At 41.1% G+C, this 71,578-nt stretch overlaps 2 protein-coding genes across 2 annotated transcripts in view; both read left to right on the forward strand.

The window, feature by feature from the left end:
- Positions 1-8,209: 8,209 nt before the first annotated feature.
- On the forward strand, positions 8,210-40,166 carry SLC22A15 (solute carrier family 22 member 15). Its single transcript, XM_009102577.4, has 12 exons — positions 8,210-8,365; positions 21,335-21,547; positions 24,634-24,766; positions 25,790-25,954; positions 27,423-27,552; positions 29,303-29,518; positions 30,855-30,995; positions 31,726-31,811; positions 33,309-33,429; positions 34,253-34,325; positions 36,873-37,061; positions 40,080-40,166. The coding sequence occupies exons 1-12, from the start codon at positions 8,279-8,281 to the stop codon at positions 40,164-40,166; spliced, it is 1,641 nt and encodes a 546-aa protein (XP_009100825.3). The 5' UTR covers positions 8,210-8,278.
- Positions 40,167-56,774: 16,608 nt separating this feature from the next.
- MAB21L3 (mab-21 like 3) overlaps positions 56,775-71,578 on the forward strand; it is an 18,599-nt gene continuing 3,795 nt past the window's right edge. The window contains exons 1-6 of the mRNA XM_018908142.3: positions 56,775-56,879; positions 61,162-61,302; positions 63,374-63,445; positions 65,875-66,166; positions 68,468-68,649; positions 69,430-69,624. Coding sequence (XP_018763687.1) covers positions 56,832-56,879; positions 61,162-61,302; positions 63,374-63,445; positions 65,875-66,166; positions 68,468-68,649; positions 69,430-69,624 — 930 coding nt within the window. The 5' untranslated portion in view covers positions 56,775-56,831. The remainder of the gene's footprint in view (positions 56,880-61,161; positions 61,303-63,373; positions 63,446-65,874; positions 66,167-68,467; positions 68,650-69,429; positions 69,625-71,578) is intronic.

Genomic DNA, 71,578 nt, shown 5'->3' on the forward strand with positions numbered 1-71,578 from the left:
CAGGAAAACAACAGGAGGTCCTCTTTCCAAGAACATGCAATTACACAGTGGAAATCTTTGCTACAAGACACAGTGAACAAAAGAGTAGGCACGACTTTCAAAAGGGACTGGACAATGGAAGAGAACCTATCCAGACCTACTAGGCATGAAAGCATCAACTATGGCTGAACCAGCCACACATTGCAAGAAAACTTGGAAAGGGGCCTGGGAAATCTTGGGGTAAACTTTCTACCTTCCCTAAAGTCTTCCCTTTAGGGAAGACCACTCTACCACTCATCAGTGGTAGAGACTGGACTGATCTTTGTTGAGACATACTACAGCTGCTTCTATATGAGGTGCATACTAATGACACTGGCAAGGGTCTACGGGATTAATCAGGTCTTAGAAGGAATTAATTTCCAAGTCAGACAGCCCACCCAGGCCAGCATGGGCTTTCCCTGTGGCCATAAGACACTTACAGGAACTGAAGTGCAGGCATTCATGGCCTTTGACTCTGGGTTGAGGAAGACATCCAAACCACCCCCACAGAACTGTGTAACAACTTTTACTGAAATCCACCCAGAACAGCAACACGATGTTTTGGAGAGGCATCCACATTTCCAGCAGACTTCCAGAGTACAGAAACTGTCCTGGAATGAATGCAGCAGAGTCACTAGGTTTGTCCAGGGAATCACCCACAATTTTACACAATAGAAATATTAGTGGAAATAAGATCTCCCTTTCCTTTATCAGACAAATCCAGAAAGACCTGAAATGTGGTTGCCTCTTGCTGAATGTATTTTGAATTCCTCTAGAACATGTTGATTCAGAAGATCATGTATTTTTAATATGGAGAAATCCTTCTCTCTTTGGAGGACAAGGATGACTCTCAAATTTTAGCATCATCCAGATTTCCTAAAAAGTCTTTCAGTTTGCTGCATAAGACTTGGATTCTACTATTTCAGTTTTCTAAAAGGATTTCTCCCATTCAGCCTACACTAACTCAAGACAAAATTGCTTTTGTGCAGTAGCCCAGAGACTTAAAAATGTATAAAACTGCCACGTGCATTTACCTTCAGGAATTCAGCTATATGATTTAGAGTTGGAAAGGGTCTCATTCTGCCCTTCTCCTAGGTTTTGCCAACATAAACAAATTTTGCAGCTACCCTGTACCTGTTATGGCAATTTAAAACACCCCAGCAGTCTGGAAAACATGACCATCATGACCAAGAGAAAATATACTGGTAAGACTGGTACTTATCATTGCCATGTTGTGGAAGTCAACCCTTTGTAGAGCAGCTGCTGCTCTCACCTCTGGTAGAAAAATGTTCTTTGGCTTTTGTTGTATATCACAGCTCCATGGTGGAATAGTGCGATGTAGTGATGGGCACAGTGACTAATAGTCATAGCAATTAAGAACTAGATTTTTACAAGTCTGAATGGCAAATTTGCCTATCTTTTGCCAGAAACATCCGACGAGACCGCTTTCATATTCTGTCAAAGATTAATCCAGGCTACAGCATCCAACCCCAGATTTCAGCCGTGCCTTATTTAAATAGCACATTTAAGCAGCAAGATGTGCAAGTTGCTGTCATGCCCTATGCTTCAGGAGACACGCCAAGAGGGCTGATGCTCGAGTGCCGCCCTGCATAAGCTGCTTGCAGGGAACTAATTAGCAGCGCGGCAAAGCCCCGCGCAGCGCAGCGCGGCCCCTCCGCCGCTCCGCCCGGCGCGACAGCGCTCGGCCGCCCCCTGCGGGCCCCAGCCGGCGCCGCAGCCGCTCTTTGTTCCCGGCGCGCAGGGAACCTCTGCCAGCTGGTCATTTATTGATGGGTTTTGTCCCGTCCTGAAAAGAGATTTAGGCATCTTCCTCGGCTCCTGCCTTCTGTTAGGTGGAAGGGTTCCGCCCTCCCGTTTGTTCCACCCGCGTCGGGCCAGAGTTGGGGGTCGGGAGGGAGCCTCTGACCACAGACGGCCTCGCTTTTGCCTTCTTCCCACCCTGATCTTTTATCCTAAGTACCAATTGCTGAGGGTGCCGAGCAGAAACATGAGAAATGTGGCACCATTTCTCATGTTAGGTAAGTTTAGAGTGGATATTAGGAAACATTTTTTTGCTGGAAGGGCGGTCAGGCATTGCAACTGCCTGCACAGGGACCTGGAAGTGTTCAAAACCAACTAGAAGTGGCACTTATGGACACGGCCTTGTGCTAAAGATGGTGGTGCTGGGCTTGTGGTTGGAATCAATGATCTTAGAAGTCTTTTCCAACCTTAAAAATTCTATGATGCTATGAAACTGTGTCCTGTGTGTCTTTTTTTTAACCCATAAATGAACTGCGATGTCAGAACACAAGGTTGACTTGAAACCTCCTTTTTCCTTGGGTAGCAAGGGAAGCACCTGGGATTATCTTCTTCCACTGCCTAGCTGCATAAGTTTCAAAAGAGTTCTTTGCTGCAAAACCCAGATTGTGTTACTGTCCCTTCCTGGTATATTTGAGTGAGGGTCTTCTCTTCCCGACATCTTTTGTAGATTCTCTACAAGATCACTTTGAGAACTACTGTTCTTTGGAGAAACAAAGTCCACAAGACCTCTGTGACTCTGGAATCCTCCCAAATCTTTTCGCTGGAAAAATGCCCTACTACTACCGATAAAAAACCTCTTTGTGGAATTCTGTTTATTCACATAATGAGTATCCCCCACCTCCCATGTCTAGAGCTAAATATACAGAATCCCATCATCCATGCATGCTTCCCCTGTTTCGTGCAGAAGCCTAAGATACATCTACATGGTTCTTTAGATCATACTTTGGATAGCCCTGAGCTAGTGCCAGCCAGAGCCTGGCAGTCCATGTAACACAGTCTGTGCCTGCCCATCAGGTCCAACAAGCAGGTCCTCATCAGACTTTCCATGGTGCTGCCACAGTGCCACATGGTGCTGCTCCTATGTCACCAAACTTCTGATAATTTTGACTATGAGCTTGTACCTTATACTCAGCAACACTTGCCTGGTGTCTGGCTGTCTTTACACCTTCCTTTTTGAGGGGTGGTCCTAAATTATCACACTTTTTTTTAAAGAGCAGGACAGAAACAAAAGCCTTATTTTTTCAGCTTGGAGTTACTGTTGAAAGATAAGTTACTCCTGTGATAATCTGCAGCAGAGATGATTAAGAAATTTAATGGGGGGGGGGTCAAACATACCGAGCAGAATACCAATACTGCACTACATGGCACATCTGTGACAGAAATAGCTGCTGGAATCTATGAGATTATCCTTACTTTTTGCATTTTGAGGAAATTGTGAAAAAGCTATCACTTTCTGTATGCCCTCTGCCTCCAAATCCGGAGTGCTGTTGCCTCTGCCAGATAAACCACCTGTAAATGCTTACTTCCGTGGGATCTTCATCGGTCTCCAGAGCGAGGCATGGTCCAAACAAGTCTTCTGCATGCTGGTGATGTGGCAGAGAATGAATGGTGTAAATGTCAAGATTATGAGCAGTACTGCAGCCAAACGATGACTGCTTGGAAAGAAAAGAACCTACAGAGAACACATGGGTTCTCTCAAAGGCAATGTGGCTCAACTGTTCAAGAGAGCCATTTAGAGGTACAGGCATTCACCTTTATGCTCAACATTGTTATCTCTGTCCCAGTCAGTGCTGGGAGGCCACAGAGGCCAATCCTACTTTTTAAGAGTACTCTATTTTTGGTTTTTTTTTTAATGTCTAAGATTTTACTATGTTTAAGCACAGAGGTGTGCTTCATAAACTCCTTAGCTCAACCTGAAACCCCTGTCAAACCTGAAACCCCCTTTTGTGATGAAAGCAGAGCTCCCACCCCAGGATGGACACTGTGGGCAATGTCTAAGCGATGGGAAACTGAGCAGGATTTACAGAGGCTTCTGGCCAAAACGGTGTTGGTCACAGATGTACACTTTGGGGCATGACGAGGGGAGACATCCTAAGAGCAACTATCCTATGCCAGAGGTACATGATATGCGAGCAAGCTCAGATTTCTCAGGAACCTGAACTGGATCTGTTTCACAACAGACAACTGTCCATCTAGGAAGGGACAGGGAATCAGCTTTTAACATCATTCGCAGTTCAGACAGAAATTCAGTATCCCCAAGCCTCATCTAAAATTGAAAAGTGCCTCCAAAGGAATTGTTTGTTGCTTTGTTTGCAAAAAGTGCAAACAACACATCAGAGAAGCAAAAATGCCTTGGTGGATTGTTTGGCTGCACACTTAGTCAGGGTATATTGTAATGAGCCATATGCTAGCTTTGCATAGTATTATGGGGTAAGCCAGCTGCAACGAGCAGCTGATTAGTCTGGTTGGAAGAAAAATCTTCATTTTCTGTAACAGGGGGCCAGCAAAGGCAAGCATTCTGGCAGATACTGTCAACCCTCTGACTGCTCTTGTCATCATGCTGTGGACCAGATGAAGTTAAGAGATCAAGAGAACCTCTGCTTTATTTTCATCCTTAAGGAAGGACCCCTTCTTAGCCCTGGGTTTGTTTAATAGTAACAGGTTTTATGAAACACAACCCTTCTATATTCTCATGGAAGAGATTTCCACCACTCTTCCACAGCTGCCATTCTCACTGCCACAGTCAGAGCTCAGTCTTCTGCCATTCAGTGTTCAGCATTCAGCACAGCTGATGTGGTGGAAACCTCCTGTGAGGTGGGGGGTGAAAACCATGAGGAGATGGGAACCTGATGAAGAGCAAGATCACAAAAGTGGCAACAGGACTGCAAATGTCCTTTCTGGCCCAAATGCTGTCTCTTGCTGTGGCCAAAAGCTAATGCCTACACAGGAGTATCACAAGAGAAGGTACATATTTCCTTCAGATATCTGCTTTGAACAATTTTTCTCCTGGGGACTTTTCAGAGTCAGAGATGTTTCCTTTTTTAGATAAACCTCAGAAGAATTTTGTACTGTTTTGTACCTGTTGATCCTTCACTTGAACCCACTTATCTTCTGTCATCTACAGCAGCCTGGCTACAGAGTTTCATATCTAACTCACTCAATCCACTCATGGATGACCTGAAACTTCCTCCATTAGGAAGAGAACTTCTTTAGATCTCATCTGTGCCAACTGCTGAATCAACAATTTATGTGGACACCTTTGAATGGCTAAGCAATCCCCAGCCAGAAGTTGGGAACATCAGAAGTTCTTTTAAGGTCTTTTTTAAAACTACTATTGCTTGTGTTTCCAAAGAAAAATTACTGGCCATTATCAGAATCTACTACAAATGAATATAGCAAATCTGGAAATACAACATCGGTGAACAAGAATGTGTTTTTAGCTCTAAAACTCTGATTTTACTTTTTTTCTTAATTTTAAATTTTTGTTTGTTTGTTTGTTTCCCAGAGAGGAAAATAGCTTAGGGTTATCTCTTTGCATTTACATATATCTAGTACTTTGAATGCTCTGGGTCATCATTACATACAGACAGAAAAGAGCAGAACATATCTGGAACGATTATTTCAGAAAGGCTGAAAAAGAAGCTATGCAGCTGTCTCAGTTTTGGGTTGCCCAGATGCATTTGATGTGTAAGGATCTAATGGCAACAAACCCATGAAGCAGTAGTAACAGAGAGAGAGTGTTGGGAGCGATGTGGAAAAACCTAGAGGGCACCACATTTATGGCTGAGTAAGAAGCCTGATTTGCTCTCATTAAAAGAAAAATTTCCCACAGACAGGATTATTAAGAGTATTCTTATTTGACATGATTATTAATGAGGAGGAGGAGGGAGCAAATTGTACATTAATGAACTTCACAGACAGTAATTCTCTGGGAAGATCTGAGGGCTCCAGCAAGGGCAGATCATTGGCTATTGGATTGCAGTGCTATTGTTGACTGAAACCTCTAAACATTGCATCCAATCCTCTCCAAAACCACTGGCCTCATGGAACAGTGGCCTACCATTACCAGTGAGTTTTCTTTAACTTGTCCCCATTGCCTCTTGTCCTGTTGGAAGGCAGCACAGAGAAGAGCCTGGGCTCCTCCTCTTCATTCCTTTCCATCAGGTTATTTACACACATTGTGAAGTTCTTCCCTGAGCCTTCTTGGATTTAGGCTAGACTGTCCCAGCTCTTAGCCTTTCCTCTCATGACAGATGCTCCAGTCCCTTAATCACCTTCATGGCTCTTTGCTGGAGTCAGTTTGGAAAGCCGCAGCACAAGAGGAGACAGCTCCCCAACAGCTGTTTTCCCCAGGCACAGGGCATTGTTGCACAGTGTTGATATGTGTAAGGCCAACACTATAACTTCCCTGTGGTCGAGACTGGAAGCTGAATCAGAGGTGCTGTCTCAGCAGAGACACGGCAGGAGCAGAGCAGAGGCATCATCTGGAAGGCAGCACCCCATGGAGGGGAATACAGAAAGCTGACAGTTCTTAATTGCTGCTCAGATAGCAGGCAGAGCCTGGAGCTTGGGTGACTGTAAGCAAGCAGGGAGCATAGGGAGGAAAACCCCCAGGCAGGAGTGTTGGAGGTCCCAAGTGAGACAGAGAGAAGTGCCTGGGGAATGCAGGGTGCACACAGCAATTCAGGGGCAGTACAGTCCTGACAGGGAGACATGTAACACCTCCTTCCCTAGGGTCTGTTCACCTTGGCCCAAGAGTCAGGGAAGAGCTGAGCGTTGATGGTAAAGCTCCCTGTTACTGGACAAGCTGGAATAAAGCTGTGGTTGCCACAAAGTGTGGCTGACTGGGAAGGATGGGAAGGATGCAGGGGAGTGCAGAACTCCCAAACACAAGGACATGTCCTCTACATCTTTGCCGAGGATTAAAATGAGACAAGTGCAGTTGGGTGAACAGCAGAAAGGTCCTGACATTTCAGAAATCCTTTGCTGTTTTGCCTTTAATCAATCTCTACTAAGCCTCAAATATGAAAAGAAGTGCTTAGGGCAAAGGTGAATTTCATTTTAAGAGTAAATTGCTTTGATGATTGTCGATTTGCCAAGATTTTTTCAGCACAGAAATGGTATTATTTCCCAGACTCTTGGCATGGTCCTAAAGGTCACAGCTCATGACAACTCTCTTCCTTTCCATTGTTCATACAATTAAAGCTACAAGCATAAAGATGTTGCTACTGCTTCTCAGTACTGCTAAAAAAAAAAGTCTCAAAAATGTAAGCTGTTTCGTGTTCCTGGAGTTTTATTGTAAAGGTGTAATGAAAATGGACCATGAAAAGATCATTGCCATTTTGCAAGACGCCTATTTCACTTGTATTTATCTCCCTTCTCTTCTCTATGCAGTAGAGTTCCTCCTCCTTCCCAACCCAGTCCCAACATTACTTCTAAGTGAGAAATTCTACCCCGTGTAGGCTCTCGAAATTTTTTTCATAAAATACACTACAGCTGCAGTTTTGTGGAAACTGGTGTAACAGAGACAGGCATGTCCTCACCAGGCATTAAATCAAGAACAGCAAGATTTGTGTGGGTGCCGAACTGACCTCTGGTGGCACCTACACAATAGCCTTATGTCAGGATGTCAGATTCGGTTGTTTGTTTTTTTTTTTCCTAATTATCGGCAGGTAGGCCATGAAGTATCATTACAGAGCATTCAGCAGCTGAGGTGTGTCAGCATTTTGGGGTTCGCTGTGACCTGACAGAACTTCAGCAGCGTGCACTCTGTGGGTACAGATTCCCACGGTGCAAACCCGCTAAGCGCACACTGTGACTCCGCTGTGCTTTGCTGGATGAAACTGGCCTGCAGCGTGGACACTGCCATAAAACCGGGAACACCTCGCCACCATGGATCCAGTGCAGCCTTCTCGCCAAGTCCGTAGGGCCAGCGTGCGGCCCTGGTCTAATCAAGGGTGCAGAGGCAACACCTCTGCGCCCTTTCCCCTTCCCAAGAGCTGTGCCCAGATGTGACTGCAGGAGGCACATCCCCGCACTTCCGAGCTCACTGTGGAGGCCCGGCCCGAGGCCCCTGGGCGCTGTCCCTCGACGGCTCCAGCACAGCCGCTGCCCCCACCCGCCACCCCTCACGCCCCCAGCCCCAACCGCCGAACCCCCCCGCGCGACTGCGCTGAGGCCGCGCGCGTTTCCGCTTCCCCGCCGGGCGCCCAGGAAGGAGGGAGGCGGCCGCATCCCGGCTGCTCTCCCCGGAGCCTGCGCATGAGCACCGCATCGCGCCTCCCGCCCTTCCCTCCTTTCCCTGCTTTCCCTCTTCCTCCTCCCTCTTCTTCTGCTCCAGCTCCGCGAGGGCCCGGCCGCCCCTCCGCGCTCCGCCCCGCCCCGGGAATGCGCTGCCCGGCGGCCGCTCGTAGGAGCTGCGCGGCGGGCGGGGAGCGGGATGGAGGTGGAGGAGGCATTCCCGCTGGTGGGGCAGATGGGCCCTTACCAGGTGTACCTGTGCGTCCTGCTGGCCGTGCTCCTCCAGGTGAGAGGCCGCCCTTCCCGCCCGTTCCTGTCCCGAGGGGGAAGCAGTGCCGGGAGGGGGATGCTCTGGGTGCAGTGAACAGCTGTTCCCAAAGTATTGGGTGGATGTCACTGCGGGGAGTGCTCCCCGGTGCGAAGGCTGGTGTGGGAGAGCTTCTGCTGAGGGCTGCTGGTGGCACTAACACGTCTTCCCCTCTGGGTCTGTCCTGCAGCGTACTGCGCTCCTGGGACACAGGTGACCTCTGCCCAGAGGCAGCGCTCAGTTCTGCAGAGTGAATTTGGGGCAGGCAGCTGATGCTCTCTACGCCGCATTTCCTGGGCGGTTACACCTTGTGTCACTCGTGGAGCACATTAGGAGCTGGTCAGGTGAAGGGCCGGCTGAGGTTAAACTGAGGTTTCCGTGACCTGCACTGGAAGACGTGGATTTCTGTAAGAGGCTCTGCTGGGAATTCTGCGTGCACCCTGGAGTGAATGGGCTAGACTGGGAATTTCTAGGTTACATGTGGCTTGATTGTCACTGATAAAGTGACAGGTGGCCACTGATACCTCTGTGTGCAGAAGCTCTAGTGTAACCAGCTGACAGGTGATGATTGGTTATGGTGCTTTGATTTGCCCCGACTTAACTCTTAGAGTACAGGGGCAGTGCCTCTCCGTTAGGTATTGGATGAGGCACTGCATTTTGGGTAGTCAGGTTTGTGAGATACAAAGCTGGAACTAAAGTTTTGTGATAAAAGTAGAGTCCAGAATAACAGCAGAGTGCTAGAAGAGAACACTCTTCTAGTGCTCTAGAAGAGACAGGTTCTCTGGATAGAGAGTTTCAGAGCCTGCATCTACAAGTGATATGCTCTGCAGCCATGTTTGTCACCTTTCAGTTTTGCTTCATCTTTGTGCATTTTCCGGTGAGGACAGGGCTTCATCTTTGTGCATTTTCCTGTGAGGACAGGGAAGGAAGACAAGAATAATACGTGAACTGTCACAGTCAGGCATAGGACTGAAGAATGGTTTGAATCTGACAGAAGTCTAGTTTGCCCCATGTTAGCATCAAAAACTTCATTGTCATGAATTCAGCTAGGCTGACAAGTGCTGGGTTACTTCCACTGTGGAAATTTAATAGTGGCAGGAAGAAGAAGGAATCGTAAATGTCCTCCCTCCTCTGCTGACTTGTATTTTGTACTAATCAAGAACTTCAGTCATGAGCTGTGAGACTGAAGATGTCTTTTTGTGGCAACCCCTACTTCCCTTAGACTGACCAAAATATTAAGAAGTTTTATGAGATGACCAAAGAAGGTTAAGATGCCCAGTCCTGTTGGATGGAAGCTCTATACTTGGTTGCAAAGTTTTGATGATAAACAGCAAAAGCTTTGTAGGTTTCTATTTCCTTGTACTGTTTGTTTTTTTTTTTCTTTCTTTCATTTATACTGATTTAGCTGATTAATTCCTTAAAATTAGACATTGCTTATTCTGCTGGCCAGCTGGCTAGAAAATGTATATGTTCACTGAAGATTAAGGAAGCAATAGTTACTTCTTCTTCCAGTGCTGATCATGTTCTGGAATGAACTGCAAACCGTAACAAGTGCTCTATGTTTCCAGAATTTTTAGTATGGGTCATCTGTTCCATAATGTTTGTGTTCATTTGTTTTGTTTTTAATGGATTAACTTGCCTTTCTCATGGGAGAAGTAAACAGAAGAGTCTTTGCAAATCCTGGAACTAATTCAGAATAAATAAAGAAGGATAGCAGGTTTGCAGGTCTGCTTTTTTCTTCTCATGTTATCTTTAATTCTTGAACTGTACCAATGAGTATCATCCTCTGACTCGTAGGCTTTCTTTACTTCAGATCATGCAGGCACAGGAGTCTGTAAGGAGTTTAGATGTGAAGCTTGTTGTCTTTCAGTTCATGAGTAGATTTGGACTTATTCATCTGGTTCCTGCTTGGGTGGTTGATTGCTCTTTGTGTTCCCTTATTGGTGCCAAGTTACATAATGTGTCACTGGGAAGTGCGGGAGCAAGACTGAAGGCAGGTTCCACGACTGGGTGTTAATCTTTTGTTTGTTTTATCATCAGCCTTTGGAGGATGGACCCAAAGGTAAGTAAGGTATCTTGTGTGTGTAGAATGTAGATCTAGGAGATCTTGGGCTCCTGTAGTGGATTAGATGCAGCATATGGCAGCAGAATGAGAATTCCTGTAGTCTGTATCAATGGCTGTGCCATGATTATTTAATTTTCATGCTAGTTTCCCTATCCCTTTCCACGTGCTCTCTCAGCTGGCCTATATTTTTATGTTGGCCTGTTGATTTAAAAAATATTTCTACATTCTTAAAGGTAAGAATACCCAATGAGTGAAAATATTTGTCTGCTGTGTCAAGTCCCTTCATCTTTGTAGCCAATGTCAAGAGCTTAGACTCTGTGCTTTCCCTTCCCAGTAATATTCCCAGCAGGTGCTCTTGCTTTCCTTGTAGGCTTTTATGCTTTTTCATCTCTGCATGTTATTAATCTCTTTGAGTTTCATACTTTGTAAGTATTTTCCTTCATTTTAGTGGGGTTTTTTTAATATAAATTTCTACAGTAAGCTACTCCCACCAGGTAGCCTTAGTGATATACCAATGTATCTGGTCTCTGAATTTTAATTACAGACATGGCTTAGTTGACAGAACTTTGAGTCAAGCTCTACCAAATACTTCTGTGAGACCTTTCACATAAGTCAGTTTTCAGGTGAGCTTGAGTGAACTGGTACTTGATATGTGGAATGAGCTTACTGACATTCTGGCAAAAACCTCCAGGTTGCTTCTAATCAGAAAAATGTTTTTCTATGTTATCAGTGGAAAACTAGATTAAGCATGAGTCTTGTGGGCTCCTTCTTTCATCTTCCCTGATTTCTATTATCCTCTGCTACCTGCTGCTGTTACTCATTAACCTGCTGAGTTGTTATTATATCAAGGTGTGTCTGGCTTATTCACTACCAAATTAATAGGAATTTGGAAGATTTTTAGGTGTATTCTGTAGCAATAGTTGCTAACTTTATAATGGACTGACAACAGCTGACTGACAATAGACAAATGTTTTTCCAAATAACATGGAGAAAGACCAGACTTACCTGAAGAATGTGAAGATTGACAAATGATGTGAAATTAAGGCTGGATTAGTCTAGCATTTCTAGTATATCTTTAAGAAAGTGAAGAAGAAACAAAGGGAGCTGATAACTCTTAAAATACTTAGGAATTTATTTTGAGCTTAAAGTAAGTACTTCATACCTGTTGATTACTGGAAAGGTTGTTGCAATGTTTTGAAGAAATTAAAGGATAGTCTTTTGGTGTTGGTTTAGTGTGTGTAGCAATGTGAGACAAAATCCCACACCATGATCAGATGCTTGAGAGCACACAAATCATACTTAAAAAATGAAAAGTTTCTTTGTCTCTTGTTGTTCAGCATATCTGGTTGAACGAGTCCAGCCTGCGCCGGTGAATCGGATCTACAGGATTGCCCAAGCCCAAACAGAATGGAAATGTGCTCTTACTGTATCTCTACTAAAAGGCTTTAAAAAAAATGTTAACATTCAGAAGGGAGTTCTTGTTTGCACAGCTGAAAAAGGCTTTGCCTGAAGTTGAGTGATGTGCTTTGCACAGTAATATGGATAATTACCAAGGGTCGTTCTTCCCATCCATCTTGGGAACTCCTTACTAACTGAAAGGAGGATGTAAAAACAGTTACGATAGTTACATCAAGTTGCTTGAATGATACCTTTGCCTTAAACTGTTTATGATGCAGTGCATCTGTAAAGAGTGATGTTGCTAATATCACTTTACTGTTGACAACAATATCATGTATGACGCATGCCATTACAATATCCCAGTGCAGAAAGATGGTCTTTAATCATCCCATCTGCACAAGTGTTTTGAGGGAAAGCACATTCTGGGGCATGTGGCTTAAGTACCTTACAAATCTCTAGAAATAATTCAGAAGAAATGGTGTCTGTCTTCAGACAGGATGCAGATGTGATTCCCTATGCAGCCATGCTTAACTGTTTCCTGACATTTCTTATCTATGCCCTGTACATACTCTACCTTTTTTAATGGCATGAGACATCACTCTAGTTGCAATGACAGTAATGAAATACTTGGTCAGGGAATCTTCTTTTAATACTTACATTTGCTTGAATTGTTTATACTTTTCTTTGAACCAGCCAGAATTGATTGTGCATTGAACAACTTATTACCAGTCCTTGATGATACATACTATTTGGACTTTTTCTAAATAGGAAGAGCAAAACAAATTTGAAATGTAATGAACAATTTAAGAAAGGAGAGGGATATTTCACAAATTGCATTACAACTCTGGTATAGCATGCTGCAGTTGTTTTAGGGGCATCATGACAGGTACGGTGTTTACCCAAAGTTACTTGCACTGTAACTTAGACACAGTTCAAGTACAAGTGTCTGTTAGGTAAGTGAGCAAGGTGGCAGATGTAAAAAGGATTTTCAGAATTTCTGTGTAATCCTTTTAGAGTTTGATTTCTTCAATGTTTGTTTTGTTTTCTCTGTGTAGGAGAAGTATGAGTTTTAAGTCTGTCTGATTCTCAGTAAAGCAGTTGCAGAATGTGTGTCAGACATGTGCAGCCACTTCCGTGGAGGAGAGATTTCAAATGTGGCATGAATACAAACATAAGATGTAGGGACCCAAATGTTTTTCTTGAGGAAAGCTTTGTATTCTCACATCTTTTTGTGCATTGTATCCTCCTCAGAACATGCTTATTATGAAGGTTGGTGTTGCTTTCCATGTAAATATGATGAAGGCTTTTAGAGTACTTGCATGACTGAATATAAATCCTTGTTCTGGTGTAGCATACTCCTCTTTGGGAGGACAAGTAAAAGAGGTGGTTGTGAGTACGTAAGCTGTTGATGCATAAAGACGTGCTGTTACTTATATAGCTAAGAATATTTCCATCTGAAAGTTGATGGAACTGCTAAGTGAAATCCTGCCATTTACTTCAATTGGGTGGGGGGAATCTTTCAAAAAAAAAAAAAAGGTAGTTCTTGGTTCACAGGTGACATTTGATTTCAGTGGTGCTAACCAACAATCCTTGGTCTCTTTGTGCTTCTTTCAGATCCGTAACTAACTTCCTTAAGACAGGCAATCACCTGCCTTTAATGTTATTATATTTATAACCTTAAAAATATGAACGCAGCTGATGCAGACATTGTATTATTTTCTGCAGAAAACCTGAAATAACAGTGCTGGGCTGTGAAATGCCTTATTAGCAGTGGAGTCCTTAACTCTCAGAGTGCGGAAGTCTGGATGCTAATAGTTGCCTCCTTACTGATTAATTTTTAAAAGCTAACTTGCTTCTGTTTGTTTTTTTAAAAATGAATCCCTAGTGGAAGGAAGTTAGGAATATGTAATCAGCTGCCTACGCCTTCATCTTCCCTTAAAGTTATGTTGTGTCTTAAACCAGTGCATCATTCGCGTATATTTATCTGCTTTACATTTATCTGCAAGAGTATGGTCAGAGCAAGCTTGAGGTAGAGAAGAAATGTGAGCTGTAACTTCAAGACCTTCCCTTCTTTAGCTGTATCTGAGCTGCAAAGCACATGCCATTGAGCCCATATTTAGGTGTTTTTAAGTGCCAGTTGCTGGATGTTCTCGCTCTTCTAATGATCACAACATTCACTCTGACACTAAACCACACATTCTGTGTGTCTGTCTCTATACCTCTGCTCAGCTTCTGCAGTTTAACTTACAAGGCTGACTTCAGCTTCTGTGCAGTTCAGTCCAAGAAGATGCCTGTTCAATGTGATGTTGTGAAGACCTTAACAAAACTACTGCTGATGGGCATATCAAGAAGCATGAGTTTTGGGAGAGGTACAGAGCAGACATTCTGAAGGCTTACCTACAGAAGAGTAGAAGAGTATTCTGCCTGTTCGAAAAAAAAAAAAAAAAGCAACCCCTAAAAGCAAAACAAAATCCAGCTCTCTTTTTTTAAAAAAGAAGAAAGGTGGCTACATGGTGTGTAGAGTGAAGTTGTCAGAAGGAACTTCCTCTGGGGCTCTTTGCTGGAGCTGTGGCTGAACGCTTTGGTTTTTGTGAAGTCTTTTTAACAATGGGGAATGGAAGGTGCCTGCAGGCACAGTGTCAGTAGTGATTGTCATCTTTGTATGGGCTGTGGGTACATATGGGGGAGATGTTTTCAGATTATTAATAATAAAGTTATTACATAGAATATTTGGTACAATGGGATCACATTTGGACTCAGTGGGAGCTGAAGTAATCCTATCTTCTGCTATTTGCCTTTTAGTCTGGCAAACTACAATCCATCTAGCCAGTCCGTCCTCTAAGCACCCTTGGAAGAGCAGCCTGGGAGTTAACAGGCATAATTCTACTAGGTAGCAAACACTATGGGTTAAAAATATTTGCATTATGACACATTATCTCCCCTTCCTTCCTTTTCTGCCCGTGTGTACACAGAGTCTCTAACTTACTATGTTTTGTTGGCTATAAATTACCTGTGTTTTTCCACTAGCAATATCAAGGCACTCCTCGCTGACACGTCTCCATTTTAGAGGCTGTAAATTCCTTTCCTCTTGGGTGAGAGAATTAGTAGGTGTGTAATTGAACTCAGAATAGTTGTTTCCCACTTGCATGAGATAGTTGCTCTTCATTTCTGACAAAGTTTTGTGTTCTCAAATGTCTTTGTTATTTTAACTGGAGTAGTTAATATAGCTACTTCTTTAAGACAGTGCTTCTTATGTATTGTTTACATTAAGCAAAACCTGTTTGCTTTTTCCAAGTGTTAGCCCAGTGGGACTGGAGTCCCTCTGGAGCAATAACATCTATTTTCTAGGTCTTATCTGTTTACAATATGATCTCTGACTAAGTTTGCAGTTTAACCTGGTTAAACGTTGTGTTTACCTGGTCATTTTTCCAGTTGTGGTGGGCTCAGGATGAAAGGCTGTCAAGAATTTGCCTTGGAAGACTTGATGAAGGTCTTGAGGAAAGATGGAGCGAGTTGTGTGTATAGCTTACAAAACTTTGTGGTGTGATGTTTAGTTCCATGTGTCTTAAAAATATATAAGTACCAGAGTCCTTTAATATCTTTCAATTTGTAGACCCTTGACAGACTTCTTCCTGAGGAGGTTATGCTTTTTTACAGTAAATTTAAGAGTGCTGAAACAGTTTTGTAATTCTTAATTATTTTTCTGAGCACTTTTAAGAAGTAATTCAGGGAATTCTGAGGCCTGTAGGCTGTAACCTGAAAATTAATGGTTTAGCAAGTTCCACAATGAAACTGGGAAAACATATTTTTCCAATTCTGGACCATCATGTTGCTCTGAAATAGTAGTAAACAGAAGACATTTTCAGTTTAAAAAACCCATAAACAAAACACAAGTAGATCTAATTGCTTGCCCTCAGACAGGTCCTTAAAATGAATAAATAAATGAAAGTAGCTAATACAAATGTCAGCATTGTCTTTTAGTCTGAATACTTAAAAACTTTGGAAGTAATCACTAAATTACCATGTTAAATGCCTTAGCCAAGAAAATGCTTTTCTTATAGTCTTAGCAGAACTGCCTCTCTGAGACCAGGATGCTCACCCAATATTCCTTGGCAGCATCCCAAAATGTCATTCAAAGGTGAGGACTTTGATCTCTTAAAATACTGCCTGTGACTCAGATAAGTTTATAGCCAACACAGGCTGGAAAGTAGAGAGAGAAAGAGGGGTGAACATGAAATGCAGACAAAAGAATAATCATGCTTGTGGAAGCAGCATTAAACCCTGCCTGATACGTGTCAACCCACAGTTTCTGGTTTTTTTTGCCAGCAGTTGCTGACTTTTTTTCATGTTACCCTGTAATACCATTGGGATGGTCCACTTCTGGGCTGCTTTGCATTGTATTTATAAACTGGAATAGGAATTTAACATCACTTCTTTGCTTTATTCTTTTCTAAGTCCTTTTCCTCATAACAAGAGTGGAGCGGCACTTCTGATGTGACGTTGGTGAAACTACGGAGCTGGTACTTGACTGAGGAGTTGTGGCACTTGTTTGCACGTTAATGTAGTTTGCCTTCCTTGAACATTCCTATTGAAGCAGAGGTAGTATTGATAGTGCTTTTTGTAATTTTGGTTCATGTGTATTGCCTTGGTTCTTTAACTTACCAGTCCATGAGCTTTTTTTTTTTTTTTGCCTTGTGTTTCTAAAGGCAGCAAAATAACATTTCGAACTTCATTATTCATGTTCAGAGATTTGTCAGCCTGTGACGTGAGTGAGGGTGCTGTGTTCCCATGGCCCTGTCAGACAAAGGTGTATACATGGGAGATGTTGCAGAAAGCTTGTACAATGAAGGTATTTGCTCTTCAGGCTCCACTGTTTGCCCATGGAAAGTAAAGCAGCCATTGTCTGTGTATGGCAGCAGTCACCTGGCTCATGGGCACCCAGGCTGAGGAGAAGGAAAAAAGCCCCTGCTGCTGCCACTGCCCACCAAAATATCACTGAGAGTGAAACAGAGCTGAGAGAGCTGTGTTTGGATATTTGGAACAGGAGGGGGAAGCTAGAGGGGCATTTTCCACAAACTTGTAGGAGGTGAGGCTCTAAGAGTTGTGGTCTGCTGTGCAATGTTTGTCTCCATTGTGGATGTTAAAGAATTTCTAGGATGAAGTTATGTAAGGTTTTGGACTTCCTGCTGTGGATTCTGGAGGCCAGCAGTTTCAGGCGTAAAAACTCTAGTAGAAATCCTAAGTTCTTTCAAAATATGTCTCTGTTCTGTCATTGGTAAGTCACAGGTTATAACAACCAACAATGGTTGCATTCTGCATGGGAAGTATTTCCTGTCAGAGTGGGTGTGGCCTTGGCAAGGACCTGAGGTGTCATGTTCTGCACATGGTGATTCTTGACTTTCACTGCAGCTTTTCCTTCTGTCTTATGGTGTTCTCCCTCTTACTGTGCCACCAGGAAGGGAAGGATAGTTTCATGGAGGAATGTGTTGTCAGCAGCAAAGAATAATTTTGCAGCAAGAAGACGTTGTAGGGCTTTTCTACATAGGAGTTATTGAGGAGAAAAAATGTGGATTTAAAGGCAAATCACCCTTTGGAGATGACTTGGAGCAGATGAGATCATCTGATTTTCAAAAATTAGGTTCCCCTCCAGCTTTTCAGCTGCTTGTCACATGGGTTCAGAAGAAATTACTCTAGTCTTGAACTGTAACCATCTCTTTATCAAAAGCTTCTGCCAGAGCAAGGTCATTCATTGTTCTTCTTTAATTTCTGTCTTTCCTCAGGGTGCAGTTTTAATGTTTCTGTATTCAAAAGGTCAGAAGTTACTGTCTTGCTCATTATTTTGTTCACCAATGAATGTATCTACTGATACTTGTCTAGAATGACCAGGATAGTTGAGAGTTGCTGGTGAGCTGACTAAAAAATGTTGAAAGCTCCTCTTCCTAGAATCAAAGTCTTGCTTTTGTTTTTTCATTTGTGCTTCATAATGGGTAAATTATGAGCTGTAAACAAGTTTCTTAAATTATTTTTGTTCTCATTTCACTATACACAAATGAAACTTTAAATTAATTCTTCCCCTTCCTTGCTAGTCTTATTGGAGGTTCTGTATCTTTCTTAGATGTAATGTATTATGAAAATGAACATCTGGAAAGCCGGTCACTTCTATTAATATTAATTTTAAGTTAATTTCAAAATCTGTTAGTGAAATAGCTTTAACTGGCTAGCTAAAATCTTTTCTACTTAGCAGGGAACATGAAAGTTTACAGGTTTATATAAGGGCACTGCTTTTTAATAAATTCTGTTTCACCACAGTCTTCTAATTTAGGCAGACTATAAAATATTAACCTAAATAGAATATTGACAAATAGGAGAAACTTCAACTAACAGAACTCTAAGCATCTCATCATCAGTGACTGGGAGCTGGTGCCTTTCCCCCTGTACTTGGTATTCATCCTGATTAATACAGATCAGTGCAGGGAATTTGGTAGGGAGCCAAATATAGAGCCAATTAAAACATTTTATGAACAGGAACTATACACTAAATGACATATATTTGACTTGATTTGGGTTATAGAACAAATGAAAAATCAAGAGCTTTGTTTGCCACAATGCATATAATATAGTCATTTTATATTTTACACAGTTATATAACATTTCTATTTGATTTGTTACTGTTTTGTGTTGTTCACCAGTCTGCACAAGTATGGTATTAATACTAAATGCAAGCATTTAGAATTCTTAAGGGAGAAATCTTCAGATCCATTTACACAACTCTAATTTAAATGAAAACTTTATTTTGTAATTAGGTCTAGAGTTTCCTTCATCATGTTTTTAAAATCACTTCTAGAAAATGCTTCTGACCTTGAGAATTGTCAATGAGTTTTGGGAGGTGTTTTGTGGGCTTTGTTTTGTTTCCACAATGAAATTTATAGGGTTTACTGTACCTCTTATCCAGAATACAAGGCAGGTGCCCACTAGAAAGGAGAGTTTTGTGTCAGCAGTGATTCAGTGAACTTGAGTATAGAACAATAGTATTTGATAATATCAAAACAGATCTCCATCTTCATGTGGTTTGCTGATTGCACAAATCAATTGAAAGTGTTTCTATCTCTGTGATATCCTTAGTTGCTGTACCCACTAGGATGTCAAAGGCTGATTGTTGGAGGTTTTTTATTGAAAAAACCCTGTAGTGTGTCTGCATGTGCCTGCAATCACTTACTTTTCTATTCAGTTTTCTGTAGCTGGTTTCACCTCATGCAAAAATGAAAAATGTTATGTTTTCCTTCTTGAAACCAAATGCTTGAGGATTTCGTTTCTTGATCTACTTCAAAAATATGCTTATTATTTCACAAGACAAAAGCAAGGATGTTATCACTTAGCCCTGGCACATAATTGTCTGAGTGAGTCAGTGTAGGGGGATGCACTACACATCATGACCTGTAATTCTCATTTCTCAGTAATTTCAAGCTGCTCTTGAGAGTACTGTATGCACACATCCCTAGCAACATGGTCACTCAGCTTTTTTAAAACCTCTTTTCCCATGTGATCTTAGTAATTGCCTTCTTTCCCAGATGAGTTCTTTTACTTTTCATTGTTGTTGATCTTGAAGTTGTTCTTAAACTTAAATAATAACAGTTAACTGGTTTTTTTCCTAATTTCTTCTGATATTTGATAGTTTTAATGGAAAATTGAAAGAGAATTATTTTAAAAAATATATATCTACCTCCTGCCACTAAAGTAGCAGTTTATCAAGTAGAATACAAAAAGGAGCTAATGGGAAAAATTGCTTTCAGATAATAACTCGGGGCTCTGTTTCAGTTTAGTAATAATTCTCATTTAGATCTGGGTATAACTCCACCTGTTGTACAGAACAGAGCAGTGTTATCTGATCTTGCTTGCATCAGAATTCATAGGTCCTCAGGCTGCTTTTTTTGTACCTATGGTTCTCCCAGTTTTGTGAATTATTTGTGAAGCAGCCTTCTGAGAGAAAGCACTTCCTGTGGGTATGTTCTTCTCAAGAACATGGGGAAGAGATGCTGTCAGCAGAGCAAGGACTGTTCAGGAGGTACCTCAGTAGGGTTTGAAGGATGGAGAGGCATGAATGAGGGTTTTTTTGGAGGAAGGGGTTTGTTAGTTTTATCAGGAAGCACTGTGCCGAGTACAGTTCCTCAATGAGGGCTTGAGATGAAACAGTTTTATTTGGAGAGTGTGTGGGGCTGTTACTAGCAGTGCCTTTTGTCTCTCTGAAGACTTAACGATCCATCTTCTCTTGCAGAATTTGTGCCACTTCTATGTTCAAACAGGTCTCAAACCATGGGGTTCTAAGCTCTAGTTGTAATGTGACCTATGAATATTCTTCTCAGCAAGCAGCAGCAACCCAGCTCTGGACCAGACTTGAAATGTCTGGGTTTCCAGGAGTTTTATTTATTCTTTCCTAAACAAAAGTGACTGTTGATCACTATTTAGACCTTGTCCATATCTGTAAATATTTAGGTATATTTAAAAACATGTGTGTTGTTTCTGTCTCTTCTAAAAGTAAAACAGGTTCACAGAAGTTAGAAAGCCAGCAAAAAAATTCATTTTGTCAAAACTGGAAGTATTAGATATGAAAACACGAGGAGGAGATCTAGCCCAAATACCAAATAAGAAGAGGGAATATCACAGGTGGAAGGAGAGGGTAGAAGAGTAATATATTGCATTAAAGAATAGGGGTTTTCTCCTCCTTAGCACATCTAATAGCTGTAGGAATGTGCCCCCTGTTGACGGAGTGACAAAACTATCCTTTGTCTCCTAAAAAGGAAAAAAGCCCGGAGATTTCTGTCCTCAATTAGGTAAAAAGTCACCTCGTAGGACCAGGGGGACTTCACCTCAAACTTAAGGATAGCAGACTGGACAGAGGCCAGAAAGTTCCACCTTAGCAATCTACTAGAAAAAGACGAGGACAAAGGAACTAATCGGTTTTGTGAGGTGTTTTACCAGGAGCAAGAACCTCTTGCCCTAGCTTGGTTTTTCTCTGTAAAGAGCTTTGTTATTTTGCCTTTTAATAAAACTTTTCTGTTTCCAACAGTGCCACAGAAGCCATCCGGCGGATTTTATGCCGTCTGAGGTGGCTGAGCTATCTCAGGTGTGATATAAATCTCCAAGAGCTTATAAGACCTGGTTCGAGGAGACCCTATATCAGATAGCTTTTCCTCAATCCATGATCTGAACCTGCTGTGGGCGGGAGTTTGGGGCTGACTGACTGAGGGAAAGGTGTCAGGAGGGATACTTCTCTCAAATATCCCACACATAAAAAGTGCAAGAACCACTTTGTTAAAGCTGTGGTTCTTCAGTGTGTTTGGTAGACAAGGGCTATACACGACATCTCAGAGTGGTAGAAGGCAAATACAAAAATAGGAATGATTTTAATACTGATTCAATCCAGCTGTGGATTGACATTGCTTGGATTCAAGCTGAGCATCTCTGATGTTTTTTGTCTTTTATGCCAGCTCTATGTGGCTACTGAAGCCATCCTCATCGCATTGGTGGGTGCAACTCCTCCCTACCACTGGGATCTCCAAGGGCTCTCAGCTAATGAGAGCCATGGCAACCATTCAGTGAGTGAGCAGGGAGCTTTTGGGGAATGGCTTCTGACTGCCAACAGCAGCGAGGTGCGTGAGCACGTACACTTTGGCAGCAGCTTCACATCCATAGTCTCTGAGGTAAGTCTGAGATGTGTTTTGCAGCCTCGTGTGTGAGTAGTAAATCTTACTGAGATGGTTTTGGGGGTCTCTTTGTACTGCTTTTTTCTTGCATACTAATGCATGTTTTGATTAGCAAATGAAATGTGCTACGTCCAGTTAGAGCCCAGGTAATGTGCTCATGTCTTTACTGGCAACAAAAGCTAGTTTAATATTGCTATGCAGATCTTGATCAATGTTCTGCTGCAAAGCTTCCCACCTTTTCTGTGTGGAGGTTACATATTGCATCCTGCAGCCTGGTTCCATATTTGAGCTGCCATCATGACATTCATTTTACTAATATGCTCAAAATCCTTTATGGCCTCTGAGCTCTTTCTGGCCATCTCCTTGCTGAGCTCCAGTGCATGTAGTGCATCCATCCTGCAGTTAGCAAGCACTGGAGGAACTGGAGAGGAAGTGGCTCCTGCAGTTTTTGCAGCTCCATATGCAAGAACATGGGCAGTGGGGAGCCAGGTGGACAAAGCAGCTCCCTCACATTCTGTTCGAAAACAAGCTTTGGCACAACCTCTGTGTTTTTTAAGTGATTTCTTTCATGGTCTAGCCACAGTCCCTACAGGAATGATTCCAGACTCTGCATTGATGTGTGCAACACCTGCCCTTCCTGGGTCTGTCAGTATCTGTTAATGTCAAATTTCTCTTTACAAGAGCCCTGAGTGCATTCGTTACAAGGCCTGAATGTAGAGCTGAACTGTGGAGTCAAGTGTAGTACCATTTGATAGTTTGTGGCTATTGTCCTGAGGTATTAATGCTATCCAAATTACTCCTGTAAAGCAGTTTATTGGTTAGGAGCATATTAATAAAAATGGCCAGCTTTGGAAAAGTACCAAGTCTTTGTGTACAAAAGGCATTGCTTCTTATTCTCGCAGTAAAGAGGATATGAGTACTTATGATACCATTTAAATTAAAATTTTAATGGATGGTGGATTTCTTAAGCATTATTTAAAACTTAGTACGTTTTTTTATTTTCTCTGGGGTTTTTCTTTTTTGTTTTTTTTTTTTTAACTTGTCCAAGAATCTTTTGCTCTCTTAAACTTGACAAGTCAGATATGCTTGTAGAGCCTAGCATATGACATAGATTTTATACAGATCTTTGTACATTTTGGTTGAGTACATGAGAAATGCAGATAAAGAACAAAGACTGCTTGAGCAAGAAAAAACCCTAAAAAACTCCCCAGCCAAAAAAATCCAAAAAACCCCAACCCCAGGGCAACTTGTGTAGAGTCTGCTTTCTAATTCTTTATCATATGTTTCAATAGAGGCCCATTTGAATAAAATCTTCATAGCTCTTCTGTTTCCCTCTATTAAAGTACAGTTTTTATGAATTTTTTAGCTGACTATTTGGCATACTTGGGGGTTTTGTGCTGAGCACAAACATTGCGAGAGAGAACGTACATGACTGGAGAATATTTCACCGCTAATTCTTAATTAATCTAATTTCGTGATTGATTGTAAAGAAGTTTTTTTCTACATTTAAAGAGGATGTGTCAATGCTTAACCTTGCAGCATCATAGATAACATGACCATTACAAAGTTACACTGAAAAATATTCTGATGTTAAAAGCTTGATTTCTGAATAAGCATATATGTAGCATGTTTTTATGTCGAAAAGAAAAGCCTTGAGCTCTCCAAAGGGCTTAGACATTGAGATAAATCTGGAGAAGAAATGTTCATTTACACCCCAAATTATCCCTTAATCCCTGAATGATTCAGAAGGCGTCTCATGTTGGCATCTTTTTAAATTTTTATACCAAAAGTTAGGGCATGATTCTTGTAGCTGTTAAAAACAAACTGACCATGTTATTCCAGGATACAATTAATCTCATATGCAATTCTTTTACAAATGCATTTTTCTGGCAATTGTTTTTGAAGTCTGCAGAAGCTTCAAAAGCAGATTTATGGTCATGTGGTTGGTTTCAGTTGAATTTTGTCAGTCTTGGAACTTTATTGATGCATTTTCTACTATTATCAGTAACTACCTTCCTGTTAAAGTAACAATTCAAAATGAAGCAGATATAGAAAGCAAGCAAGTTATTTTCTTGGAGCTTATGAATGATGTTTTGTTAGCATCCTAATCTTTGTGAGGTTTAATTGCATGGCTCTGTTCTCATGATGAGGTAGTTTATAACTGAGCTTTGAAATAATATAAGCTTTGCTAGAGAGGATATTTAATGAGATTTTTGTAGAGGAAGAGGAGATTATGAGGAGAAGATTAGAGAGTTATTGCGGGTATAATGACATAATCACCAGCTTACCAGCACAGGAAGAAGAGTTGGTTCTCACTAAAAGGAAACATTATCTCAAGGTGCAAGAGGAATAGTAAAAGAAAAGAACAGAAGATGTGGAGTGTTTAGAACACAAAAGGAAATAACTTTTGAGCATTGAGAACGTGGCATACTTTCATTCTGTGCTTCCGTGCAGCAAAGAATTTTGTCAGGTTCAGCTTGAGATATTAAGTCTGTAAGAATCAAACATTTCAAGATGTATTTGTATTGGAATTAAAGAGAACTGGAAAAGATGAAGTACACTGTAAAAAAGATAAGTGTGTGCAAGAAACCTGACTAGCCTGTCTAATGCTACCAAAGTATTGCTCAGGGACAAGACAGTTCATAAACAGGAGCATGTGCAGGAGTATCTTCAGACATAAACCACAACTATTTTTTCACAATGTGTGTTCTACACACTGCAGTGACACATGTCAGTAGGTAGAGCTGAATCAATTTAGGTAAAGAAGGCAGAAGAAGAGAAAATGGGAGAAAGCTGCAAAAAATTAGAGTGCTGTGAGGAATCTGTTCTTGATTTCAGAATCAAAGACTGCATTTGATTTGGGAGAACTGTGATTGTTAGTATCCTGCAAGGTGTTTGGGAGACAGCAGTGGGGGCTGGTGATTTACTGAATATGATGCTTAGGAGATTTATGAAGAGTTTGAGCTTCTTTAAAATTTGTAACGTCCCCTCCAGCTATTGGCTGTTGGTGAACTGTTCGGATTCTGATTAATTTGCCTTTTTGCTGGTTTGTTGTTTCTGTTTCTTCTTCCCCCTCCATCCAGTGGTTTTTAATTGGCAATGCATCATACAAAGTCAGTGCTGCCAGTTCTTTCTACTTCAGTGGCGTGTTTGTTGGAGCCATCTCCTTTGGCCAGCTGTCTGATCGCTTTGGGAGGAAGAAAGTCTATCTCACAGGTAACCCCTCGACAAAATTAATGACATGAAGGTGTCATGTCCCTGAAGATCAGTGGCAACAGCCCAATTTCTGCTGAGAGAGCTTGATATGCAGCTGTAAATCATGTGCTGTGATTTTGTTTGTTTTGGCATTCCAATATACTTGTGCCATAGAAGTTGAGACATCAAATCAATATTTCACTGTTCAGTCACCATTTGGATTTCTGCAAGGTGTTCTAGGTTTATGAGTTACGCCGTAAAAGGCTTTCACGTGTACAACGTTGTGCTCATGGGATCTCTGCAAGTTGCAATTAGTATGTTTAGTAGTTTTGTAACAGCATTCTTACCTGTATAACCTGTTAGGAATTTGTTGCACGTTTTATCCCCTGTCTGCATGATTTAATTTTTTATGTATTTGTGATTCTCATACTGTTTTGAAGTTCATAAGCTTTCTAACTGTCCCTGGTTGAAGCAACATTTGAAACTGAATGTTTTGTGTATGTATAAAGTTGTGTGTCAATGCATGAGCATGTAGAGTTTAAATAAATGTTTTATGCTTTTTGTTTTTTGTTTGAAGGAACAGCACTTATTCAAAGCACAAAAAGGTGGGCCTGCTCTGTTTGCAAACCCATCATGTATTGTCCCCTGGCAGTGTTTCTCTTCTCTGGTTTCTATACACTGCTCTCTAAAAATGAGGAGAGATATTTGATCATCTGTATCAGGGATAAATATAAAGCCATCTATAACAGGAATCAGACAATGATTCTGGCTGTATAGAAAAATTGTCTGCTATGAACTAAATTTAAAGGTTCAAACTGCAACCTATGTATCAGAAAACCATTCCTTCTGTGTCCCCCTCCTTTTTGATAGTGACTTTTGATATATTTGATATTAGGTATTTAAATTTCTTTCCAAACCTGTGGTGGCAGTGTTTACTATGATGGCTTAGGACAGATGCCAGTGGGCATCAAATAAAGATACCAGTAAGTGCTTCTGTTTCTTTAGGTACCCTTCTAAAATGAAATTTTTTGCTTTATTTTCCAGGTTTTGCACTTGACATCTTGTTTGCCATTGCAAACGGATTCTCACCCTCGTATGAATTCTTTGCCATTTCCCGATTCTTGGTAGGGATGATGAATGGTGGGATGTCACTGGTAGCCTTTGTTCTACTGAATGAGTGTGTGGGTACGGCCTACTGGGCATTAGCAGGTAAACTGCCTTTATTGTCAGAATTCATAGATTTCAATCTCACTCACCACTTGAGGCACACAAAGCAGTTGCAAATTTAGCTCGCTTGAGCATATCTGTGATCACAGCCTTTGAACTCTGCTTGTTTAATATGAACCTTGGACAAGCAGAGTAGATGACTTGGGGCCATTCAGATCTCTGCATTACTCAAGCTGACAAAGATCCAGCTGAAACCTCTCCCATTAATGTTACCAGCTAAATACTCATCCAAGATTTGTCACAACTGAGCTCTACTAATCAGAATGTTGGACTCTGCTAAACAAGCCAAGTGTTCATATGCTAAATATAAATTCTCTCCTTCCTGGCAATTCTTAAAAAGAAATCAGAAGTGTTTTTATATCATAGGAGGACGAGAGAACTGTTGCTTATAGGTTATTAAAAAAAGTTTTTCCATGTAGTAATAACCCTTAGAATTTAGAAGATACAGGCCCCCTTAACTGTCTTGATTGCTAGTGTTGGACCTGTCCTTCAGAAATGAGCGTAACCTCTACTGCTACTGATGCCATGTGAAGGCTGACCTGGAACAGAGGCTAGATGGAGTTAAAGAATAAAGTAGGTATTTATTAAAAGGCCTCAATGGATGCACCTAGGGCAGTACAGGAACCCAGCCAGGGCTGCAACTAAGATGAACCAAAATGATCATAAAAATGGACAACCGATCACGGGGTCTCTCACTTTTATAAGTTCTGGTCCATCTGCATATTGGGGTTAATTGTCCAGCTATAGCATAGGTTATAAGTCCCATCTTTCTTGTTTTGCTCTCTTCAGTCCACTGTTGTTTATGCTCTTGGGCCTGAAATTTGGATCAGTGGTCCTCGGTCCCAAGCTAGAAAAGGAATTGCTTTGTCTAGCTCTTCTGTGAAGAGAGCTTAATATCCCTTAATATGAAGTTCAGAACCACACACTAAAGCAGTACAGAATCAGAAAAATATGAAAGCTAAAACCAAAGGCATCACTAGAGCTCCAGGGCCTGACTTACAAAGCCCAAGAAGTGCTATGCTGAGCCTGTTTTAAAATAGTGTGTCTTATAAATCATGGAAGCTATAAATGAATACTACATATTCCTAAAACTACCAGTTTTTCAATGTTTTGTAGTATTTATTTTTACACATAGAAAGGTGCATACTTATGCTGCATACATACACATACTTATATTTGGAATTAGAAGACTTCATTTCTTACAGGGCTTTGTTGGGTGTGGAGGATGTAGAAGGGGCTTTTATTGATCTTTGCAATTTGATGTAATACTTCTTCTCTGCATGAATGAAGGATGGGGTGTTCTTTGGTCAAAGAGTTGTGGTTCTGCCTGAATTGCTGAATGAATTTTTGCTAGTAAAGAGTTAGCTCTTGTCTGATCCCGTTTGTTGAGATTTACTAGTGTTTCTTACAGAAGTGATAATGTTTTGTTTTGTTTTTAATTGTGTGTTAGGTTCTATTGGTGGCTTGTTCTTTGCTGTTGGAATTGCCCAGTATGCTTTATTAGGGTATTTCATTCGTTCCTGGAGGACTCTGGCTGTTGTGGTTAATCTGGAAGGAACAGTCGTCTTTCTCTTCTCTCTGTAAGTTGTTCAAACTGAGTTTCATGAAGAAAGATGTCAAAAAAAAAAAAAAAAAATCAAGCAGAGTACCCAAACTATTAAGTTGACTTTTTAGGATGTCATGAAATGATGTAAATAAGGTATTTCTCTCAACTTGTAGTCACCCTCTCCCCCCCACACATGGTCTGTGGTTTCTTCAAATAGTAGTGCTGCAGTATCTGAGCCTGTAAGTCTACACTGTACTGTGTGTGCAGTATTCCTGTAGATGGGAACAGTCTCTAGGGTGGAAGAGAAGCACATCCTGTTCTTTAGCTGGTGTGCTGTAGATGACCTAAACTGGTGTGCTACAAGGCACTATGAACACATGATAAAAGATACAGGAATGATTTTGTATTTATGTGATAACATGATGCTTCTCCTGTGTTTACACAGAGAGAACAGCATCAAAATTGCTTTTCTGTCCAGTCTTAAAAGTGGCATGCAAAAGAAGAAATGGACAGCTCCCTTTAATTTTTCAAATGTGATCTTTTTGGAGATAGTAGGGGCTTTGTGAATTTCAGCACTGAAAGCTCTGTGATGCGGTGTGGTCTTCTTTTCTTACTTGCTTTCTGACATCTAAATCTCAGTAGCTAAAAGAGCAAAATTACTTCAGCTGCTTTTTAAACTAGAGGTCTTTTCCTTTCCAACATCTGTTTAATTTCAGTAACTCTTTGACTAAAGCTTTTGCTCCTCAAAAAATCCACGCAACCCTTTCAAATGAAGCATCAGAACTCAGGGAAGGGTCCTTGAGGCTGTTCATGAGGTGAAAGGCAGAGATGACACTTTGGATATTTCAGAACCTTGTGGCGATAGGCACCCTTGGAAAAAAAATTAATTTTCAGATTGATATGTACAACTTTTTGAAGTGACTTATGCTTGTGACTTCAGAGCTGTGCTCAGAAGCCTGTCTTTCCTGTAAGAAAAGGTTTTTTTTAAATTCCAAATTTCACACTGCCTCCCTGCCGCATTGCTTAAAAATTACTCAATATAGAAAATACTATCAGATTTTTATCCTGGGGAAGAAAATATGTTCCTTTCTTAGCTCTTTTTTTTGGTGAAAACACAGAATCACATTCTTTTAAACTTGGAGGAAAAATAAAATTTTTGGTCTGAGGCAAAAATCCTCAAAAGCTTCTGGCCAAAGGCTAATTTAAAAGTTTAAATTAGATCTGGAAGCCTGAAAAAAATAGAAGATGTATGTAGTAGATAATATTGGAGTTACAGACCTGTCAAGTGAAGAGTGCACACAAGGTGCATGACCTTTGAACAGTTTCTGCCTTCTTGTCTATAGGAGAGAATTTGGTAAAAAGCTGAAAACTGGGAAGTGGAAGTTGGTCTTGTGGAAAATGAGAAATGGAACTAGTGGGTCTTACAAAAGCATTCTGTGTTACTTGTAGTAATGTGTGCCTCCTTAATTCTGAATTCTCCAAAGACAGGATCCTAATCATACTTGTGTGTATATATATGTATAAAATCATACTTGTAATGTTGTTCTTTCTGTGTGTGTATATATGTATACACTCAGTGTAATTTTTTGGTATCTAAATTATGTACAGATTACGTTTCCTTTCAACATGCTTTGTTTCTGTTTCAGTACAGGAATTTTATACCTGAAGGGTTGTTTGAAAACTCTTTATTATACTGAAGTGCATTTCAGCCTTATTCCTTTAGACAAGTCCAGCCTCATAGAGAAGAAAACCCCTGAAGGTGTCTGTGTGTGTCTGTGTTTCAGATTCATTCCCGAGTCCCCCCGCTGGCTCTATTCCCAGGGCCGTCTGAACGAGGCAGAAGATGCCCTCTACCTCATTGCAAAGAGGAACCGCAAGCAGAAATGCACTTTTTCATTAAAACTCCCAGCAGAGAGGAGCTCCAGAGAGGCTGGCAGCTTTCTGGACCTGTTCCGCTACAGGATTCTCCTGGGACGCACCTTGATCATGATGTTCACCTGGTACTGGAAATGCTTTGTAGGCCCAGCTGGGCTACTGCAACCTCTTGAAGTCTTTGGGAGAATGTGGTGCTGGGAATTGCCTCATCCTACAGATTGTTAGGGACACTGTACCTGAAGAGGATCCTTTATAGTATTTAAGTATCTGTTACATTATTTCCTTTGTGCATTTCTAGCACAAAGCTGGTTTTAGTCCAGTTTTAAGGTATTTTATCTCTGCATTTATATCTTGTGTTTTGAGTCTCAGAATAGTTGAGAACTACCTCTTCTGTTCTGACCCACAAGGCTGCTGAGATTAGTCGCAGTCTCCTCCTCTTAGGCCCAGAGCTGTCAGTACCTCTTCACGTGGATTATTCCTTGTTTTGTTTGTAAGGAGCCCATTAGCAGGTGGATGACCTACCTTGTAGGCAGCAGTTCTTAAGAGAAAGTGCTTGCTATATTGCTGCAGTGAGGAGCAGGAGCCGGTGATGCTCCCTCCATTTACTAGCAGAAATTTTACTCCAAAAGTGCCTGTTTTTTTTCAGATATCTTGGTAGCTCTGAGGTCTTTTGCTGCTGCTTTAAAAAAACCTTATGTGTGACATAGTATGCAGGTCCTTGGGCATGACTGCTCATATAGTTACTTTTATAATGCATATATTTGGGAAAGATGTATCAATTAAAAATAAAACAAATGGTTTTGTCAGCATACAGCACTGAGCTGTTTTCATGTTGCTTTTCAAAGTGCTTACTGCAGAATAAATAGTTGATTATTCTGTTCCTTAAATGAGAATTGCTGATTTGAATTAGTGACCGGTTTCTTTCCTCTCTGTAAAGACAACTCCCTTTACCGGGGTTTACATGACAATACGGTTACAAAAGAAAAGTTAAACAGAGTTGGAGAATGAATGAATAAAATGGGACCAGGGTGTAGAAATTAAAAGAAGGTCAGAGTGTTGTTTGAACTGCTTGAGAAATTTGGTTTAGACACAATTGGAAAAAGTGTGGATGAAAGTGTAACCTAATAAAAACAAAAGGTACAAGGACATTTCTGAAGTTAAATAATATAGTCATGATTGTATTTTAACTTTATACTGGTTTATGCACATTGTTTGTAAGTGTAGTCTTAAGTTTTACTCAGTAGTAAGTCAGGAATTGGGTCTTTGCTGGGACAGAATGGTTTATTTCCCTAGTAGGCATCACACACTTACAGCGAAACATTTTAGACCTACAGCAAAACATTTTAGACCTATCTGCTGAAGCACTAGATATCATTTATATTGTGTTGTGCCAGACCAGTGCTTCGATTTGGCAGGCAGTGTCAGCTCTGATTTAACTTTTTTTTCTCCTGTCTTTTGCAGGTTTGTGTGCAGCTTGGTTTACTACGGTCTTACCCTTAATGTGGGTGACTTAGGCGGAAATATTTATGCCAATTTAGCCCTGTCAGGCTTGATAGAAATCCCAGCATACCCAGTCTGTATTTACTTGATTAACCAAAAATGGTAAGTATGGAATTTATTAACCCATTCAAAACTTCCTTAAAACTTCTATCAAAGATAGGTTTTCTATGTATCACACCTACTAGCTTGTATCTGTTGTGTGGGGCTTCACCGCTTCGATGTGAAAGTGCCGTTGATTTATGTTTATTTCAAATAGTTTAACTTGCTTTCAGTCGGTCACCTCACGGTGAGCCATCCTTCTGGCTTGGGTGGGGTTGATGTAGCTCGGAGAAAGCTGCGCTGCCTGCAGGCTAACACTAGATAGCGTCCTTCCCACCGCTGCCCCGTGATCCCATCCTCGCTGCTGGGACAGAGCTATCCCGACCCCACTCTGTTCGGGATGTCCTGTGGTCTCCTGGAATAGCACAGCAGATATTCTGCCTTTGCTTGAACCATGATACATTGAGAGACATTGTCCAATGTCTCTCAGTTTTTGTAGAATTTCCTGGCAGTCTCTGCTCTGTGTCTCCTCAGGAGTTTTACAAATGTCACACACAGCAGGAAGCAGCCCCAAATCCTAGAAATTGTCAGTCGCTGTATAAAGTTGGTGCTCATTTTGTTAAGTGTGCAGCAGAAGCTTGTTTAAAAACGGTGTTAGAGGAGGTGTTGGTGGAAGATGGAATTCAGAATTCCCAACTGCAAAGAAAGAGTCAGTGTGAATTCAGAGGATTCATTACTCTGCAACCCACAAACCTAATGCACAATATAAACCTTTGTTATCTTTGTGTATCAGGTTTGGTCGGAAGCGAACGTTGAGTGCATTTCTGTTCCTGGGAGGATTGGCTTGTCTTATTGTCATGTTTCTGCCTAAGAAGAGAGGTAAGTAGTTTTTTGTTTCTGAAGTCTGTGATAAGAACTGGTAAAAGCAGCATCCTACAGAATAATAATTTGATGGCTGCTGGAAGATTAGGCTCATACCTTATGTGAGTCTCAGTATTTGAAGCCAGAGAAGCCAAGTCATTAGAAAAAAAGAATAAGCATTAATCTCCCTAAGACCTTACAGAAAACTTCTTTGTAAGGTTTGGGTTTGAATTTTTGCCTTTGGATTCTGCCCCTTACTTCTGATCACATTAGTTGCTCCTTTCCAGGGTTTTTGACATAATCCCAATGAATGATATTTCTTGTGGTATCTCCCAATAGCTAGATGATAGGTTAGTGTAAGTAGTACCCATGCAACTTGGATATAGCTCTCCAAGTGGAAGATCAATGTCAGAAAATCTGAAGAACTGAGTGATGGAGCAAGTTTCCATCTTTCCCACGCTGCTCTGTAATATTCAAAAGTAGTGTGCTTGTAATAATAGTGATGTGGCCACATAACTTACTGCTTGGGAGAGCATTCTGATAAACTTCTGAATTGGGGAGTCTTTAAGAAATGTGAAATTAAATATCTTTTGTGTAAAGATGCACTAATGTTAAATTTCAGATTACATAGCAACTTTTCTTTTTAAAACCAGATAGATAAATTCACCTTGTTTGTAAGATCTGTGGATGTATATTACCTTTGATAAAATAAGAGAATGTTTCAAATGCTTGAAGAGTGATTCAAGAAATTAAACATCTATTACAGAGTACAGAATTTGCTCTAGATGGCAGTAGGTCTAATAGGTAAAGCTTTTTTAAAGGGGTGGGACTAATAGGGGGTAAAATAGGTAAAGATTTTTTAAAGGGATGCAACTCAGGTTTTCAGAATTATTCCAGGTGCTTCAGCATGAACACTTGGAAGTATTATGGTTTGACTGGTACCAGTCACCAAGTAATTTTTTCATATCATTCCAAACATAAGATGTGAAAAGAGAGGACAGAACAATGAGACCCCAGGAAATCAGCTGTGTACTGAACTGCCCAAGTCAGGCAAGGGTGAAGTGCCTGTGGAAGTGAAAGGGCTCACTGGCCAGAAGCAAGCACCTGTCTTCACTGGGCATGAGCTCTGATTTGCCTGTTAAAAGCAGATAAGCACTGGCTGTTCTGATAAGCTAAGCTGGATGGGAATTTAGTGTGATTCTTCACAGCACCTTCCTTTCAAAATAATAATGTTAGAAGAATATCGTCATACTATAGAAATGACAATGAATAGGACTCTTGTTAAAAAAAAAATGTACTCACTTTTGGAAAAGATATCTGTTACACTCTTCTTGAACTTTCTGATAGAACTAATTTAGTATTTAATTAGTGGTAGACTGAAAATATTGTGTTGTAGCTTCAGCTTTTAGATTCTTCACTAGATTCCTTTTCACACCATACTATTGTGTGATTGAAATGCTTTGAGGTGTATTGGAGTGCTCAAAAGCCTTACAAGGGTCACATTTTCTCTCTCAGATACTGGAGTGTTTGCAGTGGTCAATAGTCGCTCTCTGTCTTTGCTGGGAAAACTGACAATCAGTGCTGCTTTTAATATTGTCTACATCTACACATCAGAACTTTATCCCACTGTCATAAGGTAACACAAGTTAATTTTTTTAAGTCTTCATTTTTCTGGTTCTCTTACATGATCTTAAATTTTTTCTATTAACTATAGTTTTTTATTTGATTTTTTCAATTATATGTAATTGTTATATGAAATTTCTTCCCTTCTCACTCCCTCTTCCATCAAGTTTGCAGTGTCCTCTTCAGACTAACTGTATTTTTATGTAACAGTAAAATAGACCTTAGCTGCTTGGCCTGCTTACAACTCCCCTTCTACTAATAAGGATAACTACAGCACTGCAGATATTTCTTTTAATGAGTGCTTTATAAAACCAGACAACTGTATTATCATATGTGCTTAACCAGAAACACTGAAGATGACTGGTCAATAAACTTTGTAGAAGTAACTCTGTGCTTCACAGGCAGTGTGTGAGCAGCAGTAGGGGCAGAAGCACCCTCTGCTTGTGCTGACAGGGAAGACAGGAGCTTATGGGTGCATATGCTGGTCAGCCACCAGTGAAACCATACTGTGGTGTTTTTCATGAGTGGGTAAATCTGATGATGAGTAGGATTTGAATAAATGAATTCAGCCAGAGTTTCAGACACAGGCAAGATGCATGAACTAAAATCACATTTGTTTTGCCTATATGTTTATGTAAAAATTCTGAATGTAAAGGGGATTTTTGCATCATTTTAATCACAAAAAACACATTTCATTCCTTTCTTGGGATGCTTTCACTTACATTTGCCTTTTCTTTGCCAGTTAATGTGCTCAGGGTCATGACTTTTTCCTTGAGTCTTTTTTCTTGCTCAATAACACTTTTCAAAAGATTAATTATTTTTGGTTTTTTTCATAGGAATGTTGGAATGGGTGCCTGCTCCATGTTTTCCCGTGTTGGTGGAATCATTGCACCTTTTGTCCCTTCATTGGTTTGTCTGAACTTCTGTTACATCTATTTTTGGTTTGTGGTTCTGGTGTATCAGAGGCTTACAGAGATGGGAATGTTAGGGATAAATTTCATTTATAAATTAACATACATAAATTGCCTGTCTTAACAATATCATGGTAGGCCAAAAGCATTGCAATATCTTCTGCATGATTAGACAAAACCTCAGCATTATTTAGTTTAGAAGATATTTTAGCTGTGTGGGAATTTTGGGACCTATCTAGTGGACCTTAAAATATAATTATTTTCAAATCACCAAGATGGTGATACCAAATTTGAAACCCTGCACAAGCAATAGCAAAACACCCATGTGGTTAAAAGAACTACTGCATCAAACTTAAGCATATGGGCTCAATAACTCATATTTTTGAGAAAAAGTTTGTTTTAATGTCAGTACACTTTATTAAATATCCATGGGTTATAAATATCAGCATAGCAGTTTGCCTTTCAGTAAATGAAGGTGATGTGGAGATCTGATACACTAGCAAAGCAAAGAAGGATTCTAAAGAACAAAACATGGGGATGATGCCATTACTTTCCTGTGCTTATGTGTATGTAGGTAAAAAGGGTGCAGGTTTTTCCCAGCTGTTTGCTGAGGCCCTGTGACAATTCCTTTAATGTGACAGATTTTATCTCAGGTAATTTTCCTCTCTGCCATTTGCCATTTTACATGTGAGGCAGAAGGTTAGCAAAAGGGCAGGTGAGCACAGAGAGCCTTTTAATCTGCAGAACGAAGCACTGGGCAGGTGAGAGCGTGAGCACCTCTGGGGAGCTACAGGCAAAGCCAAGGCTGCTGCCAGTCTGCCAGGTGGATTTAATAGGCAGCTTTTATGTAGCAGCTGGGGTATTCATTATATTGTGTCTGCCAGAGATTTGATACTGCATGAGACACAAATCTTGGATCATAGTGTTTGAAGAAGTTCCATGAAAATGAAAGTAGTTCTGGTTATATAACAAATGAACTCTGATTTGAGAAAATAATCAATAATTTATGTGTTTCACCATTTCTTCCAGTATTTTAAAAAATTTTCAGTATCTTGCCTGGAGATCTCATAATAGTAAAAAGAGCAGAAGTTAACTGCTGAGATAAGAGATGAAATGTTGGTCTTTTATTTGATCACAGCCTGTTATTTTCAGCAATTTAGAATTGCTCTCTGAAATGTGAATTTTTGAAACAAACAGCTAAACTCTTTCCCTGTTTTAAAGTGAGCCTTCTTTACTGTGAAAACAGGGACAGGCATCAGAAGAGGAGTATAAACATTGCTTTGGCTGTCACAGATGATGCCAGGAATGCCAAAGCTCAGTTGAAGCTAAAACTGGCAAGGAGCATAAATAAGGATTCTGTCAGCTAAGGAAAATATGCCTGTTGATGAATGGGAGGGGCATCCCATTGGTGGGTGACATGGAATAAGCTGAAATACTTGTGCTTCAGTCTTGAGAGATACAGCTTCTCTCCAATACTCTGCCTGTCAGCACAGTTGAGGAAGCAGAAGGCCAGCAAACAGTAGGAGGAGCAGTAGGTTCAAGAACACTTAGAGCTGAAAGCTTTCCATTCCATGGGGTAAGATTCCATAAGAATGGTTGTGATGGTGGAGCAAGTGTTCATCATCTGTGGTAAAGCACTGTTGTAGTGAAGGATCACTGGTAGCTGTGGGAGGAAAAAGGCTCATCCTGTATGTATATTCAATACCAGCAAGTGGAACCCAGGTATTACAGGCTGAGCACCTCTAACTCAGTCTGTGGGAGGATTGAGACATGACCTCCCAGAATCTGTTTATTAGCATGAGAAGGCAAGGAAGGTAATCGGGATCAGCGAACATGGATTTATTAAGGACAATTCCTTCTCAAAGCCAGCTTGATTTGCTAGTCAGCCATTTCATCATGGAGGGCAATATGGATGAGGAAAGGGAGGAGAGCAGGGAAGGCTTTTGACACTATCCCACATTGTTAGCATATGTTTATCACAAGTTTTGGCTTGGGGGTTAGATAAGAAATTTGGAAAATAATGTTTTTGAGAGGCATAATGCAGACTGGAACAATCTGCTTGGGGGGGGGGTGAAATCTCTATCCTTGGAGATTTTTTGCTGTTTGATGATGTGAAACAGTGATTGACTTTATCTAATTGAGGCTGTAATTGTGCTTAGAGTAGGTGTTGGCTTAGATGGCCTCAAGAGATCTCCAAGCAGCATGTCTGTGTTTCTGGGGTATCTATTCCCCTCTGCAGAGGAATGTTACATTTGTTAAAAAGTACATACATTAGAGGCAAGAATTGAGTTCAAATTCAGCAGATGTTTCTTTTAAAGTTCATGACAAAATCTGTGGGGTTCTAATAGTATTGACAAGATACTATTGGCAATACTGGTAAAAAACCCAACCAAACAAAAAAACTCACAGCAGAAGGATTGGTGACTTTTGTGCTAAATAGGAACACAAACACTGCCAGAGGGAATGGTTATAAAGGCTAGGTCCTTTAATATGCAACATGAACTACATGGAACCAATCTCAACCTAACTCTGTTATTTTTTCCAGAAATCTGTACAGTGGTCTCTGCCTTACATTGTGTTTGGAGCAACTGGTCTGTTGTCTGGGCTCTTAAGCTTGTTGTTGCCAGAGACCTTAAACAGCCCTTTGCTAGAAACTATTTCAGACCTGCAGGTGTGCTCCTACTGGAGGCTGGGTGATGAAGCCATGTCACTGCAAGCCCTAGATGGCTCACAGGTATACTAATTTTTTTCCTAGTACTTTTCTGTTGTGTTTATCTCAGCTGTCAGCTTGAATCTGCTACTCTAAATAGATTAGGGTAGTGATTCTTGGCCTGTGGAGGATAGGCCCCAAGGAGAAGATAGTGTAGCAGCCCTATCATCATGTCTGAAATGTTTTCTGGAAATGCAGGCTGAAATATAGCTGGATTAATTCATCCCTTCAAGGCCACAAGCTTACAGCATTTCCCTTTGGGATAAAGTGATGTCTGTGTGTCTCTAATCTCCAAGACTGATTGCTGCAGTGTGCTTCAGCCAAAGCTGGGTGCTGAAGCTTGAGAAGCCTTAGATGTTAACAAAACCAGAAGCCTGCTTGTGAAGGGCTGCTCTCAAAGGCACCCACTACTTCTGACCTGCCCCAGCTATTTTGCAGTGCCAGTTACCAGGTCTGTAATGGGTTAAAGCCAGCCTAACCTCTGAGATCTCTCCCACTATTGACTCTGGGAAATGAGATTCGTTGAAAATACTGGAACTACAAAACTCCCAGGTATAACCGTAAATATATGTGGCAGCAGGATGTTTTTCAATGAGGTTTCCTTGAATTGTGATTTTCAGATCACTTTATTTTGTTAAACTCCTGAACACCTCTCTGGGTGACTGTATCTTCCATTCACGTGGAGGTTTTTTGACATGGTTAATTCTCTGTGAATGAAGTGGGATTAGAAAGAAGTAGCTAGAGAGCTGGGAGTGGATGTTTGAATCTGGGTGAAATTTTAAAGTTTAAATCCTGGTCCCAGAACTTGAAGTATGGAGGGACTTAGAGAAATAGAATAAGTGGTCAAAAGACTTGAAGGGAAAACTTGTAACAAACAATGTTAGTTGCCCTATTAGGCTGAGATGAGACAGGATTCTTTTAACACCTTTACTTTCATTTGAATAGTTGTTGGTCAAGCATTCTAACATTCACAGGTAGTCATATTTATTTTCACAGAAATCATGTACTTCTAGAATAGGGACATTTGCTTCCTATCAGAAGCTTCAGTGCATTGCCTTGTTTACCAAGTTTTGCTATAATAGTTCTTGATAGGACAACACAATTTAGTGACAAAAGCACCCTTGAAGAAAGGCTGAAAAAGGCAGCCCTGTAACACTTAATTTTATACTTTAGCTACTTTACATGCTTATTTTATAAACATTTTCAACCATACTGTATGATGTGTTATGGCACCACGTTCTTGCTGACTACACAAATCCATCATATACGTTTACATCAGCTGTTGTTTTGGTAATTACACAATTATTACATCATAGTTGTGCAGATGGTTTACCAACAAAAGCAGTTTTCGTAAGCAGTGCAGGTGCTCCAGCTTACAGATGGGAAGTCACATTTTTCATTTCTTCTTTCACCAACTACAGTCAGTATTACCCTTTGAGGTTACAAGTATTGTCTGTTAGTATTTCCATAAGTTGGTTGCCTTATGTCAGTCAGTCCTCTCAGGTTTAAATCTTCTTTCCTTGTCCTTCTGTCCTTGTCCTTCCTTGTCCTTAAAAATCCCAACCTCAACAGGACCCACTAAAGGGGGCGTTGTTCTGAATGGTTTTCAGGAACATTTTGCTCAGACGGATTAAAATTACTGAATCCGAATGAAAAAAGTCATTGGTTCAGGCCTTAACTAATCCTGTAACTCCAGTGAAGTTATATCTGGAATGCATTAGGGATTTATTTTAAAGCTCACAAAGAAAGTGCTGATAAAATGGAAAGCTGTTAAACATTAACCCTATTTGACAAGGCCATGAGAGGTCTTATGAAGCTGTTGTGAGAAAGATCTAAAATTTATTTGGCATATCCTGAATTCCCCCTGTGGAATCCATTGTCCTTTTGTACCATTTTCAAGACAACATGTGTTCTGATTGCCCAGAACGGAGGTTTTGTTCCTGTTAACATACATGAATATGATATTCAAGTTGGACAGCACCCAGTAATAGCCTGACTTTCCTCAAATAGTTTTAGAAGTCTAGAAAAAAAAAAGCCTAACATGATTCCCTTTACATCTTCTGACAGGTCGTAGTGCTCAAACTGTTTGAAATTCCTTTGCTCACATTGCTGTAGCAAAGCTCCTCTGAAGAGAGATCTAAAGCTACAGATTTTGCTTGCATGTACTGTCAGTCAGGAGCACTATTTCCTATTCTCTATTTTTCACCCTCTCTTCTCACCCTTCTTAGCATATGACTAGGCAGGCAGAGGTCTTAGGATGGATGCAAGCATATTGGGGAAAAGATCCTAAATAATCAAATGAGGTGGAGTTTATACTAGCAGGAGAACCTTTTTAACTGGAATCGTTTGTGTCAGTTCCATGGAAAAATGCTACACTGGCCAAATAAAAATCAATTAGCTGTAATAGCTGACTTTATTTTGGGTATGTGGTATAAATTATGTTGTGATAGGGACTCTGACTGGATAGGTATGCTTATAATAGGGGTTTTACCTTCTGAACATACAATATGGTAATGATTTTCCCTTTTCCATAACACTTTCATTTAGTATTGGCAGGGGGATCTTTTTAATTCAACTTGCACAGTAAAATGTCTATGGTACCCAAGGAAAAGTATGAATTGGGGATGAAGAAGCTTCACCTAAATAAGTAATATGTGTGTTCTGAGCTGTGGTGAGCTACTGTGTTTCCAGTAGCTCTCCACAGAGTAGGCAGCTTAGACTAAATTTAAGAAAGCTTAGTAGATTACCACTTCAGAGCCACTCTAGCCAGTCTCTCCTGCATATATTCTCTAGTGTGCTGGTGGAGCAGAGAAAGTCCATCCACTACAACCCCATGTCTTTCTTTAAAGATACTTTGAAGAACCAAGGATTTGAATCTGAATTCACATAATGTCCTCTATAAAGTTTTAATACAGTGGTTTGACCTGTGTTTTCTTACTTTTTCTATACCAGCATTCCACAAAAATGTAGTGGTTTGTGCTCTTTATGTTGAGACTGATCTAGTGGCTTCAGTCTAACTAACAACTTCCCTTTTGCTTCTAGTCTGGAGACAAAGACAGCTCTACAGGGAGTGGAAGTGAAGATGAGGAGTTCTATGATGCTGATGAAGAGACTCACATGATCAAGTAATGAAAAGAAGAAGCTCTGGCCTATTTTATGCCTCTTCTTGCCTAGTCAGTCCAGCTGTATGACAAGTACTGGGGACCTTGCTTGCCAGGCAATGTAATTGGGAAGTGCCTGTGTTTTTTCTCACTTGGAGAGGGATTTGAGGACTGTTCTGACTGATGACATCACTGATGCTCTCCATACGAGGCAGCCATTCCAATTCTTGTGGTTCAGAATACAGTGCGTGGACTGCTTTTGAAGCCAGGTGAGACAGCAGGAGTGAGATGATGTATTTCAGAAGCCCAGGGAATAACCTAGGCTTAGACAGATTTGGACAGTTCATCAGTGCACGTATTAGTATTTTACTTTTAAGGTGGTGGATTTTATTTCAGTACAAATTGGTAAACTTGGAAACAACCACTGTATTTTCCATAAGAGTGAAAGGGGTCAGAGAATGTCCTGTGTGCTACTCCAGTGGGAAAAAATTGCTGAAATTGTATGTTAAAATGGCTTTTACATATTTAGTAGAGGAGAGGCAGCTGTGAACAAAAGGTTTCTCTGTGTGCACACCTGTGCAGAGTGTGCAAGTGGTTAGTCATAAGCTGGGCTTGAACTTCGTGATAATGGAGGGTTGGGAGGAAGGACTACACAAAAGAGCAGCCACAAAGCCTGCCAACATAAGGAATGTTACTTACTTTTTTCCTTCTTTTCATACACAAAGCTTTTTCTTGATCTTGTGCATATGTTTGCCACATGTTCCCCACATCTCAGCATGGCTGTTTGTAGCTTTGCCTACTTTTACCTTGTCCTCACTTCGCCATAACTATTGAAGCTCAGCAACTTCTCTGTGGAGTGAAATAATTCTGTGATGGATATTGTTTCCTGGGTGTGACAAAGGTGAAGACCAAGACCAGTCCCTATTTATCACATACCGCGTGTGTGGTGTGATAGAATGTATAGCTCACTTTTGTGGACCTATCTGGGTCTATATTTCTGGAAAAGGCTTAGCTCTGAAGTGCTAAGAGGAACTGTGGGGTGCTGTTATACTTTGGGTGCTATTATCAGGAAGCTGCTAGTGTTTATTTTAAAATCTTGTGTGTAACTAAGGTTTTCATTTAAAAAGACAGCAAATATCTTTGGACCTTTTTGGTTACTTGATGTTTTTTAACCAATGCTTCCTCAAGCATTTGGTTACTTGACCTTGTTAAGGAAAACAGCTTCACTTTGCTCTTTCACTGAACTTTCTGTAAGTGCTTCATTAGAGGGATATGGATCCTGTACTATGAAACATGAACATGTGGAATGTTCCAACTACAAAAATGAGGCCTTACAAAGATTCAGTTTTCTTTATGACATTGTCATCTTCATCCTCTAACCTGTGACTTTCTCTTTGTTAAGATTGATTTCCATGAAACATTAATCTTCCTACTTTAAGTTCCTGGCAAAGTGGCACACAATGGCAGTAAATATATTTTCAGGCTCACAAGTCAATTTTGCAGATCTTAAAAGGTGGGTCTAAAAATATCAAAAAGGTGTCTGCTGAATATTTCCTGATTAAAGTGGGAAGTTCCTTTACTCTGCAACGAAGTGAAAGTAACCAGCATCTGAAGTTTGCAGCTAGCTGCTGGAACTTTGTTCACTGGGAACTGTAATGCTGAGCAAAGTGCAACTGCCCTGGTTGGTGCAGAGAGCAGCCCAGAGTCTGCAGTTTGACACATGCAGCATTCCAGTTGGGTCTGAACTTGATCCAGGCGTTGACTGTGAGCAAAGTTGGGAACTTCAGTCCCTATGAACAGTCTGTCAGTATTGTTGTGATTTTTGCCTGTATTATTCTTCACTGGAAGAATTCTCACTCATGGTCTTCACTTCCCCCTCCCCAAACTGTTGAGTAGTTGTTATAGATGTGGCACTATTTAACCCAGGTGGGTCATCTTTCTGCCTTATTTGGCCCTTTTGTGTCTAAGAAAATTTCACCAAATAAGGTACTCAGAAATAGTTGGAAAAGTTGGAGCTATTCAAGTAGTTTTAAATCTTTTGCTCACACTTTAGTTTATGGAAAGCTGGGAAAATTACTTTTTATTGCTGATGGCAGACAGCAGTAAGTCTGGCAGTAATAACACGTCAAGAACTAACAGTTGTTTTTAGGTGTTTGTTGCCTCTGTCCCTCTTTGGTTGTTGGGTGGAATAAGTCAGGAACTGTCATTATCTGCTCCTGGCAACCCTGTATAATGCCACAAGACTCTCAATAGAATTTTCATTAACAGTAGGATGCTGTAATGGTTCAGGTGGAGGAGATTACTCTTTGCAGGACCTGAGCTAGATTTTGCGAGTCTTCAAATAAAAATTAAATTTACCTCTCCACTCATGCACTTTATGTCATTGGTATAGATGTAAAATTGCAGAAACAAGAGTGAAGACAAAATTAGCAATTTTTTGCATAGGAATTGCTGCTCTTTTTTTAACCTTAAATCTGTCCCATGTTTTCATCTTTGGAATTTTGAAGGGACTATTTGAAAAGGAATTCTGAATCTTCCGTTGTTACTTTCCCATATCAGTCAATTCAGAAAGTTTACAGGAGAGAATCCCTGCAGGAGGAGCTCAGCAATGTAGCATCAGACTTTGCATTCCAGCTTTGTGTTCTGTCTTTCAAATCCATTAGGTGCATTAAGTTTCTTTTCTGAGGCTGTTCATTTTTAGTATGAGCTGGCCCTCTGGTACAGAAACCTGTAGGATCACTTTTCTTCTTACCCACGATATGTAATGCTTACCATATTGAGATAGTTGTGTCTGAGTAGTAAGTTTGCCATGAGGAGCTACTGGAAAGTAGAACACTGGGTACATCAGTCTACTCCATGTTGTAGTGCTAGGAGTCTGAGACCAAGGTTCTTGCTATAGTTTAGTGCAGTATGATAATCTTCTGCAATGTTTCTTGCTAGAGTAGCCAGTACTGTTTGACATTTTCATGTTGTGCAGGCACTAAGATTACACTTTTCCCATTATGGAATTTCTTCTCTAGATTCCTTTGGCTGTGATTTTTTTTTCCTTTTTCCTTTTTTTCAGGTAGTTCACTTAGTGGGATTATGCTAGAGAGAAGAGAGCTTTTCCCATGGTGCTGATTAGTCAGGTCTCAGCAGAATCCCAAACACACCTCCCCTACCTGGGGAGCTCACAAGTGATAGGTGAATACACCTAAGAGTGAAGGAGAGTGACAGGTCATGTGAGGCAGCATGGAGGAGAATGAGGTGGAAGAAGTGAAAAAAAAAAATGGAGGATTCAACTGGTACACTTTAGGGCAAGGGTGAGTGAAAACACAAAATAGCGGCTGTTGGGTAGAAATACCCTTTAATACAATATAATTTTAAATTTCTCCTGAAAACAAGGCTAGTGCTCTCTAATTAGAAATTGGGAGAGTTCAGAGACTCCGGACATACCAGAAACACAGAAGCTCTGTGTTAAAGGAGAGCCAGAGGTGACTCAGTTCAGGTGAGGATGCTGAGTGAAGAACCTCTCCAGAGACACCTGACTAACATGGAGCAGGTTGCAGCTTGTTTCCACCACAGTTACAGTCAAGACTTTAAGGATGGAAGCCACATGTTCATTAGCTCAAAGTGTTCAATCAATGCCAGCTTCTCCAAACTGTGTGGATGTTCTGAGGTTAGTAGGATGTAATTTACAGAGCCATGGGGAATGCAGTTGAGCCATACATTTTGTAGTGTATTTCACCTAAGCATATAAAAGCAGTTTGCCAGAGAATGTTTTTCTTGTATTCAGGAAAAGAGGAAAGTGAGGAATTTTTCCTGGAGTGTGTTAAAGGGAATATTAGAATTAAAACTCTTGTTCTTGAGTCTTTTGAATGCAGATAATAATCACTGAATGCAGACTGGGTGAGCAGTATTTTGTTTTAGCTGAAGGTTATGTGCTATTTATCCCTTTTCCCACCCCGTGAGCGCTTCTCTGGTCATGCTCTTTGACACAGCTGAATCTGTGACTGCAAACTGTGAGCCTTGCAGTAAAGATGTCAGAAAAGCCCAAGAGCAGTGCTGTCATTTGATTGTGGAAGTTAGTCTGGCCTGACACAATGCTTGTATCAGAAATGTCTATATTCTGCTGTTTACCAAACAGGAGACTTAGGGTATAGCTGTATTTTGAGTCTCTTTTGTTGTATCTTACTGCAAGAAATGTGGTAGAAAGACACCTACGTAAGAAAACCTCTCTGGCAGATCTTAATGTGGAATTGGAGGGTGAACAAATTTATACATAATTTTTCCATGCTGTGTATTTTAATTTATTTTAATTTTGTCTACTCTGTTGTAGCCTTCAGATTTTCCAGGTGCTACTGTTATTTAAGGCTAGTAGAGCTGGGTAAAACTTTTACACAGGTAGTCTGAATTTACTGAATTTTTATCATCCTAATTTTGGTACTATTCTCTGTTTCTGTCATTCTGAAAAATGCTCCTGTATTGCTTAACAGGGAACAGATTTTTTTGTTCTAATTTGAAGTGCCTGTTTTGTGAAAGTAGTCTTTAATTTCCTCCGTCAGTGTGTAAAGTAGCATCATAGATTTGGATTATATGAGTGCCAAAGACAGTTTTTGCTGGAAAGCAATAGTCCAAAACTAGTTCTAGCTGCCTTTATTTAGGCTTTATCCATGCAGAACTGGTCTACAGAACTGGTATTTACAAGCATCTCTGAAACAATCGGGACAGAGAGTTACCTTTGTTTGCTTGTCTTTCATTGCTTAGTTCACTTAAGTACCTTTTGTTTCTGAGAAAACAAAGAAATTAAATGAAGGATTAAAGTGTTCTTTTTGTAGAACATTTGGAGTTTATACCCTGTAGCCATTACAGAGAAATCTGCAGAACCTGTTTTGATTCTGAGTTGCAAGTGTCAAAGTTTACTCTCTAAGACTGATAAAACCTGGTTAAAAACTGCACACTGGAATTTTTTCGTTCATTCATCAATATTACAGATTAGCATTGCTAGTAAACAGTTTGCCTGGAGCTTCATGGGATCTAGCAGGTTTTTATAAAATGCACACTCTGTTTGAGGCATTGCTAAATAATAATGTATGGATTTAAATCCCTACTACAACTAATACTCACTGCAAGTCAGCCTTGTCATAGCTGCATGTTTGTCAGCAAAAAAGCAGGTGGATAAAACTTTCTGCAGTAAGGGCTGATTAGACCCAGAAGAAAGATTATCTCTTTCAAGCCATTCTCTGCTATGTGTACAGAATAAAGGGGGACCATGGGGTGTATACAGTAAGATTGTAGGGTGGAATATGTTTAAATACTTGCCTGCCCTCTTTCACTAAAGGTTTCTGGAGGAAATCTGTCTTTATCACGCATGTTTCTGCTACCCACCAACACACTGAAGTGCTCATTTTGTATCTACTTTGACAGGAGCCAGGCAAAAGTATGGTGGTAAGAAAACCTTTGCCAGTATTGAAAGTTGTATTTACTTAAAAATATCCCGGGAGAGGTATCTGGTACATCTGTTTTCAAACAAAATGTTTTTAAATTACAGAAGCCTGATTGGGAGACAGGCGTTTCTGATGTTAGTCTGTAGGAAAAAGCAGTTTTGCAGATACTGATGAAAACTGCTGCAGAGAAAACAACTGCTAGGTGATTTGTGGTGAGAGTTGTGTATGTTTTGATTTCAAATATGCCTCTAAAATACTGTTTTCTAGTATTTTATCCCTATTGCTCCTCAAAATCCAACCCAAATTTTAATTTATTCTTGTTAAAATTTGAGTAATGTGGAAATGGGAAGTATGTTTTTCATATGGACACTTTTATTGCACTACCTTTGCTTCCTGAACCAAATAGTATTTTGATTTTTTAGGCTACCTCTTTTATGTTGAGCTTTGTATTGTGTCAATTTTGTATTTAATTGATTTTGGGGAAACAACAAAATATTTCCTCTTTTTATTTGTGTGGGAATTCACAACTTAGTCCTCAAGTCATCCTTCCCTTTTAAAGGTTTTGTCAAAGGCTTTTTAAATTTAGTTAAAAGACTTAAAACTTCCAAGGAACTTCATAATTACACTGTTAGAACATGACTTTTCTGTATATATTGTTAGCCTTTAAAAGGGACAGAAAGCCCTTAATTTTATACTAATGTCAGCTGAAGGCATGACTTTTCAGGGACAGTAAGTTTTGAGTCAGGGGGCTTTAATCAATTTAATTTAATGCCAATTAGAGGTTTTTTTTTTGTTACTGCTTTAGTTTTGGAATTAAAAATAACGAAAATACTTAAGGGAAATACTCCTGCTTTTCTCCAGACACTGGTCTTCCTTCTCTCTACCCATACCACCCTACAACTCCTTGGCTGTTTGTCATGCTCAGTCTCTTCAGCAAGGCACCAGGCAGCACAGGAGACTGGGATCAGTCTGTTGTGCTTCTGTTTATTCACCGCTCTTTGTTTCGTGTTCCGCTGCTCTCTTGTGGGTTCCATCACCAGCCACAGTCCATCTAAAGTTGTAGCTCCTTTTGAGTCTACTCTGAGCCTCTGCTCAGGCTGATTTTCCTTTGGTGTTTCTCCTGCTCAGCTGTCTCTCTGTTTGTCTTGTGCTGGTGTGGGCTTATCCTTTTTCCTCTTCCTGTTGTAGCACTGTAATGTCTTTTTCTTGGCATTTACAGCCCTGTCTTAAACAATGTTTTGTCCAAGTGCGATCAGCTTCTCTGGCAGTGTTGGCGTGCAGTTGGTTCAGTGCTCACTGGGCCCGAGAGGCAGTGGCCACTACCTGAAACACAGGACATGATCCATCTGAATACAGGGAAGCACCTTTTTAATGTCAGGGAGATGGGACACCAGCACAGGTTGCCTGGAGAGGTTGTGGAGTCTCCATGTGTGTAGATACTCAGGAGTCATCAAGGCATGATCCTAGGTGGTCTTTAGCTGGTTCTGCTTGAGCTGGGAGTTGGGCCAGGTGACCTCCAGAAGAGGTGCCTTCCATCCTCAGCCGTTCTGTGGTTCCTGTGCTGGCTGCTGCTGAGCTGTCTGGGACCAGCAGAGGCAGTCGCTGGCATCTTCCCTCACAGGACACCCTGCACCCGCTCGCTGCCCAAGCCCTGAGAGCCGTGCTCGTGCTCGTACCCCGCTCCGCAGGGTTTTCTTGCACCTCCAGTCCTTGGCCTGGGCTGACAGGTGGCTGGTACTGTCCTGCCTTTCTATGTTGCTGTTGTCTTAGGTTAAGTAACTGAAACTCCTAAGGACATGAACAGACATTTATTGCCAAGCTCTGTCTGTGTGCATTTACATCCTTGCTGATTTCAGAAGACAAAACTTAGACCTCTTCTTGACCAGAGGGGTAAATTACTTTTTTTGCTACTCCACCTTTCATCATCATGAAAACAAATCTTTGTGTATTCTCTATATGCTGTAGACTTTTGCACTGTTTTCTCATTCCTGTTTAATTTGAACTAACATTCAAAAGTCCTTGCCAGTTGAGAGCTGAGTAACAGGAAATGGGTAACAGGGGCAGGGGGAGCAGATCCAGTTCAAAAATGAAGTTGTATATAGTTGATGTGTGTACTGTTAAATACTTAATTTGGATTGATGGAATACTGAGTGTTATGAGCATTCCCATGTTAAAATGAGGACTGATGTATTTCAGAAGTACTTTCTCTTCTTTAACTGTATTAGTGTGCTGTTGTTAACTCAGAGCTGTACTGCTGGAAAGTCTGTTTGTAGAATACTTCATCTGTGAAGTCGCAACTGAAGACAGCGTAAGCTTTTCCACAGTAGACCTTTTATGGTGATATATTCATATGTTCTGTGAACAGCTGTTGGATCCATCTTTTTAAGATGTTCTTTGCCATAGTGAGGGGCCATAACAAATGTTGAAATATTCAGAATAATTGCACTTATCTGTTCTGTTTTCTTACTGTATTTCCTATGCATACTGCCTTACCTGTATGTATTGTACTTCACTGGAGGTACAAAAAGTCAGTGTCGGGTTCTTAATTTACAATGTGTTAATGAGTTTTTAAAATAATTCTGTAATATTAAATATTTTCCAGTGATCTCTGTCTACTAAGAGAAGGTGATGATGGATAAGCCCCAGTGAATTTAGTCAGAAAGTTAATATTGGTTGTCTTTACTTTCTCTTTTAATTTCTGAATTATTTCAATAATTTTAAATACATCTTTTCTTTTAAGAAATTTGTAGAGGCTAACCTCTGTTAGTAAGCCAACTCTTAGGTGATTTGTAACAGCTCTGATACTGCCTCTGACTTGTACAGTTCATCCAATGTCTTTGTAACTTATTTTGTGCCTTTTCTTCCCCTGACACAAAATGTCTCAATAAAAACAAGTTCTTTTGCAACACCACAAACCTATTTTATTGCAGTGATTTTTTTACTTGCCTGACCCTTTTGTTTTGTTTTCTGGAGGGACATGAAGCTCTCAGAATAGAATAGATATTTCTAATGGACTCTGCAGAAGAAAATTGACAAGGTGGAAAGCAGGTCATTTTGGAAAGGCAGTGCTACAAAGCGCCTGGGAAACTGGGACTGTCAGTACTAATCAATATATTCCACCATATCTATCACAAATCATTTCTAACAAAAACTGGCACCAGTGGAATGTGAGAATCAATTTACTACTGGCTTCAGTTGTGCTGATTGATGTTGAAAGACTGGAAACACTTTGGGGGGTTTAGCATAGCAAAACGTCTGTGGTGGTATTACTAGCATGTACTGGGGGAGTTCCCATGAGCTCTAGTTGTCTCTTAAACACCCCTTCCTAAAGGGGATGCAAATGCACAAGGCCATAGTCCCTGTCCTCAGTGCTCCTGCCAAAACATCTCCTCAGGGAATGGCAAAATTTGAACATTTGTCTTCATTACCTGGCAATGAGGTGATAAATAGCTTGACTGCATTTCCTGTCCCCTGTCCAGTAGCAAAGAAAATATTGTCAGAACCTGGAAAAAGTGGCTGTAGGGGAATAGGGATCAGTGCTATGTTCTAAACTGCCATTTGATTGTTTTCTCTGCCAGCCTTTGCTTTGTTAGAGAACAGTTCATGGAGTCCCTGGTGGCAGAAACGGAACAGTTCTGTGCTCCTGAGAATGCTGTTCTTCCCTCCTGCCCCAAACTGTCCCTCTCCCACCAGATGACTGGTAGCATTATTCACCTCATTTTCCATTTGAAGCACATCTGCTCGTTTCCTTTCCTCCATGAAAACCCAAGGACCAGATATGACTTGCTCCTTCATGCACTAGCCTGGCCAAGCAACTTGCTCTGGTTTTACTCCACTATTGTTTCTCCTCCCCCACTCCTGTTTTCAGTGCCCTTAATCTGCATTTAACTAGTTCTAGCCCTGAATGTCTGTCCCGTGGCCGGTCACTGCCTGGAGGAGATACAGCACAAACGATTGACCCTCTCCCTTTGGCAGTTTGGCTTTGACTGCACAAACAGCCAATAAAGGGGAAAGGGCTGGGCAGCTGATGATGGGAATTAGCTTGACTCTGTGTAGTTTTATTGGTCTGAGATAAAGGAGGAAGTGTTTGCTTGAGAATTAAATTGCTTGCTTGCTTGCTTTCTCCTGCTACCTGCTCTTCAGATGACAAATTTTCAGAAGTTATAGACTAAAAGAATAGCATATGTATTAGCCAGACATAGCTTGGACTGGAGGCTGTTAGCTCATCTTCCAGTGACTGAAGCTGGAGTATGTAGCTATGCAGGTCATTATCTGATCTGTCTAGAAATTCTCTGAAAATACCTGACTGGAGCCTCTGTAGAGATTCTGGCAAGGCTTGTTCTCAGTAGTTTGCTGATTATCTTGGTCTGCTTTGTGGTGCATACATCATACTTGTAATAAAAAGCAAATTATTTCTCACTTCTGCTGGTGTTCTCATTGTACAGTAATTGTTCCCACGTGGCAGTTGTTACCCTCTGGGCCCATGGATTGTAGAGTCCAGTGATTCTCCTCTCCTGTGTTCTTCCCACACAAAGCATGTAGTTGTCTGGGTCTTCCCCTGTGCTTTTCTTGAGACACTTCTACAGGTATATTGGCAAAATCTTCCTTTAATCCTGACTGCTTCTTCACCTTCTCCTTTCTATCCTCTCCACAGTGCTACTTTAACCTCAGGACACAACACAGTGTCCAAGTTGACATATCCTAAGGATCACCTGGGAAGTTTGGTATCTTTGACCTTGTGTATAGGATGGCAAGCTGAGGAGTTTGATCAGACAGCTTTTATAGTAGATCGGCAATACTGCTAACCAAGATCATCCAAAAACACATCTGCCTTTCATGTGGTTCAGACAGAATGTGGTTGTCAGCTGTCTTCACTCTGCTGGGAGGCTTTTGAGGGTTTTTGTTTGTTTTGGGTGGGAGAGGATGGGGTTTTTTTGCTTTGTTGTTCTTGGGGTTTTTTTTGTTTTGTTTGGTTTAGCTTTTTTTTTTAATCTCACTTTCCTCCCACACAAGTATTTCTTCCAGCGCTCTAAAATAGCTCCCAGGGACCAGGCTTTTTTGGGCCTGGAGACCCTTCTCAGTTTCCTTGCTCAAGCTGACCTGTTTGTTCTGCAGTAATTGTATTTTGATCAAGAGAAGGCAATAGATCTTACGGGTGTGTAGCTGTTGTTGGTCTGTGATATATGAGACCTAGTTTCTAGCTCTGGCTCCAGTGAACTCTTGTACATTTTTTATTAGTCATGAGTGGATGAAGCACATAAACAGGGATGCCAGTCTGAGTCTTCTCTCTCCCAAGTGAGTTTGTGTTGGAGTGACTGTTCTCACTTAGTAATTTACTCAATTTACTTCAAACTGCTGTGGACTCAACCAATAAGTTCTGAATTGGGTCAATTTGGACACAAGAGCAAAGTGTAAAAATAATACAAGTTAACATTGTGCTCTGAGAGCAGTCATGAAAAAAAAAATACCAGCTCCTGGAAATGCAGTGATCCAGTCTCATTCAGCTCCTCTTGTTGAAAGAGCATCATTGCAAGTATGCTTCTTGGTTTGGCTCTTTTAAGTCTTGGACTTGGTCTCTCTGTCCCAAGTTACTGTGCCCCTAAATTTAAAATCCTTTTTCTGACACCTGAAAATAACCAGCAAACCTATGCTGACATCAAAAGTGAGGCAGCTTTTTCTCACCTGAAAAGACTTCCAGTGCTAAAAGTTTTCCCAGTTGCACTGTGCTCTGCCAAACATGTTTTTTCCAGATGCTGTTTTTCTAACCATGTGTTTAAATCAGTGGTATCAAATATTTCCTTTTTGGCATGCAGGCTATTTACGTAGGCATATAAATAAAAGTGCTGGAAGGCTCTCATTTTTGTGAATGTTGGCTGCAGGTAGGTTTTCAAGATGATGGGACATCCTGATTGAAAAAATAGAACAGTAGTTGTAGTGTAGTGATAGATAAAACATAGAGAAAAAATATCCTTAGAAATGGTCTAGTGGAATATTTTATGTTTAAATTATGATGCACTTAACTTACACTATTTCAGTGAACTTTCAGAGGACAGTACATGGATTCAGAACTCAAAATGCCAGTTTTCCTGTCCCACATCTCAGTAAACTCTCCTGGAAGCCTCAGAGCTGATACAGCCAGCACTCCTAGCTTCCTGCCTTCTCCTGCAGTCTTCTGAGCTGACCATTTTAAACTTGGAAATTTCCAGACCCTGGGCACATCACCACACTTGGTCCCAGTGATGTTGGCAATACTAGAAGCACTGCTGTGTGATTTATATTTGTTGCCCAGTGGCTTGATGCTTAACAACAGCTGCAAAATGGACTGGATTTTGATGAATTTCCTAGTTGAGGCTGGTTGGTGGTGGGTAGCAGCATTATAATCTCAGCATTTTTCAGAATTTCCTACATCCTCAGCTGGTGATCCTGGAGTGATCATTTTCTTTGGAAGTACTATGCTGCAGCCTGAAAACATTCAGGTTGTAAATAATCTGGGGTTTAAAATCTCTTCCCAGATTAAGAGAACTCATTTCTAGCAAAAGCTGTCTGCCTTTTTTTGGTGTGTCTGGTATGACCACGAATGGAAAAAAGGTACCAGGTTTTATAAATGACTGGACCTGATCCAATCCTGTGCTTAGTTTGGAAAGGATATAAACCTTTAACTTGCATGATATGAAGTGCAGGCCCAAGGCTAATGTGAGAACGTGTGGCAGTGAGAACAAGCAGCATAAGCATTTGGAGCATTTTTGAGCCTGCCAAGTATTGATTGGTAATGGGAGGGAATGAGTGGAGAAGCATTTCAATTTGGCACCCATATGTGATTCTGGTGCTGTCACAGTGAATTAGCAGGACTTTCTTTTCCCTCTAGTCCATCCCAGGCTTTTGTCATTGAAGTATCCCCTTTGCTCATATCAACTTGTTAAAAGACAAAGTGGAAAAAAACCCAAATAAATTCCCAGAACTTTTGTCCCCAAAAAGCCTGATTATGTTATGCTGCCGTCCTCTGAATGGAGGCTGAACAGTTCTAACGACTGTCACAGCATAAATGGTATAGGGGATTCAAGCTACAATTACTCATTTTGCACAGTCACTTAATCCACTAATGGGGAGAAATGGGACAACAGTTTAAGAAGGCAAGAGAACTGTCAGAGATTATTAAATCTGTTGGGATCATTTGGTTTAGTAGTCTGTCTTGACCCAAGTACATGCTTCAGCTAATGCAACAGACTTAATGCCTCCGGTAATTAGAGCAAGAAGAGATGGGTCATCATTAGCAACTAGAAATTCAGGGTTGTATTTCATCTGGAAGGCAGCATCTTCAACAGGGCTTATTTGTTGCCACTGCAGATCATCTGTGAGTCACAAGTGGTACACATTGGTCTGACTCATTTGTGTGATTTAGCAGAGGCTTTTTAATACATGCTCACTGTTCCGTATGAATAGTTTTTCTAAATAGTGCCCAACAGAAAGAGGCACAACATTGGACAAACCTGTGCAGTTAATACTGCTGCTCTTATTTACAAGATGTTGCTGATTTCTTTATTGTTGTGCAGTTCACAGTTCATATTACTTTTGATTGTAAGTTTGAAATGTCTTTGTCATATCTGTGAAACTGAAGAGTGAAGAAAGGAAAGCCAAGCAAGCATGGAAAGCATCAGTAATTGGCATCTTCAGAACGTACAAGAGCCAATCTAATACCATTCAAGGCATATATTCACAGAATACTTTCACAAGGGTTTCACAGATCCAAAATCATATTCAGTCCTGCACATTTGCCAACAGCATGAATGAAAATTATATACCACAGATTCAGTGTTTTTGCAGATAGTAGGAAATTTCTAAGTCCTCTTAAAAGAGTACTGCTAAGTAAATGAAGATGCAGGTAGAAAGGAAATTAGCCACCATCTGAACTCCATTAGAAGGTACTATGAAATGGGAATTGAAATAATATAAATGGGGTGATGTAATATAGCTGAGTCATTCCATATGATCTTATGCAGATCAGCAGGCGGGGAACTGTGACTTGAGAAAACCAAAGTATTGAATTGTGGCTTGAAAATATTTGAGAGAAGCTGTATAAATCAATGGATGGTCATCAAGCAGAATTTGGGTGTCTGTGATTGGCTAATTAGATATGTGATGCTGAAAATCTCCTCAGAGACACCACCAAAGAGGGAAGGAAGGTTGCAGTGCTTCAGCAAGAACTGTCTGGAGAAACTGTCTCTAAAAAATATGCCCAGACCCTAGCGGGGGCTTAAGACACTTCTAACAATCACTAGAAAAGAAAGGGATTCAGAGGTATCAAAAAGATAGCCATTCTCAGTGTGGATGGGAATCCCCTTAGAAACAAGTATACTTGGGAGTTTAATTTGCCAAACTAATCAAGTTCAGAAGCTCTCAGCAGTGCTCATGTCCATGATATCTGATGGATTGTGAGCTAACTAGAACTGAAGGGACCATTTGAGGTTTTGTCTTCCCATGGTTGCCTGGCTTCAGCAGAGTGCTTTTTTATCTCCATGAAGCTGTTGTGAGCTTTTAACAAAAGAATGGATCATCTGGTTCAACCTCCCTGCTTAAGGAGGGTCATCCCAAAGCACGTGGCACAGGATTGCATACGGACAGTTCTGATATATTTCCAGTGAGGAAGACTCCACTACCTCTCTGGGCAAACTGTTCCAGTGCTTAATCAGCCCCACATTCAAGAAGTTCTTTCTCATATTCAGGTGGAACTTCCTGTGCATCAGTTTCTGCCCCTTGTCTCTTGTCCTGATGCTTGAAACCACTGAGAAGAGCCTGGCTTCATCCTCTTGATGCTCTCCTTCTTTCCTTCTGTGCTTCTTGAAGAGCGAAGAAAAAGAAATAGCCATTTTTCACTCCCTCTTGCAGGTGTGCCTGGGGAATTAAGTTGTTCTAGGCTCAGAGAGATTGTGTTTATTAGCCTTTGGAGCTTGGATCCATCTCAGATTTTCTCTACCTTAGTCCTAACTTTATACAAGCACTGTCATGGTAGAAGGTTCCTGAGAAGGACACATCCGATGGAGGTTTCTCTGCAGTACCACTACATCAGCTCAGTAGATCTCACTGGAGAAGCCTGGATTCTTCCCACTTTGTATCTACATCCTCCTTTATCTATGCAGATGTTCTGATTTCTGCTCTGTCCTTTCTCTTTACTCTTTCCTTCTGATGAAGGTTTTTCCCACAGTAACATTCCCTCTTCGCACATGGCCATCTGCCTCTACTTTTCTGCTGCTATTCTCTGCTATCTGGTCCTCATGTGACAAACACAAGTTCTTGTGAGGTCAAGACTGGCTGCTGCCTCCCATGCCACTCTAACCTGCATTTTGCTGATGGTGTAAAGGCCTTTATCAGTTGTAGTATTTACTGTCAGCCAAATAGTAGCATAATATGTACTACTTATAGGATGGAAATAATGGATGCATTATAATAATAATGATTATGAACATAAGGCATGTTATTATATAAAAGAAAAATGACCAAAACCATTTAGTCTCTCTGCCAGCACCATGTCTCTGGACAGATGTCATGAGGAGAGACCTTACAGGTGCAAGAAAGAGAGACCCTTGAATCTCTCGTTCCTTCATAATACATATCCAAGGTTCTGAGTATTAATGTGTGGTGGTATCAAGAGTGTTAAGGAAGTTTTCTGCTGTATGTGCAGCTGACTATATGAGGGGGCACAAGGGACTTAAAGTTTTAGGGGCATGCTTATAATGGAATCTGACCATTTAAAAGGCTAATTCTCCTCTCTTGTACACTCTACTTGGATACAGTCCCATCCAACCTGCCCCTACAAATTCTGTTCCAGCCTGTTATTTCACTTATCTTCTTTCAGACCCTGCCTTTTATCTGGTTTCCCTAGCAGAGCTCACATAAACTGCTGGCCTCTCAGAGGATAGACAGCCAGTAAGCCAGAAGTGAGCAATAATGTGCTATGAGTCACTAAACATTGGGGAATCAAGAGAAGCTTTTTCAGTACCCAACTCTAGTGGAAGCTGGTTTGGGAAGTAAATGCCTACAATGTCTTTGTGAAGGAGTCCTTGAGTCCCTCAGCAAAAAGACAGTGGCAGCTGTCTGGCATAGAAAGGTTTGCTTTGTAGGTGTTGGAGAAGCAGATGTCCTGCAGGTATTTCTGCTTCAATTAATTCCTTAAATTAATGTACTTTGTATTTGACTTCATGAAGGATATCATGAAGGATCACTAGCAACAATAGTGCCTCTCCTGAGGTAGCACCCAGTACCCACCCAGGTGCTGCCTTTTGCCAGCTGCTGCAGAGGCAGTAAATTGGTCAAGGGATGTCAAAGTTCATTTTCCAGGGGGAAATAGTCATCTTACCCAAAAGTAGAGTGTGCCTTTCTTAATAAGGAATGCTTAGCAGCATGGGATCTCATCTCTATACTCTGTCACTCCCTTCCATGTGCTGATGTACCCTTCTTTCTAAAAGCCACCAAGCTTCACTGGATCAATGAGGCCTGATCAATTGTTTTTGCCTCTGAATCATCCATACGGGGTTGTTAGCTGAGCTGCTGGCAGAAAACAAGAGGCAGCTTTCTGTCTGTTTACTGTAAAGAAAGCAAAGCAAGCTACAGGAGGGGACAGGCTGCACAATATTTACTGTCAATACAGCCACAGAGAGAGAGGAGATATAAGGAGAGGGGAGGAGAGGGGAGCAGGGGTTGCAGATTGCAGCCCCTGTGAGTGATCTGAGTGTAAAAATATCCATACATTTTCAGATGGAAAGAGAGTTGATTAGTCAACAAGGAATAACTGAGAGCATTTAAGAAAGGGTGTAGCAAGGCAGGGACGTACTAGTGGCATGCAGAGTAATAATGCTGTGCATGAATGTACTGAAGCTGCACTGCAATCTGAAAAGCACTTCCAAATCTGCCCTGAGACAGAGCAGTTGCTGGGATATTTTGGTGTATGCCTGCATGCAAGATCCACCATTTAAAAGTAATAGGATGAATAACAACTATTGAACTTAGAGAATAATACTTGGAGATAGTTTTCGGAATGAGCTGGATGTCACCATTGTAGCTCAGACCAGGAAAAGAAAATTACTCAAAACAGGCATGCTTCCTTGCTTGTCTCTTCTCTTACTCATCCACAGCACAGAGATATTAGGTGACTTGAGCTTCACAGGGCAAGAAGCCTCTGAGCAGCTCTCTCTGAGTGTTCCTCTACTTCCAGAGGCAGGTGAACAAGTGAAGAGTGAATTCACACTTTAAAGAGCAGCGAAGACCATCTTGCCATGAAACCATTCACAGATGAAGATGTAGAAATCTACATCCAGAGCAAGGTAAGACTTTATCTGACCAGATTTTCTGTCTCCCACACTAGGTGTTGATACTGAAGGGTGCCAAATTTGACAGTTAGTTGCTCGCCTGCTGTCTTCATTTCTGAGACAAGATTGGGTGAAGTTTCATGAGAACTGTATTTCTAATGAGATCTCTAGGTTTCTGTTGCAGAATCTTATCTGCTGGTAGCCTAATTTTTCAAGGTCCTTGTCTTCTTCCTCTAGGTATCCTGAATTTTTGTTCCTGATCTGGAATTCCAGATGTGAGACTAGCAGTAATTGTCAGCATTTAAATCTAAGGAAATATCCTTGCCTCTCTCCCTGTCTGGTGGTCTTGGCTTGACCGAAACAAGACCAACACCAGGCATTGCCTCTAAGAAAGATTCATGTAGGAGCTGCAGAGACAGACCAATATTGTTAGAATTCTGTCATCAGTCTGTCACCTCAGCTTAGGATACTTCTCTATATTCCATGATTAAAATAACATGTCTCATTAGCACATGCAGACTGGAATCTCATTTTCTATTTTATAAGATATTCCAGCACTCAATTTTTTCCCCCCATTATGAAATGAAATAAAACAGAATAAAATCGTCTGTGAAACAATGCTGTTTAATAAAAGCTCTAAGTGAGCCATAACATTTTTTAAAGCTGACTTGTTTCATGGCAGTACTTAGCTAGATCCTGTTTTATAGTCTGCTTTCCCCAACAAAATGCAAGATACCAAAGTGACAAATAATTTCAAAATCAGAAAGTGTAAGGCTTTATTTTCTGTAAATGATCACATATTCTGGTGCAATGAAGGGGCTGGTAAGAAAGGTTTGTTTTCTCTGTGGAAATGTTTTGGTGGCAAGTATGAAAGTTCTCCCAGAAATATACCTTCTTCAGGCATGCCGTGTTGGGCACAGGAAAATCATTCCATGAGAATCTGTTCAGTGAGCTATAACAGTGAATGCTTCTCTGAAGATTTAAAAAGCAGAGCTACAAAGGAAGGAACAGAGGGAAGCCATGCACAGGAAAATGCTCATATGACAGCCATAAGTACAAGGAACAGAAGCAGACTGTAGTTAAGTGAGGCTCATAGTTGCCAGTATTTTAGGTTATACTGGAAGTCTGTTTTCTAGCAGCCCTCCAGCTAATGGATTCTTAGTTTCTGCCTGCTCCTGAGCCTCTTGTCCAACTTCAGGCAGTTCAGCTTGTCAAATGCTGCCTGTTTTTGGAAACAGGTCCACCACCTGGTGCCATGAATCTCAATAATACCAGAGATTTCATCCTTAAGCCACTCATCAAAGAAAAAAATTTGAATGCGTGTGGAGTGGATGTGGCTGGGTAAATAAGAAAAAACCCAAATGTTTTTAACAGTTCATAATAAATCCCAATCCTGCTTATTTTCCCCTTAATAAAACCTTAATTGACCTTGCTATTCAAATTTTGTGAATTTGTTTTAGCACAATTCCCTGGGTTAAGACCTGGTAAGGGGAATGCCAGTAAGTCACAGAAGTGACTGTCCAGCAAAGACCTTACAATATCTTTTCTCCCAATGCGTCTGTGCTGGTACTAGAAGTATTTGAGATAAATGCCTTGGCTCTTCAGACTCACATTCTGTTTTCTGATTTTCTGCCCTCCCTTCTGTAGGAAGATTATATTTTCCAACAGGATGATTAGGGAGCTAATTTAATTAGCTAATTATATTGAGCAGGCTCTGTCAGTCACATGTCCATTGTTCTTTTATCCCTGTTCCAGTGACGGGGAGTACACATTGAGAGAGGTGTTTAGTGGTACTCCCTCAACTGTTCTTTTGAGTGTATACTCTTATAAAGAATTCATGACAACTGCTGTAGCCTAGCTAGTAGGTGATGAAGGCAGAATTAAATGAGGCCAGGCTGGGTTGAATGGATTGTCCCTGGATACTGGAGGTGGAAAAAAATGTTTCCAGCAGGTGCCCCTTAGAGAGAGCAGAGCATGAGCAATCCATACAGAGGGCACTCTGTGTATACTTTTTACACTCTTCAGTTTTAAAAATGTCTTATTTTTTTGTCTAAAAGCTCTTAGACATGGACAACTTTCTTTGCCACTTACCATTCACTTGCTGGAGAAACCATTAGGTCTCTTATCAAGCTTGTTGGACTGTTCTAAGGAGTTGTTCTGTATGAACAAAAATAAGGTGGAGAAAATAGATACAGTATAGATACAGATGGAGAAGTGCCATAAATGAAAGCTGAGATGAGGAGGTGAAAATGAATATGGGCTAAAATCTTTCAGGGTTTTTTTTTTTTTTTTGTTAAGTACATGTAAGTAGCTAAAACTGCTCGTAGAGAAAAGGATGAATTGGAATGAGGGGGAGGGTGAATTACTAGGGAAATTAAAGGGCATTATATAAACATAAAGGACTACATGGTGTTAAGATAGCAAAGAAGCAGGATGTCAAGGGTGGATGAGAGCCCAGTCAAGGGAATATGGTGCTGTTGTCTAACATATTTCCCATTTCTAAAAGCTATTCAGCTTAGTAAAAATACTGTTAATTTGTTGTCTGAGGGAGGAAGGTATTCAAACTCTGCTCATCTTCAAGTTCAGTATTAGTCAATTGCTGTTCAAGGTTAATGGATGTGAGGCAAGCACTAGTCTGCTTTAGTCCATTGAATGGTCCCTTGTTGTGAAGAAGTGAATCTCTTTGTCCCCTTCCGGGCCCTGGGGACACATTTCAAATCACTTGTGATTTTGAGTGTTTGTGGCTGTCAGTTCAACATTTGACATGAAGGTATCCAAAAGGACTTCTGAAGAAGTACTTGTCAATTATATTTTTTAAAAGAGAAAAGAGAGTTGTTTAGGTGCCAAAGAAGATGCTGAGTGAACAGGACACAGGAATTTTAGAAAGCAATAGGCTGGTTTGGGTTGGAGGGCACCTTTAAAGATCATATGGTGCAATTTCCTTGTTGTGGACTGTGACACCTTCCACTGGACCAGGGCTCAAAGCCCTGTCCAGCCTGGCCTTGAACACTTCCAGGGATGCGGCATCCACAGCTTCTCTGAGCAGCCTGTGCCAGGGCCTCAACACCCTCACAGTACAGAATTTTTAACTTATGCTTTTGCTTCATTTTGGTATTTGGTAATAACAAAAGACTGTAGGAATTATCTATGACTGGCAATTATGCTTTATCATTCACTTTAGTCGGGTGATGAACTCTGTTTATCTTTTTTTTTTTGTTTTTACTTGCCTGCAAACAACAAGGTTTAGTAGAATATGGTGAGGAAAAAGAAGAATCGAGAAGAAAGCAAAAGCTGCAACCAAATGAGATGAAGCATAGGATCCAAAAAAGAACAGTAAACAGTCTTAATATTTCACTCTGCATAAGTAATTCTGGTTGCATAAGTAATGACAAAGATGCTCATGAACTTCATTAACAGTAGCTGAATCTCCTCACTTTGGTAAAGGTGTAAGGATATTTCAAAAATATTAAATGCCCTTTACCAACATGGTTCCTTCATGTTCCTCTTGTTGAATCTCCTTGTTCGGATTGTGACAGTCCCCCTGTGCTCCCTTTGTTTTTAGTCATAAGTGAAGGTTCAGGTTAATCTTATAGTTTTCTGAGTTGTCCACCCCTCACCTCAGTTCTCTCAAGACTCAGACTGAAATAATATTTCACTGAAATAATTTTCAGTAATTCATTATGCTACTTCTTGAATTGAAGAGCCACCCTTTAGGCCACACAAACGCCTAATTCCCAATGGGACCAGCTTTGGAAAGATGCTTTCACACTGTCTAGGAGTAGAGTCTCATCTGTACTTCAGCCATAAAGACAGTGAGGATACTTTCTGTGTATAAGGTAGGCACCTAAATGATGCCACATACATCGACCATCTGACTAATGGACAGATCTGTAACTCTTGATCTCCTGTCAGCTCTTGGAATGGAACATATCCTGACTTTGAGAATGGCTACCATATGCAGGGGAGTAACTGGTATTTTGCATCACATGGACAAAGAATTGGGACTGTAGCTGTAGTTGATCACAATTTTATCTGTGTAATGAACTCCTTTCCTTCCACCCAATGGTGTTGGCATGGAAATATCAATTAATGCTCAATAGTCTTGAATATTGACCCTTTGGTGTTCACATCTCTGTCTCATAGTAAATTGGTTCCAATACACAGGGAAACAATTTTTATTCTCAGTGCAGCACAGGCACAAATGTTTCAGGATGCTTTAAGCTGATTTGTCTGCTTCCCACTGGAGACAAAGACTGCAGTTACCTGTAACGTGAGGTGTCTTTCCTGGAACTGACAGGTGGAAAGGCGGCATTACCTGGTTTCCAAAGCAGTGGAGGAGGTGCAGAAAATCATCCAGCAGCTGACCGCAGAAATCAGCTACAAGGCTGTGCGATTCCAGGCTATCTCCAACTCTGGCATTCACAATGAGAACATTAAGGTATGAACAAGAGCTCTGATGCACTCTCTGGCAGCCTGTAGGCAACCAGAAAGTGATTTCTCCATTATGTAAGTGTTTGTACGGGCAGGTACCTCACCCAGAACACCACAGATGATGTGCTGACACTTCACTGTGGAGTTCTAGTGACTGGGTCATTGGCACTCACTCATGGGCATCTCACAGCCAGAGGAACATTGAAGAGAGATGGGTAAATCAAGCAAAGCCTCTTACAGCTGCTGTGTTTACAAACAGCATCTATTGCCAGAGCTGTCAATCCACAAACAGAAGCCAAAGTTCTTTGGGAGATAGAAAGAAAAACTTGTGCAGCAGTAACACAAGAAAAAAGGTTCATGCCTTCCTGAGCTATGACCTGTATTTTTCACAAGTGGAAAAGCTGTCAACTCACTAAAAAAGATGAAAGAAGAATTAAAGTCCTTCTTCTGGTATGAACATTAGAGAGCTTCTTCTGAAAAATATGTTTTTTCCTTGTCATGGATCAGAATTTCTTTTTTATTGGGAAAAAATGCTTGTTAGTGGGAGAATTTAAATGCCTCCCTGTTTTACACCTTCAGACATGAAAATAATAATGCCCTGTCCCAGCTGTGACAGAAGAAGGCTGCTTATTTCTTGTGACTCCATTACACAAAAGTAACTAGTAAAGACACAAGAAACAATCACAACAATGGCAACTTCAGATGAAAACAATTTTTTTTATCTGAACTAGTTGAAATACTAATGTCAACCATTATACTGAACCACAGCCATTTACAGATCAAAACACAGCAAATACATAAAAGCACGAGGCAACTTTTGCAGTTCTCTGGGACTGAAAGGGAAGAAGTCTTTGTATGAAGCTGCTGGAAGGGTATGGAGGTGGAGGCAAAATGTAATCACCCAGTCTGAAATGGGGCCCTGGGACAAAAACATTGAGACATAACTTTTCTGGGATTTTGTGTATCCCAGAGCATGTGGTCTTGTCAGTAAGTATGGCCACAGTGGCGTAAAACAGTGCCACATCCTGGTCCATGAGTTCCTGAGTGCCAGACTCTGCCAGCCACCTCTTGTGCTGGAACAAACCTGCTTGGCTAATGAGGTCTGACAGGACCAGGCTCAGGGTAAAATTGTTGTTCTGGAAAGCAAAGCAGAACAAAACCACCAAGGCAATCTATTATGAGCAGTAACTTGGTATTATAGTATGCACATCTGAACAAATTTTGCTTGAACGAAATCCTCAAAATCTGTTTCCTTAAAAGTGGCAGATCTGTTGTTCATGCTCAACTGAACCCAATGTTACAAATCTGTGGAAGTAACACTCAGAGGACCTGACTAACTGTCCTGTATGTATGGGGCAGCAAAGAAGAAGTTGATGAGAAATTATTTTGGTTTGGTTTGCCTACCTCCAAAAAGTTGGAAACTCTAATACCGTTGCTGACATATTTCTACATAGAGGAGATTTGTGTCCAGGGAAAGTCAATGTATTCATTATTTCGTGTTTAATTTTTCAACATCTTTTTTTCTGTCAGCTAAATCTACAGGATTTTTCAGAGCTTTCAGCTTCTGGCTAAAAGGAGTCAATTTAACATGGTGAGACATCTAGATTTGTTGAGAAGCCTCAAGTTCCCTTCTAAATATGAAGGATTGAATGGATAATGTTTAAAAAAAGTCTTCAGGTATTCAGGGTTTTCCTGTGACCCATGTAACAAAAAGTTATGCTTTAATGAAAAGCCAGAATTAAAATTCAGAAGAACAAAACAGATTATGTAATTTTTAAAAGTTCTAAGTGTTTGTTTTTGTTGTGACCCATTTTTTTTTTTGAGCTGTCAACTGTGCAGGGCTGATGCAAAAGCTGTGGAGGCTTCAGTAAAGTTATAATGAAGAGGTCCAGGTTAAGTGGTAGTGCACTGCCCCGTGGCATTGCTAAGTGTTTAATCAAGGTGGGGGCAATGGGAGGATTTTCTTTTGGCAAACTCCAAGCATCCAGGGAAGCTTGCAGCTTTGGTCTGTGAATGAATGACCTAGCACATGCTTTCTCTCTGTTCTGTGTACTTGTCTTCCTTTCTGCTTCTCTCAGGATCAGCCAGCTTTACTGGCCAAGTGGTCAGCTGTGCTTCGGAGGAAGCGCCCATTCCACCCATCCATCCAGGTACAAAGCCTTCCTGGTGCCTGACAATCCTTGTGCTTGCTTCCTCCTCACACACCCTCTTCTCCAAACAACTTCACCCCCCAAACTGATCCTTCCATGACTGTTTTATTCTCTGCACAAAAGACTTTTTTTTTTCCCCTCAAAGCATAATTATATTCTTTCTAGCCTACTGTTTCTGTCTCCCTAGAACAGCCTGGCCAGGTTCACAAGAATGAGGTCGTATTTAATTTGCCCAGCATACTCTAGACAGGATTTTAATACAGCAGAACTGGCCACAAGTTACACGCCCCAGAACTGGAAACTCTTGCTTGAGCCTGTGACTTTCTGGGGCCCATGGCCTGCACATGGTGTATGAGACCATCGTGTGACAGAGCATAGGTGTGGGACTGGGATTTGTTTAGGCCAAGAAGACACCAACTGCCCACCTTTACAGTGCTAATCCCAGCCTTGTGCATTCTGTCGTTTTCTGGTAAGCCCCGGGTGGAGGACCCTTGTGACTTGCATTTGTAGGCACTCACATAACCTGTGCAGCTCTTCCCTTTGCAATCTATTGGGTGCCAGTGCATACAGGACAGCATTTTGGATGGGGAGGAATGGTTGTTTACCTGCACATGTGGCTGAGGCAGTCAGAGGAGCAGTAATTGCATGACAGCCATTGTATTTTTTCCTTATGGAGCCTGTTGCTCACAGGAGTTCTCCTGAGCTGCCCACAGGATTTCTCAGCCCCACCAGACCTGATGTGTGCAGGTTAGCTTGATCTTCAGTGTCATCCTTTCAGCATCCTCCTGCCTCTATGGTTTATATTTGACAAAAGAGCAGCATCCTGGTGTTTTCCTTGCTACTTCTGTTCTTCTGGCTGGCCATCTTTTATTTTCCAAATCTCTTGCCAGGGAGCAGAGAAGACCAGCTGCTCCCTGTGTGAGAGAGAGAGAGGCAGGAGGTGAGCATAGCAAGGCAGCCCCTGCCCTATGGTCCCTAAGTGAGACAGACACAAGGAGGGCAGCTGGGCCAGCCAAGAGTCTGGATCATCAGGAAAGTCTGCTGGTAAGTCAGGTCTGAGGTCAAGCCACTCCCCCACTCACTGGAGCCCAGGGCTAACCTGCAATGGAGGTCCCAGACCCGTGGGAATAAGGTGTGGATAGAGGTCCCAGAAAGGTTGCTTAGGGACAATTAAGATTGTTCGTGCCCTCAGGGCCCTGGTACCTCCATGGTAATACTATAAATCAGCTGAGCTGAGCTGAGCTGAGCTGAGCTGAGCTGAGCTGAGCTGAGCTGAGCTGAGGAAGGCTACCAGAGTGTTTTGGATTATTACAGGAGAGTGACAAGCATGTTTCATTCACCATGGGTGTAACCACGTCACAGCAGTGGCTGTCACTTCACATCCTGCTCTGCTTCACTTTACTTATGCCGGTGTAAGTTGGGCTTGGTAGCAAGTGGACTTGAAAAGCTCCTAAGCCAACATGGTAAAAATCTGAAGGAATCTGAACACCCCTTCTGGAACCACAACTGCCAGATGCTTCCAAAGTAGCACTTGGACATATCTGGCTATGCCCTGGGCCAGACAGATGATGTTTTGTGGTATTTGAGTCACCTCATTCTTTCCTTGCGAATACTGTCTCAGAACTGGTTTTTGTTGGAAAATGGCTGCTCCCCAAGTGAGGTAAATGAACTGGCTTGCAAACAAGCCTGTTTAAGGCTTCCTTGTCCATTGGTTGCTGCCTCCATCCTTACACTGTTTCTGTCATGCTCATCAGGAGATGCAGTTCCATTATTACAGCAGACCAAGACCTGGACTTGTTTCTGGGAGCGACACTGCTTCTCTAGGCTCAGGCATGTCACTTGCCTTGTCTCTGTCCCTTTAAATGTCAGTCAAACAGAGGGAAACACTTGTAAAATTAATGGGCCATAGCCTTATTTTGCTAATGTCTGTAGTGGACTTTGAAAGAGATCAGAAAAGTACATTTTTTTGCCATAGCTATTACTAGTATTGGACTCTGGGCTTATGTCAAGTAACAATTCTGAGATAAAAACTAGCACTATTTGGGCTTCCCTTGGCTGGATATCAAAACATATTCTCTCATGCCTTCCTGCTTCTTGAAAGTTGCTGGTTATTACATCTCATGTCATTGCAGACTAGAAATAACAAGAAAAGGGCAAAAGCATGGCAGGTGTGGTGGCAAATCAGCCAGTGAGCTCTTATCTTCTAAGAGCTTCACATCAGATGCCTTCTAAGACAATTTCCTTTTAGTTTGCATGCCTCCAGGGTAACCCTTAGACAGGTCCTGGCTGTGTTCAGTTAGTCCCATCATTCCATGGTCCTTCTTTTCAAAGTTCCCAGTTTTACCTAGTACTTCCTCAACCCTGTTTTCCTTACTTTAGCTCATGGATCTGCCCTTGTCTCCTCTCTCAATCTCTCTGAACTCTCCCAGGTCTTAGCACCCAGCCAGTTCCTCATCACAGTTCCTCTGCGTGGCCTGACCGGTTACAGGGAATGCCAGGTACGGCACTGGCGCTATTACACCGTGCATGGAGCCAAGCTCCTCTCCTCCGTGCGGGACCCTGAGGAACTGCATCAGTGGCTGGAGGTGGAGCAGTTCTCAAAAAGCCTCCAGCAGTGGCATGAAGAGGATGTGAACATTGAAGGTGATCTGGTTCCAGCCAAAGTCCTTATCGTCTTCCGGGAGCTGGTGGAGAAGTCGATTGTCTCCTGTAACCTCTCCAGTGAGTTTGGTGGGGACAGGTGTGAGGGAAACCATCACACACAGAGTGTTTGGCTTGCGTACTCAGAAGCTGAGCAAAACTCTCCCAAACCAGGAAGCCTTCAAGCAATTGCAGTGACAGACACAGACCTGCACTGGAGATAGAATTCAGTAGCTCTTGGGCTCTTTGTACCCAAGATGTTACTCCTTTCTTAGGAATTTGGGTGGAGTATGCACCCACATCACCCTCCCAGTTCAACCAAGAGGCAGCCCAGATTTTTAGAACATTTAGGAGTTTGTTTGGGAAAAAAATCCTTCTCTACTACAGCACCTGCAATATATTTAAATTATTAAGGAAGGTAGTATAGGAAAATTTGATACTGGAAAGATGTGTACATCTGAGAAGAATGTGTTTGAAGATATTTATAGGCAGATAATGCTCTGGGGAAACCTTAGCTGCCCACAGATTTCCAGCATGGGATGATGAGAACTAAGTAGAAGGACTTCTACTGAAGTAAAGTATGTTGGACAAGTGCTCTTTTCCCCAGTGCCTCTTCCCATAGCATGTTTCCAGAATGACTTTATTCATCAGTGGCCTAATGAGTCTTCTGTATTTCAGAGCAATAGAAGCTATTTCCACTCATCTGATCGCACTCTTAATTGTAGTCACAAGAAAAAAAAAATGTTAACGTCAAGCTCTGCTAGGTAATGGCATTTTTTTCAGGAAATACTTGTTATCATAAGAAAAGGAAAGGTGGAATGAAATTTCACCATCGAGGCTCACAAGAAAGGCTAGCTTCTGAGACTTTACTTGTGTGAAAGTTTTGTGTTGGGCAGCAGTCACATTCACAGTCACATCAAGTACTTGAATGAAAGTTGAGTGTTGCAGGAAAGGTACTTGCAAGGACCCCAGAGAGTGGTGTTTATGTTGATGATTCTGAAGCCTTTCTTGTAAGGTCCACTGGGAGGAGATGAGCTAAGATGAAATCAGGAGAAGTAATTACCATTTTTGTTTGTTTCTGTGAAGAATGGACTTCCTTCATCCCACAGTATGGCTAAAGTTACAGAAAAACTTCACTGATTTCTTTGCTTCCCTGTTTTTTAATTCTTTCAGCACCAGCAAAATCAGTTTTTGAAGTGTCTCACTTTTCATTAGTGGAAAAATAGGTATAAGCATTGCAATGCTTTTGGAAATGCCATGAACATAGTTACATGCTGACACGGTGGTTGCCTAACACTTTTCAGCTGCTAGGGATCCTTGTTGGGAGCTTGGGAACAGAACAGTTCCTGTTTTGATGCCAGGCTTGGCTCAGCAGGGAAATAGCACATAGATTTTCTGAGGTTTATGAGGTTCTGGTTGGGATGGACTCTACTCTTTGCAAGGTAAATTGCTCCTTGAATTGCTCCTTAGCCCATGCCAGTCAAAATAAGGTGGGATAACACTCTGCTCTTTAAACTGCTTATGTTCATCTGCTCAGGCTTTCACTTCACTGGGTTAGAGGATGAACATGCAATTGGCTCAGATGGCAGAGCTGAAGGGACAATGATCCTGCCACAGTGACCAGGACAGAAACTTCTTCCATGAACTCAACTGGACCAACAGGAAACATCCCACAAAGTGCAGCTTGCTCTCCTTTCTGTACTCAGACTGTGTTGTTCCTGGAGACAAGCCACTCTTCTTTCACACTGAGGAAACTTCTTTCCTCCAAATCACCTTGGAACTAACTCTTCTTAACACTCAGCACTTACAGTAATGTAGCAGTTAGCCTTTTCTGGGTGACTGCTCTGCACAACAGACCATACATTCTGGTATTGTCTTCTGTGCAAGTGCATCTCCAGAAGCAAACTTTACAGATACCCCACAAAACATTCTGAATGACTGGCAGTGGTAAGTGTGATCTGGCAAGGGTCTGATCTCAGGTTCTCTGAAGGAAGAAGAACATCTTTAGACAAGAAGTGTTCATCTGGTCCTCTCCAACCTGCAGTAATCTCCTTGTAGTGTACCAATAGAAATGTTAGGTTGTACCACTTGTCCAGCTTTATTTTTAAGAACCTGATCTTAGGGTTTAAGAAGACCCACAAAGGAAAAAAAAAAGCTTGATAATTGAGTGTAAAGTTAAGCACTTTATTCTTTCATCTTCCTGTTTTCATTTCCCAGGATAGACTTACAAAGATTTAGGTTTTTCTTATATTCTTCATGTGTTATTGAAGAGAAAATTTTAAGACAGACCAATAGAACTGCAAGGTCCTAGACAGCCTTTTGCTTGGCTTGTGGAAAAGGACCTTTTTATCTATATTTTCTTCTCTTGTTGTCCTTTCACAGGTAAAGTGACAGTGCTGGAAAGCTTCAGCTCAGTGGTCCGGGTGGCTGTGGAGACATCAGAATCCCAAGTTGAAGTGGAGCTGGTCCCTGCTGTGGAGATTCCAACGTGCTGGCCCGAGAAAGCCCGGTGGCCTCGTTGCCTTAAGCGTTGGCCTTCTCAGGAAAAAGTGCAATGCATCAAGGTAAACAGTGTAAAAAACACCCTTAACTCTGGGATTGAACTTACCTCTCAGGTGACTGACAGTGTCCTTACCAAAGGAAGAACTGCATGGTGATGGCAGTAGGGTTAGAAGTTGTATTCTCTAAAGAGATAAACAATGTTTCAAAATATTCTGTCAGAATTTATTTGGATTTTGTTTTCCCCCCCTTACAGTGGTAAATTCTATAGAAAAAATCTAAGTTAACTTTTTATTGTGTGAGTCTCTAGCAAACAGTTCTGCCTGCATCACACAGCTCTGACATGCATCATTCTTGCTCTGCCTCATGTAAGACTTCAGCAAATGGACTGGTGTCTCGCAGTTTTCCTTCCAGCTCAATCCCATCTTTCCCTACAACACTCATGGCTGGATTCTGGTACTTCAGTCCAGCCCCAGCTCCCAGATTCCTGCAGGTCCCATTCCACCTTCCAGTCCTGCTCCCCTCTTATGCACAACTTCCTGCTCCACAGCGAAGTGCATGCAGAGCTGTACTTCTGCTTTAGTGGCACTGCTGGTACTGTGCCTGATGGCTCTAGAACAGGATCTCCCTGCAGTAACTGATACCAGCACACAAGGAAACAATGCCAAATGTGTGTTTATTCAACTAAGAGTTGAGATGGGAGCGCGCCTCATGTTTGCTGCCTCTTCTAGCCCTGTTCAGAATAGGCTTTGAGAGATGTCACACATACTTTTATAACCTCAGTCTGCATTGCTGGGAGAAGTTTGCCTCTGATCTGCTGTCACACTTTCCCTGTTGTTCCGCAGTCACTGGGTTTCGACCTCCTAGCTCGCTCTAATTATCACTGGCAGCTGTGCTTCTCCCGTGCTGAGCACATCCTCATGGAGGGACTTGATGAAGATGGTGGCTGTCGCAGGAAGTGCTTCAGGGTCATGAGGCAGATGAAGGAAGATGTCTGGTGTGCTGGGAATAAGCCTGTCATCACAGCTTATCACCTTCAGGTAGGCATCACCCTGAGACCTACCTACAGTCTTGGGATCTGTTGCAGTGGCTTCCATCCAGTAATGTCAGAATGTTGTGGTATAAATCAGTGTAGCACCTGTGTAACTTCTAAGGTAACTGTCAAAACTGCTGTACCTTTTCATTGCTTTGTGGTGGCAAGGAGTTCACTAAATACGTGTTCCAAACTTCAATAAGAAACTAAAGCCTGTAGGAACATTATGATTGCAGTAACATAAATGGAGTTGAGGCCCCTGCTCTGTTTTGACTTAACATTGTACTGTTGTCTGTAATTGCACACTTCCTGCTTCTTGACTATCCCAGCCATCTATATCCATCTCTCTCTCTTCTTTGTGGGTATGCACCAAACAAAACTGTCTTAGGCAAGCATTATTAATGAATTAGGTGCAAACTACAGTTCTGGTGGTGTTTCACTTGGGGTAGGAAGGGAAGAAAGAGTTAAAGGGGTGGTGGCATCCTCCCTGCACCTATTTCAGGGTTCAAGATGACTTCAAACAAGATTAGTGAAGAAGAGAGAGAAGACTCTGCTATGAGTGTGTCCCCACATCTGACAGCTGCAGACACCAATGGGCCACAGGCAGCACCATTTGTTAGATTATAGATTAAAAATCCTGTTTTCTGGGACTTCTTCCTCCTGGAGTCGCCAGGGAGAGGCTGTACTTTTCCCACCTTGAAGCCTCAAGCCATTAGGTTTTCACAGTAGTTACTGATCTTTTGGTGTCCAAAACCAGATGCAATGCTAAGATTCCTCCTAAAGAAAAAGCTGGTGACCATCAAATGCTATTATAGTCAGGGCACTACTCTAAGTCAAGATGGAGTAAAAAAATAATTGATGAGGCTGATTATAGCTTAGCTGAATGCAAAACTCCTCAGTGCCTGTAAGAACAACCTGGTGGGAAAACTGTCATGTGTAAGACAAAGTGGAAAACCATTTAAACCATTGGGAACAATGTTTTTCCCTGACTGAAGGAGCAGATGTGCAGGAATTGCTGTTGCATGGACTCTTGATTAAAGTAGGAAACTATTCAGAAGCTCTTCAGTTCTTTACTGTAACTATAGTTCCGGCTTTTATGGCAAGAGAGGATTGGTTTACCAGACAGAAAGAATTTTTCAAAATTACTCACATTAAAAAGAAAAACAGTGAAAAAAAAAGAAAAGAAAAATGAGAGAAACAGTCAGTGGTTAAACCAGCAGTTGAGCAGAGGCTTAGTGTTAGCTTTCTTCACATCCTCAGGTTTCTCCTGTCAGAGGTATCCAGCAATTAGGATTAAAAAAATCCTCTGGCACAGAGGAAATCTGTATCCCAGAAACTCTGAAAGCCAGATAGGACCACATAATTGCCCTACTTTTGTTCACCTGCATAGAAATTAAGTTTGAGGTCTGGAATTTCAAAAAGATCTAGGTACATTCTGAAAGCCAACTCTATGTTGTTGGTAGAGAGCTGGCACTTAAGGACATAAATGCTCAGGATAAATCACTTGCTTGGGCACCTGACTGAAAAAGCAGCACTGTTTTTCTTGCCTCCAGAAACTCCATTGCAACTGCTGCCTGCTGAAGTAGTTTTAGTGTGTCAGAAGGTAACTGCTCTGCAAGTCTTCAAGGAGCAGCTCTCAGAGAGTTATAGCTTGAATTCCTCACTATGTCTTTGTTCCCTGGTGACATTCAAGAAAAGGCTTTGTGGTTATTGCAGCTGTGAACAAAAAAAAATTTCACATTTGAAAAACTGTTTGAGAAGAAATTTGTCAGCAGCACAACTAGAGGTGAAATTCTACCTCTGTAGAAACAGTCAAGTGGAAGGCTGTGGTTCTGCCATCTCTCAAAATGTCCAAGAGTCTCTTTTTGGGTAGCTGAATTTGCAAAATAAAATTGTGACTCAGGTGACAGTTAAGGGACTTAGCAAAATTATTGAACAGAGAATAGGTGATTTTGTACTTT

The sequence above is a fragment of the Serinus canaria genome, chromosome 1, assembly GCF_022539315.1.
Source record: "Serinus canaria isolate serCan28SL12 chromosome 1, serCan2020, whole genome shotgun sequence".
NCBI classification, from domain to species: Eukaryota; Metazoa; Chordata; class Aves; order Passeriformes; family Fringillidae; genus Serinus; species Serinus canaria.

Coding starts and splice junctions, on each gene's coding strand:
- SLC22A15 (XM_009102577.4), top strand. CDS start 8,279: ATGGAGGTGGAGGAGGCATTCCCGCTGGTGGGGCAGATGGGCCCTTAC. Junction 21,548..24,633: donor TCACATCCATAGTCTCTGAG/GTAAGTCTGAGA, acceptor CCCTCCATCCAG/TGGTTTTTAATTGGCAATGC. Junction 24,767..25,789: donor GAAGAAAGTCTATCTCACAG/GTAACCCCTCGA, acceptor TTTATTTTCCAG/GTTTTGCACTTGACATCTTG.